General features: G+C 47.2%; 1 pseudogene; it reads left to right on the plus strand.

The window, feature by feature from the left end:
* The first annotated feature begins 13,488 nt into the window (after positions 1 to 13,488).
* On the plus strand, positions 13,489 to 40,618 carry LOC149327985 (uncharacterized; annotated as a pseudogene).
* Positions 40,619 to 72,089: the final 31,471 nt, after the last annotated feature.

The raw sequence follows: 72,089 nt of genomic DNA on the forward strand, positions 1-72,089 counted from the left end.
CAGCACGGCGGACTAATAGTTCTGATTTTTTTGAGCGCCTCGACTCATTCCTCCTTGATCCCTACCCCACTTTCATCGTCGGTGACTTCAATTGTGTACTTAACATCGACCGTGACGTCCGCGGACAGGGTCACGGTCGCCGTTATTGCGGTGCCCCCGCGCTCCGCGATCTCGTGACTCAGTTCCGCTTGTCTGACGCGTGGGTGCAGCTTCACGGGGATGCCTTTGGAGCGACGTTTGAGAGAGCACAGTCAGCGAGTCGGATAGACAAATTCTATTTTCCACCAGAGCTCGCTTCTTTTGTCGTTAGCTGCGAAGTTCTCGCGTTCCCTGCAGGCACGCCGGTGATTTCCGATCACCACCCCTTGTCAGTCAGGCTCGACTTTGGTGAGGACACCCCACGTACTGTTACGTGGCGCATGGACACGAGCCTACTGGCGGACCCGGAAAGCGTGGCGTCGCTGCGTACGGCGTTGGCAGCATCGTGCAGGAGCTTCGTTGCGACTGATTCATGGGACACACTCAAGGCTCGTTGGCAAGCAACCCTGGTGGCGGCCGGTCAAGACCGCAGACGCCGGGTAACTCATGCACTGAATGACACCCTCAAGCGCATCCGTATAGTGCAAAGGGGAGCACCCTTAACCTTTGCCATGAGCGATTACCTGAGTCTACTTAAAGCACGTTACCACGTGTTGCTCTGCCAGTCATCACGGGCAGCTAGTCGTGCACACCAGCTCGGGCGGCCGATATCAGACCCGGCTGTGCTACGACACGTACGCGCAGGCACGGCAGAGGAATTCGCTCCCGCTACTGTGCCTTTCGTGACACTCCCAGACGGCACCCAATGCAAAACCACGGCCGATATCTGCACGATCTTCGCAAGCCACTTTTCGAACCTGTTCTCTACGGACAGTTGGCTACATCTTCAAGATGGTTATGACGGGCTTCTACAAAGTTTTTTTGGAAACTTGCCACGAGTAGCTGAAGAGTTGCATGAAAACCTTTGCGCACCAGCCACAAGCCAAGAGCTGCACGCCATCCTGCAGAGTATGAATGCAGCCTCTGCCCCCGGTCCAAACGGCATTCCAACAAGTTTTTATTCAAACTTTTTTTACGAGATCCAAGGAGCGCTCCTGAAGATGGTCAACGGCTTCCTCGCGGATGGGTTACGTCCAAACTCTTTCCGCGAATGTCGCATCATACTCATTCCGAAAGCGGGCGGTGACCCCTCCGACCCGCAAGCATGGCGGCCCATAAGCCTCTTAAACGCAGATTACAAAATAGTCACATCTTTACTGAACACAAGAATGCGGACGATCCTACCTCACCTAATCCACCGGGCTCAAACCAGCAGCGTGCCTGACCGCTCTGTGTTTGATGCATTGGCACTCACTAGAGACCTGTTCACATTTGCCAGCAGGACGGGCTTCAGCGGGTGCTTTGTTTCACTAGACCAGGCGAAAGCATTCGATCGGGTGGAACACTCGTATCTATTCGGAGTCCTTGAAGCCTTCGGATTCCCTCTGCAAATTGTCAGCAGGCTGCGCTTACTTTACGCAGACCTGAATGCTCGTCTCTCCGTAAACGGCCACCAGAGCGCTCCCTTCTCAGTCACCAGGGGCATAAGGCAAGGATGCCCTCTCTCCCCAACATTCTTCGTGTTGTGCCTGGATCCACTCATCCGGCGCATTAACGACAGCCCATCCATACGCGGCTTCCCTCTGCCTGGCCAGGGCCAAATCAAGGTATCGGCCTACGCCGATGACGTGTCGCTTTTCCTCAAGGACGAGGATAGCTACGCCGCTTTTTCGCTGCTGTTTCTCGAGTACAGCGAGATATCTGGGGCCCTATTGAACAGGAAAAAAAGCAAGGCACTAAGGTTTGGCACCTTCACACCGAACCTTGCGGGCGAGGTGGAGTGGGTGCAGGGAGCGAAAGTCCTGGGAGTAGTATTCCTCGCCAGCGGAGAAGTAGCCCGCGAAACCTGGACTAACCTCCGCACGAACGCTGAGAAACGCCTCTCGGTGGCGTCAACTTTCCGCCTTTCAATGGCAGAGCGCTGCTATATAGTTAAGTCCACAATCCTAGCCGCATGTTTTTTTGTCGCCCGCGTCGCAAACCCACCGCGCACGTTTGCGCGCAGGCTAACCTCGGCCTGTGGCTCTTTCGTTTGGGCGGGCAAAACCGAACTTGTGTCACGAATGTTCATGCGCCTTCCATCGTACATGGGTGGGTTTGGTATACCTTGTATCCGCACCATGTGCAATGTGCTCGCCTTGCGAGGAGTACGAGATCTTGTACGCAACCCAGACTACCCCGGGAGAACACTCCTCACATATTTTCTGGGTACAGCGCGTAACGTGTTTTTTTCACAACACGTGGTTGGCCCTACAGCCGAGCAGCCGCCGGCATTTTTCGTTAATGTGCGTCGCACACTGACGTCGTTGACTGCCAGCGTGCCCGATCTGGATGTTGATGAAACCCCACCCTCCAGAATGTGTGAAGCACTAACGGTCGCTGCGCTGACCCGCGAACAACTCCAGAAAACGAGACGGGCACGCTGGCGCCAACTGACCTCAGCTACGCTTCCTGCAGATGTCAGGGACTTCGGCTGGCTGCGAGGCTGGCGGGTCCTGCCCACAAGAGACCGCCTTGCGGCGTGGGGCGTGGCGCCCTCCGCCCGATGCCCGCAGTGCGGTCTGCTTGAAACTTTGCAGCACGCAATGTTTGAGTGTGTAGTTGCGCGCACTTTTTGGACATTAGTGTCACGCATGTTTTTAACCCGCCTGGAAGCGTTCACTAGTTCTCCCGAAGTGTTTCAAAATATGCTCTTGTGTGTCGGCATGTTCGTTTTGTGGCGGCAGCGTGGAGTGGCATCCTTAAATGGGCGTCCGCAAAGAACAATGTTCCCAATGTTGCAGCGCCTGCGCACGCGCCTCTTTGAACAAGCATGCATGGACGCTCTGTCAATGAGCGAGGCTGAGTTCTTGCGCAAATGGTCGACATACTTTATCGTCCTGCGCGGCGGTCGAGTATCGGCATTTTTACTGCATTACTGACATGCTCAGTGCTGCGTCACTGCGCATGTGCTTGAATGATCAGAGAATTAAGTTCATCTGTTTTGTTGTATTTTCTATGCTATGACAGATAAAATAAACTTCTCTTTCTACGCTGCCGCCGAGTGATTCAGTTCTTTTGCGGGCGCAAGTCAGCCCAAATAAAGAGCGTCATTTCCAGGTCTTGTTGGTTTCCTACTGACCGCTGGACTGCCGTCGCTACAACGTGACATCTGGTGGATGTGCTGGGTAGCCTCCCATGTTCCGGACACCCCCTACAAGTCGTGACGCCAGCCCTCTCAGTCATTTACCGCAGGACCTGAGTCCGGTCCACCGCGCAAGCCGATGTCCGCTAGGAGACGCACCTGAGTTCGGGATTCTGCCGGACCCTACCCGGAAGCGAAAGCTAGTAGCAACGTCCAGCATGAGCTTGCCCCAGACGACCACTCCAATCATTCTTCAGCAGCCCCGAGTGCCACCAACCTTCGACGCTTCGCCTGGCGCCGACCCCGATTAATGGCTGGAACAGTTCGACCGTGTGGCTGTCTTCAACAACTGGGATGATGCTACGAAACTTAGGTACGTCTTTTTCGCCTTGGAGGGACCAGCAAGAATCTGCTTTGAGAATGAGGAAGCTAGCCTCACGAACTGGGAAACCTTCAAGGAGCAGCTTCTGAAGATCTTCACGAACGTCGTGCGAAAGGAGAGAGCGCAGCAGCTCCCAAAGTCTCGCATACAACATCCAAACGAGACCGTTGCAGTGTACACTGAGGAAATGAAGCGTCTCTTCCGGCGTGCCAACGCGAGCATGAAGGAAGAAGAGAACGTGAAGTTGCTTATGCGAGGAGTGTGACGCTGTTCAAAATTTCTTGATGGAATCTCATGACTACCTTGCTAAAGCTTTCAGTATTTTCTTTTTATGCTTCATTATATTTCGAATTATTCTCTTTTCTCTCTTTCACTTTCTCTCCAATCCAAACTACTTTATATATATATTTTTTATGATTATTATTGTTAATTATAATTATTATTATTATTATTTGTTTTTTGTTTTGTTTATTTTTTTTCATCCTCTCCGTGTCCTTCTTGTGGTAGACTCCCCCGGTGTTCCTGTCCCGTGTGCTTTCCTTTGGCCTTTACTACGTACAGGTGAATACCACCCTTTACCACCCGATTCTTGGCCGATCCCCCAGAGTGGGTATGTGCCATTCTGTCGTAGGCTACAACAACAACAACAACAATAAAGAGCAACTCTTTGCCGGCCTCGTCCGCAACCCACCGAAAACCGTCGCGGAATTCGTAGCAGAGGCATCCACGATGGAAAAAACTCTTGATGCCCGAGCCCGCCAGTATGACCGCGGGAGGTTATACGTGAAATTGTGCGAGAGCAGCTCCGACGATTGCTGCCAACAGGAACGCAGCCGCAGCTCACTACGCTCACCGACGTCATCCGGGACGACGTGCTACAGGCCTTGGGTGTGACCCCGACCACCACGCAGCCTCTGGAACCTCCAGCCATGACTTACGCCGCAGCAGTACGCCGTCCTGCACCTCGATTACGGCACCCAAGCCCCTATCGCCCTCAGTCAGCTGCGTTGGACCGCCGCCCTCTCGCCCCAACCCGCCCGTCCTACCAGCGTCGCACACAGCCGAGGAAATGCGACGAGTGGAGAACTCCCGACCAGCGCCGGCCACTATGCTTCCACTGTGGCGAAGCCGGTCACGTCCTCCGGCACTGCCCATACAGACGACTGGGCATCCGAGGATTCCCTTACGACGCTCCACGACCCCGACCCGGCCAGCGACCAGCCGAAATCGAGGAGTTTTTGCGTCGGGAAGGATGCTCATCGCCGAGCCGCCTATCACGTTCCCCGTCGCCATCTTCACCGCGCTTTGTATCTCCTAGCCGAGGTTACACGATGCGTCGACGCTCCCCCAGCCCCCGAAAGTTAAACTGAATAAAGCAGCCTCTGGAGGTGAGGTTGCTTCTGAACGCAAGATAAAAGATCCTCCACCGACGAAAACTCAAGACCATGCCTCAACTACGACGACAACATCGACGAAGACGACGACGACGCGGCCAGACTTGAAGCTTTTACCGCTGCCTACTGAAGTAACATCGGAGTACGCCCACCGCAGCCTCACTACTCGACGAAGCCGAGATCGGACACCGAAGACAACGTACAATACGAGAACGCGAACAAGTGACCTTAAAGTTACGGTCGACGGTCACGCGGTTACTGCCTTGGTCGACACGGGAGCTGCCTACTCTGCCATGAGCGGCCCACTCGCTGTCCGACTCAGGAAGGTAACAACTTGGGATGGCCCGCTGATCCGCACCGCAGGTAGCAACCTGATTACGCCGTCAGGACGCTGCACCGCGAGAGTTACTGTAAACGGGAGAACCTATGCGACAACCTTCCTGATCCTCCAGCAGTGCTCGCGAGACGTGATTTTGGGAATGGACTTCCTGAATGAACATCGAGCAATCATCGACCTTCGATCTAAGTAGATCAAGCTTTCCACGGACAAAGCCATACCTATTGCGACGAGCGCGACTCATCACGTTGCCTTAAACGTCTTCGACGAAGCAGTGAGCGTGCCGCCCCGATCAAGTGTCTTCACCTGCATAGGTACTGGAGACATCAAAAATGCCGAAGGCGTCATCGAGGGGAACACCCAGTTACTCCTGAATCGAGGATTGGGCGTCGCAAGGGGAGTCGCCGAAATCCGACATGGCCAAGCCCAGGTGTTGCAAACCAACTTCACCGAAGCATACCGGCATCTAAACAAAGGTACGACGATCGTTTTCCTCGACGAGCTGCCAGACATCAGAGACATATTTGCCCTACCCGACCAACCCGTAGAACCATCTGACAAGGCCATCAACCAAAGTTTGATATCAACCGAGCATTACCACGGAGCAGACAAGACCAAATACGCAGTCTTCTTCAAAAGTACAGCGATTGCTTCTCATCAGCGTCGAATGTGCGACGAACCCGGTTGCTAAGCACCGCATTGTCACAGACGAACACGCCCGACCACTGCGACAGAGCCCCTACCGCGTATCGCCGCTAGAACGCCAAGCTATCCGCAAGCAAGTTGAGGAAATGCTTCGTGACGACGTCATCCAGCCATCGAGGAGCCCTTGGGCAGCACCAGTCATCCTAGTGAAAAAGAAAGACGGCACCCTTCGCTTTTGCGTCGATTACCGCCGTCTGAACAGCATTACAAAGAAGGATGTCTACCCCCTCCCCCGTATCGACGATACATTGGACCAGCTGTGCAACGCTAAATACTTCTCATCGATGGACCTGAAGAGCGGCTACTGGCAAATTGAAGTCGACGAAAAGATCGCGAGAAGACTGCGTTCATTACACCAGACGGACTCTTCGCGTTCAAGGTGATGCCATTCGGCATCTGCTCTGCCCCAGCAACGTTCCAGCGAGTAATGGATACGGTGCTCGCAGGCTTGAAGTGGCAGATTTTTTCCAGTCTATTTAGAGGACGTTGTTGTCTTCTCCTCAAGCTTTGAAGACCATCTCAGAAGGCTTCAGATAGTGCTGGAAACAATCAAGTCTTCAGGACTAACACTGAAACCAGAGAAGTGCCACTTCGCCTACGAGGAGCTGCTGTTGCTTGGTCACGTCGTAAGCAAGGATGGAGTTCGTCCAGACCCTCAGAAGACGGTTGCGATCGCAGAGTTTCCACAGCCTAATGATAAGAAAGCTGTAAGCAGATTCCTTGGATTGTGCGCTTATTACCGGCGATTCGTGAAGAACTTCTCGCGCATCGCTGAACCTTTGACCCAACTTACCAAGGCTGACATGCCTTTTAAATGGAAAACGCCGCAAGCGGAAGCTTTCAAAGAGCTGAAGCGCCGCTTACAGTCCCCTCCTGTGCTCGGGCACTTTGATGAAAACGCCGAAACCGAAATCCATTACGACGCAAGCAGCGTGGGCTTAGGAACGATCCTCGTTCAGAAAAGTGGTAAACAGGAGAAAGTTATCGCGTACGCAAGTCGTTCACTGTCGAAAGCCGAAGCCAACTATTCGACGACCGAGAGAGAATGTCTGGCCATTATTTGGGCCACGTCCAAATTTCGACCCTACCTGTACGGACGACCATTCAAGGTTGTGAGCGATCACCATGCTCTGTGCTGGCTTGCCAATTTGAAGGATCCCTCTGGCCGCCTTGCTCGTTGGAGCTTGCGTCTTCAAGAATTTGACATAACTGTAGTCTACAAATCTGGCCGCAAGCATTCCGACGCAGACTGCTTGTCCCCAGCCCCCGTCGACGCAGCGTCGGAAGAGGAAGACGGCGACGCATTCTTAGGACCGGTAAGGGCGAGCAGTTTCGCACAGCAGCAGCGCTCGGATCCTGATTTGCAAAGACTAGTTCCTTATCTGAAAGGAAAGACCGCATCGCCTCCCCAAGTGTTCAAGCGCAAACTGTCGTCCTTCGTCGTTCACAATAATGTCCTCCTGAAGAAAAACTTCGCGCCCAACAGGACAGTGCATCTTCTTGTCGTGCCCAAAAATCTCAGGCAAGAAATTATGCAGGCATGCCATGATGAGGCGACTGGAGGGCATCTCGAGATTGCTCGCACGTTGCACCGTATCCAGAAAGTACTATTGGCCGCGGCTAGCTGCTGATTTTTCCCATTACGTGAAAACGTGCCGTGAGTGTCAGCGACGCAAAACGCCTCCGACAAGACCAGCCGGACTCCTGAACTCCATACCACCTCCAACTAAGCCCTTTCAGCAAATTGGGATGGACCTCCTCGGCACCTTTCCGACTTCATCATCGGGTAAGAAATCGATCATTGTGGCAACCGACTACATGACCCGATACGCCGAAGCAAAAGCGTTGCCTAATGGTACCGCAATATAGGTCGCTAAATTTTTTGTCGACCAAATTCCCCTGCGACACGGCGCCCCCGAAGTGGTCATCACGGACAGAGGAACGGCATTTACAGCGGAGCTGACGCAAGTCATTTTAAACTACAGCCAGACAAGCCATCGGAGGACAACTGCCTATCATCCACAAACCAACGGACTCACAGAGCGTCTGAACAAGACCATCGCAGACATGCTCTCCATGTACGTACATCGACGCCGAACACAAGACGTGGGACTCCATTCTGCCCCTGCGTGATCTTCGCCTATAATACTGCCGTCCAGGAGACAATCAGGTTTACCCCATTCCAGCTGGTATACGGCAGGAAGCCCACGACAATACTCGACGCAATGCTCCCGCACGTTTCCGACGAAGACAAGCTCGACGTCGCCGCGTACCTTCATCGCGCCGAGCAAGCCCGAAGACTTGCGCGGCTTCGCATTCAAGACCAGCAGCACACCGACGCCCGACGCTACAATCTGCGCCGACAAGACACGCATTACAAGCCAGGTGATCGGGTTTGGATATGGACGCCAGTTCGCCGCCGTGGATTGAGCGAAAAGTTGCTGCGACGCTACTTTGGCCCGTACAGGGTTCTCCGTCGCATCGGTGACCTCGACTATGAAGTCATCCCCGACGCTACGACATCATCTCAGCGACGCCGCACACCTACGGAAGTCGTACATGTCGTACGCCTGAGGCCATATTATGAACGCTAAAGGACTCGAAGTTTGCATTCTCCGTGTTTATTTTCATTTTAAAGCATCGAGACGATGCTTCTCTGGGAGGGGGGTAATGCCACGTATCTTTCTAGCGTCCGTTCGTTCGCGCAACGCCGCAGAAAAGGGGTGTTATCATTTTTGTTCGTGACGCGAGAAGCGACCGGTCTAATCTCGATTGTTCGCAGCCATGAACAGCGGCATCTACGTGTTTCCGTTAATGACTGCGACATTGCAACTAGCGTGGAAACACAAGGACAGCGACACAGGAAACCGACAGGACAGCACGCTAGACTTCAACTGACGTTTTAATGCACACATAACAGATTTTTACACTTCTATTCGGCGCATGCTCAGGAGACTGTACCCCCGCCCCCTTCACTTTATCACGAAGCAGGTTGTCAAGCAAACAGTAAAGATTTAAACCAAATTGACGCGCAAGTTTTTCGACAGATAGATTAACTCTTTTCTCGTGAGGGCTACTGAGGGTGTGCTCACGCACTTGTCCCCTGCCTTATCAATGCAAAATGCTTCAAATATCTCCCTATCACCCTGCCTATGAAGCCGCCTCAGCACTCTCGTGTGGCTAAAGAGTGGAACGCATTTTTCTTCATTTCCGCCTGTTGTTTTGACTTTGCATTTGCGGCAATGTGCGGCCAAATGGCCACCCGCCATCAGAGCTGCGACTGTAGTCCGGTGTTTTCGTAGCCTTTCGTTCAGGCACTGGCCTGTTTGGCCAATATAACATTTACCACAGGTCAGTGGGATGAGATACACCACACCGATGGCGCAGTTCACAAACCGCCTGGCGTGTTTTGTTGCGCAGGTTTCCACGTGTTTCCACGTGTTTCTACGTGTTTCCAGATTACTCTAGACGATCTCGACCTGTTATCTCGAAGTTTCCTTGCCGGCTTTAAATTGAACGATGCCGTGAGCAGCGTGCATTCGTAGTTCGAAGACTGACGAGCATGTTTGTTGCTTACGCCGCCGAGTGATTCAGTTCTTTTGCGGGCGCAAGTCAGCCCAAATAAAGAGCGTCATTTCCAGGTCTTGTTGGTGTCCTACTGACCGCTGGACTGCCGTCACTACAACGTGACACTATGATGAGGCAGGAAGCTATCTTCACGGCATGCACAAGATACTTGTACACACTGCTTCCTTTCCTTTTGTTGTCTTCTGTAAGTTTCACACAGCTTCAGCTGAGTGTACTTTCGTGTGGACCAGACGGCATGTTCAAGGTGTGCTCAGGGACGAGAGCGATAGAGCAAGAAAGGCTACTCTGTGCGGTGGTGTTCTTTGTTCTTTTACGTCATCTTTGTTCCTAGCATAGTTTTGCAAGCTCCATAGGGCTCTTTTGTCCTATCCGAAGTTTCAATGTGGCGTCAGGTAAGGCCAACTGATATACCACCAGCAAACTGGTGTACCATACAACGCATTGTTCTGATCAGCTTTCATAATTTTGGGAAGTCAAATATACTTCTCAGGTCACCTATTTAAACAACACAGCAAAATTACTCGTGTAAGCATGACAACACACTGGATTTGCCATCATACCACTGGTTGCACCGTTAACCCATGACCTACCAGGCACATTGACTCCTCCTGCTGACGCACTTGCTGGTTGCCAAAGCACTTCTTTTACTGCTGTCAAATTCATTGTCAGTGCCTAGCGACTCTCATCCTGGTACAGATTTCTTTCGTACGAAATGAATTAAGCTGCTTAAAAATAAAGGAGCAGAGCGACATGCTTAAATTACAACCTCTATAACCTCAGAAACGCTTTTCCGCAGCCCACAAAGCTACGTTACCACATTTTAAACAGAATACATCATGTTGTCACAACCTAAACACAAAACTTCTCCTCTGGCTTATTCCACCATCATGAAGGGAAGTTTGCGTTTACCAATTATTCACGTCAAAGTTTTTGCACTCATGAAACGGCGCCCCGGAAGAGACTGTCGGAAGAGACAGGTCGGAAATCAAGCACCCATCCACACTATGTGTACCAAAATAGGTTCGAAGTACAGTAGGAAGGGCCTGCTGAAGTAGTTGCCAAGCTGCGGTAAATATAACGCTGAACCTTCCTGAGGAGATGGAAGACAACCTTATCTAAGCGGAGAGGTAATCAACGCGCAGGAACTCCTCGCGAGGACTAAGGAGAGAGGAGAAGTAAAAGAATCTGTTGTCTGATCTCAGCTAACTGAGAGCAGAGTTTGATGAGTGTTCCGTAGACAGGCAGAGCAGAACTTATTTAACTGAGCACGACATCAAGTTAACTTCCCAGGAGCCAGTGCGGTCAAGGTGTTATCGAGCCTTTCCTAGGCAGAGAGATATCCTTTACAGGGAGGTAAAACGCATGCTGGAATTGAGAGTAATCAAACATTCCAAAAGCGAATATGCTTCGCCTATCATCTTGGTGGAAGCTCCGAGTAAAGACTCATTTCCTGTAGTAGACTACCGAAAGTTAAATTTCCTCACCAAGGATGAAATGTACCCTATCGTCAATATCGAGGAGAGAGTGGAACAGGCCAGTCTAGCAGCCAATGTAACTACGCTAGACCTTACTCAAAGGTACCGGCAAGTTCCGCTTACTGAGCGCACCAGCAGACGCGCAACGTTCGTCACTCCAACAGGAAGGTATCAGCAAACAATGATGAGCTTGGGGCTCAGAAATGCTCCATTTTGTTTCTCCCGTCTCATGCATAAGGTTCTAAAGGGCTGTGAAGCATTTGCGGTGTCTTACTTGTACCAGACACGTACAAGCGCTAAAAAACACGGACAGAGAAGAGACTTGGACAACACGAGCGCTTACTTTCAACTGAAGGTTTATTGATACACAAGCACAATTTTATACACCTTGCTGCATGACGTCAAACTGATAGCCCTGCCGACATCACGTGGCTGCTCCCAAAAACATTATTTCCTTTTTAGTCAGTGTGACAGATGGTGCGCTGACGCAGGATATTACGTCATAGCCCAAAGGTATGTGCTTCTTACTTGTACGACATGGCTATTTTTTCAGTTCTATGGCCGGACCATTTATTGTATCTGAGAGCAGTGCTAAGCCGTTTTCGTCAAGCTGAGCTCACTGTAAAGGCCGAGAAGTGTTGCCTCGCAAGGAGCACAGTGGACTATTTGGGCGAAAACGTAGGCCAAGGTTTCTGGAAACCAGTGCGGTTACGACCTCGGCGTGAGCAGACTACCTGTGGCCTAGAACAAAGACGGACATTACGATTATCTTAGGGCTGACCGGATATTGCAATCACTGCATCCGTGATTATTCAGCCTCCGCAGGACATATCCGGCAAATGTAGTCTGGAACGAAAAGAAGGAAGCGTCCTTTTTAAACTTGAAAGCAGCACTGACTAGCCGCCCGATATTGCGAGCTCCTGATTACGACTGATAATTCACAGTTTAGTCTGATGCTAGTGATCCAGGGCTAGGTGCCATTCTCTGCCCGAGGGATGACAGCGGCAATGAACATCCCGTGCTCTACCTCAGCCGTAAACTGAGCTCTCGAGAGATGGCGTACAGCGCGTCGGAAAAATTGTGCGCTTACATTGTTTGGGCTATCCGCAAATTAGAATGCTATCTTGGAGGCGCCCAAGTGGTAGCAGGTGCTATATCGGAATGAAGTCACGCCAGCTTGCGGCAACAGTTATCCCCTCTCTCCTCCTCCTCACACTTACGGCAACAGTTATTGCCGCTGTCCCGCTGTCCTCCTCCTCACACTCCTTCTCTAACCGTTTCGCACAACGCCTGTTGGGCTCGACGCGCCGTCTGCAGCGACGACAGTTGGCGCCAGCGGGACTGGGTTACGTGAATAACGGCCGGTTTCAGCACGCTGAGTGTGTGTGTATTTGTGTACGCGTTTGCTTGCGGCGTCCCGTTCTGGGAAGTGTGTTGGTCGCGCACACGTGCGCCCGCCGGTGGCTCCGTACCCTCTCCTTCGAGGTCGAGAAACGGCCGTCGCCCCCTCCTTCACGGCCGAGAGACACTGCTGGCTAACCTTTGCGGCAGCCTTTGTCGGCGGCTGCTGCGGGGGGGAAGCGTGGCGGCGCAACCAGGGGACGGAGGCCCCTAAATCGGTTGTCGGCGGAAACGCGTCTGTTTGGATTCTCAAGTTCGTTCAAAACCGACAGCGGACCGACAACGAAAGGGAGTCCATCATGGTGCGGAACGGCTCCGACTTGACAGCGAGAATGTGTATATCACCTTAGTTGCCGCCAAAGGACTCCTAATTCCACGGAACGATGGGTGAACAAAATACACAAATCGACCATCTGTGCGTGGGAGGACCGGCGAGAGTGTGAATGTCCCGCCTTTTTGTCACGGTGGGAGGATCGGCGAGAGGGTGATGTTCCGCCCTTTTGTGGGCGGGTTTCGTCAAGGAATGTGATTGGCGATGTTCGAACAACCAAGTTTCCCCAGATAGGTACCTGGGGAATTGAAAATGTATAAAATGTGGCTTCAGTGTGCTTTTGGGAGAGAGACTCCTGATAACCTGCTATGTAAATAAAATCGTCTATCTTGTCTGGCAGTAACCGGCTGCATCTTATTCCGCACGTAGCTGGAGGGAAGAACAACTTCGGAGACCATCCCGAGGTACGAACCACATTGCACTAACATATCTACGCCTATAATAACACGCATCAAAGAAATAAGCTTTGTCGGGGCCCATCCACCGGTGTGTATGGTGAAAATTCTTCAGTGGCGATGAGGATGGGATGACAACGAGCCGCCTTCTAAGTACGTGCAGCCTTCGCCACCATGCGTGGATAGCCAGCCGGCCGAAGTTTGACGAGACTAGCGACATGTGGCCAGCTTACCAAATTCGACTGGAGGCCTTCTTCGAAGGATATGGCGTCACGGACGAGAAGAAGAAGAGGGCCCTGTTGGTTGGAGTGCTGACGACCCACACTGTGAATTTACTTTGTGGTCGATCCGCGCCAGACAAGGCGAACGAACTTTCTTCGCCCAAACGGTAGCTTTGTTCCAGAGGCACTTTCCGCCACAACTAAACGAAATAGCACAGCCTTACAAGTTCTTTACACGCAACCAGCTGCCAGGCGAACCTCTCAAAGATTTCATAGTTGCTATTTTTCAAATAGCGGACGCATGCAATTTTGGCGCAACGTTGGATCGAATGCTGCGACATCGCATCGTTTGTGGGCTGTAAATTTGAAGTTCAAGTTCAAGTTCAAGCGAAACAAAACTGCGCGAAGAAGACGGGACAAAAGAAAGGCACGAATACACACACACAAAGCGCAGTATTCGTGCCTTTCTTTTGTCCCGTCTTCTTCGCGCAGTTTTGTTTCGCTCTAACCATGAACCGACTAGCCCAACATCATGTCTTACTTCAAGTTCAAGTTTATTTTCCTTTCTTGCAAAGGAGGAGCCGGGACTAAAATCTGTGGTAACAGCTTGACTGAAGGTCCCGACTCCTTGAGACAGTGGCAGTACAGAAGGAAGGCGAGGGTCACATCATTTACATCAATTAGTAATGTCATGGGTATGCGATGCAGATCCACATTTACGCGAAGCGCGAACACACATGCAAAACGAAATTCGCAATACACACATGTACTCAAAGCAAATGTTATACATAACTAAAATATACATGATAGATATCCCAAACTTTGGACAAAAAAAAATCATGTCTGCTTCTTTCACAGATTGAAATTGTCTCGGCAGTAGTCACGGATATTGTGTTTTGAATTTCTGGTCATATCAAAATTGTCATGGATTAGTTTGTTTAGCAAGAGGGGAAGGTTGTAACGTAAGGACTGGTTCATAGAGTAAGTTCTTGGTGTTGGAGTGATCCAAGTTTCTTTGTATCTAGTGTTACGGCAGCTGTTATTTTCTCTCAGTTCTCCAAGTACCATGAAGGGGTTATCACGTTGCTGTGAAGAGTATTTATAGCATAATAGAAGCCTGTAAAAGTATAACGCGAAGATTGGAAGGATATCATACTTTATAAAGATATTTCTTGTGGGGAAAAGGAATGGCACATTTGCTATGGACCGGACGGCTTTTTTCTGCAGCAAATGCAATCTATGAAGATTTGTTACCCCTGTTGTTCCTCAAACCAAGCTGCAGTATTGGATATGAGTTAGTACTAACGCGTTGTAGAGCAACATCTTTACCCTTACTGGAAAAATATGTCTAAAGCGACCAAGTATAGCTAGAGCTGAGGAAACTTTCGAACAAATGTGTTCTATGTGAGCAAGGTGTGTTGCTGGGCGAGTTGGTTGGGATTCATCTTGAGAAAAAACAGCGCTTGCAGACAAAGGACCAGAACAAGAAGGACACACAACTGCGCTGCGCAGTTGTGTGTCCTTCTTGTTCTGGTCCTTTGTCTGCAAGCGCTGTTTTTTCTCAAGGTGTTCTATGTGCGCATTCCAAGTTAGGTTGTGAGAAAAGATAACTCCCAGTGTTTTTACAGAAGTCACAAGCTCTATTGGTTGGCTGTTTAAGGCTATTTTGAGAGGCTTAGATATTTTTTTTTCCTTAGGGAGGTATAACAGAATTTGTGTTTTTGACGGATTTATGCGCAAGGAGTTTGCATCTGCCCATGAGTGCAGTTTATTAAGGGCTTCGCTTGTTTTGCGTTCGACCTCGGCCTCGGAAATACCTGTGACAAAAAAAGTTGTGTCATCTGCAAATGACACAACCTGAACATTACTAGCGCTGTAGACGATGTCAATTATATAAACTAAAAATAGCAAAGGCCCAAGAATGCTTCCTTGGGGCACTCCGCATGTTATATGGAGGGTAGGAGAGGATGCTGTGTTTATATCTACATATTGGGTTCTGTGAGACAAGTAAGATTGTAATAGGGTTAGCGCTAGGCCCCGCACACCATACCTTTCTAGCTTAAAAAGAAGTAAGGTGGAAAGTTGGGCGAGTTGAATCTTATTCATGATGAAGTTTAGCGCCAAAAACGAGGACAAAGAAGGAGTGAAGACACAACACGAGCGCTTTTTCGCAACTAAAACTTTAATGGAAGAACACATAACATATATACCCATCTCGTGAAGTAAATCAAAAAGAAGAAACATACATGATATGGTCAAGATAAACCTTAGAGGGCGATACATCTGAAGAGTGCTGAGGGTGCAAAAGGTACATAAAAGGTGTAAAAACAGGAAACTTCATGGTCACAATCACAATCACGAAGGCGAAACCAAAATACCAAAAAAAACAAAAAAGGGGGGAAAGGAAAAGATATTAGTTCCACGTGTGATCCAGGTATGCCAGCTCTTTTTCTGTTAAAGAAATGGACGGTGCGCTTATGCATGAATTTCCCTGTCGCGAAATATAAAAAGCCTGGGTAATTTCGCGCTGGAGGCGTTCTCTATGACGTGACAGAATTTCAGCCTGCGCATAAAGTGGATTGCATTTTTTCTTGCACACTGGGCCACATTCCGGCACACAATCCGGCTTGCACTCCTTACATTCTTGGCAATGGTCAACCAAATGCGAGAACTTCGACCCAGAGAGCGATTTCTCGTGTTCTTTTAGCCGCACGTTTACACAACGCCCTGTCTGACCTATGTAGGTCTTGCCACAGGAAACAGGGAGTTCATATACCACACCCGTTTTGCACGGGATGAATCCCGAAGGATGGCATGTCTTCTTCTTAATTTTATTTTGTCCTCTCTGGTTCCCTATTGTTCTGCTTACTAGGCCGCACACTTTCTTGAGCTTGTTTGGGGCCGAGAAGATTACCTGTACGCCATAGCGCTTGGCCACGTTGGCAAGGTTGTGCGAAAGTTGACGCTTATATGGTATCACCACTTTTTTCTTCTTTATCTTCTCGTCCTTTTCCTTCTTTGGGGCAATACCTTTTACCCAGCGGATAAGTTTTTCGCATGCAAAACCAATTGCGCTGTCCGGATAGCCTGATGTCTTTATTCTATTTACTTGTTCATGAAAACTTTTAGCCATGCCGTGCGTGCAGGACTTTACCAGGACTGAACGTAGGCATGAGAGTACAATGCCATTTTTTACAACTTTCGAGTGGCCTGAGGCGCAATGCAGTAGGGGTTTTACTGATCGCGGATGATAGCGCCAGCAAACATGAGTCTGGTTGAAAGATAGCAGCACATCAAGAAACTGCAATTTATCTCCGGCTGGTAATTCGAATGTGAAAACGAGACCATGTCCACACTCCCGGAAGACCTTCAAAATATTCACAACCTTGTCGGTGAAGCGTGCACTGTCCACAAATACCAGATAATCATCCACGTACCTAAACACATGAGAACACATGTCGTTCACACGGCTTTCAAGACATCTGTCCACGCTACTGAGGAAGATGTCTGAGAGTACGGGCGCCACACATGAACCAATACATACACCTGACTTCTGTATGTACGTTTTGCCTTCCCAGGTGGCATAGGTAGACTTCAGGTAAAACGAAAGCAATTGAAGGAAAGACTCCACCGGGATTCCTGTACTGTTTCTGAATATTAACTCATCATTTGATTCACAAATACAGTTCTTCACGCTATGCATAAGGGCCGAGTGAGGCAAAGAATAAAAGAGGTCGGTTACATCAATGCTGAAAGCTTTGCTGCTACCAGGGTTACACTTCAGCAACACATCTACCAGTTTTTCAGAGTTTGGAACCAAATATGGGTCATTAATATGTAGGCCGGACAAGAACTTTACTAGATAGCTCGAGATGGCATGTTGCCATGTGTTTCTTTCTGTAACAATCACACGGAAAGGGATATCTGGCTTGTGCGTTTTCGCCGAAAAGAACATATCTAAATGAGTTCTTTTCGCATTCGTGACTGCTGTGGCAAGTCTGTGCAGGTTCATGCCTTTAAGTAGCTCAATAGCTTGCTTTTTAACCTTCGAGGCTTTCACGTCTACAGCGTTGAAATTCTTTACGATCGCCTCCTGTCCTTTGACTGCATGCATGCTCTCGGGAATAACAACGAAGAAGCCTTCTTTATCCGACAGAAGTAACCGTAGCCCGGAATTGACAAGGAAGTTAGCTAAGCCATAGCTTGGATCAGACTTACAAGGTCGTGTCCCCGGGTCAGTTCTTGCAATCACGTCGACACATTCCTCTACACACCTGAGGCGAGTCTGTTCAGGCACGCACTGGGCGATGGTTCTACCAAATGACAGTTTGTCGATGGGTGTCCAGGACGGTTGGTAGGCGAACTTCGGTCCCTGCTGAAGGGTCTTTAGGTGTCGGTCTGGAAGGCACTGGTTCCCCATAACGAGGACTTTTTCTTGGGGCTGGGGCCCTCGTTTTTTCCTTGGTGGTAAGCGATGCCGGATGGTTGCCCAGATAAACTCCGCGGTCTGCTGTGCTGTGTCGCACCACTCCCTGTACAACCGGGCTTGTTGGCTTCGTGGAATATTCAGGTCACACGCCAGAAGTAGCCGGTCCTTGTAGTACCTGACCTGCCTCCAAAATTCCGAGCTTAGGATACGGTTCACCCGTCGGGCATGCCCGGTTGAAAGTGGGAGGCCACCGCTCAGGTTGAGGACTTCCGGAAGGCAGCTGCCCGATCTTGTGTACCATGAAGCAATCCTTGCCTTCACCACACAGACAGCTATTAGTGTGGCCAACGAGGCCGGACTAGAAAAGTGGGAGTTAAAACACGCAAGAGAGCCCGTTGTAGAAGAAATATACAGTAGTAAGGTGGAAAGTTGGGCGAGTTGAATCTTATTCATGATGAAGTTTAGCGCCAAAAACGAGGACAAAGAAGGAGTGAAGACACAACACGAGCGCTTTTTCGCAACTAAAACTTTAATGGAAGAACACATAACATATATACCCATCTCATGAAGTAAATCAAAAAGAAGAAACATACATGATATGGTCAAGATAAACCTTAGAGGGCGATACATCTGAAGAGTGCTGAGGGTGCAAAAGGTACATAAAGGGTGCAAAAACAGGAAACTTCATGGTCACAATCACAATCACGAAGGCGAAACCAAAATACCGAAAAAACCAAAAAGGGGGGAAAGGAAAAGATAATAGTTCCACGTGTGATCCAGGTATGCCAGCTCTTTTTCTGTTAAAGAAATGGACGGTGCGCATATGCATGAATTTCCCTGTCGCGAAATATAAAAAGCCTGGGTAATTTCGCGCTGGAGGCGTTCTCTATGATGTGACAGAATTTCAGCCTGCGCATAAAGTGGATTGCATTTTTTCTTGCACACTGGGCCACATTCCGGCACAGAATCCGGCTTGCACTCCTTACATTCTTGGCAATGGTCTACCAAATGCGAGGACTTCGACCCAGAGAGCGATTTCTCGTGTTCTTTTAGCCGCACGTTTACACAACGCCCTGTCTGACCTATGTAGGTCTTGCCACAGGAAACAGGGAGTTCATATACCACACCCGTTTTGCACGGGATGAATCCAGAAGGATGGCATGTCTTCTTCTTAATTTTATTTTGTCCTCTCTGGTTCCCTATTGTTCTGCTTACTAGGCCGCACACTTTCTTGAGCTTGTTTGGGGCCGAGAAGATTACCTGTACGCCATAGCGCCTGGCCACGTTGGCAAGGTTGTGCGAAAGTTGACGCTTATATGGTATCACCACTTTTTTCTTCTTTATCTTCTCGTCCTTTTCCTTCTTTGGGGCAATACCTTTTACCCAGCGGATAGTCCTGCACGCACGGCATGGCTAAAAGTTTTCATGAACAAGTAAATAGAATAAAGACATCAGGCTATCCGGACAGCGCAATTGGTTTTGCAGTTTCCTGTTTTTGCACCCTTTATGTACCTTTTGCACCCTCAGCACTCTTCAGATGTATCGCCCTCTAAGGTTTATCTTGACCATATCATGTATGTTTCTTCTTTTTGATTTACTTCACGAGATGGGTATATATGTTATGTGTTCTTCCATTAAAGTTTTAGTTGCGAAAAAGCGCTCGTGTTGTGTCTTCACTCCTTCTTTGTCCTCGTTTTTGGCGCTAAACTTCATCATTAAAAAGAAGAATATCGTGATTTATGAGGTCAAAGGCCTTAGTAAAATCGATGTAAATACCCATGGTGAGCTTGTTTTCACTGAATGCCTTAATTATAATTTCTTTTTGAGTTAGAAGTGCTGTCTCCGTAGATATTTTCTTCCTGAATCCATGTTGAAAATCTAGAAATAAGCGATTTTCGTCAAAATAAGAAGTCACTCTGTGATGTATTATTTTCTCGATGCCTTTGGAAAACACAGGCAGTATGGAAATCGGTCGGTAGTTTGTGAATAGGTTCTTATCACCTTTTTTAAAAATGGGTATCACTCGAGCAATTTGCATTTCTGTAGGGAACACCCCAGTAGAGAGAATCAAATTATAAATATAGGTAATAATCGGGCACATTATGTCAAGTACATATTTTACGGGTAATATCTGAAAGCCATTTACGTCCAGCGTTTTACTATTCTTCAAGTTATTGATGGAAGAGAAAACCTCGGCTGTTTCAGTCGGGGCCAAGAACAGCGAATTTATCCTATCGTTTCCTCGCACGTACTGAGAGTAGTTTCTAACGGTACTCCCATCGAGTTCATTATCTTTCGTTTGCTGAATAAAAAAGTATTTGAAAGCATCTGCCAATGGAACACAGGAGAGCTCTTTTTCCTCATGCCTAAAGGTGCCAAGTGTAAGCGTAGGAGTACCGGGATGCACCAAGGAGTTCAACTTGCGCCAGGCTGCATCTGGCCACAGTGTAGTTTCAGCATCGAACATATCTATTAGGTATGAATCCTTAGCTTTCCTCAGCGTAGACGTAAGTTTATTCCGGTAGCTCTTAAATTCTCCAAGTATATTTAGATCTTTAGTCCTTACAAATTTGGCATACAACGCATTTTTATGCTTGACCATTCTCAGGTGTTCTCTCGTTAACCAAGGTTTTCGCGCTCTCTTTGGCTTTTTTACTTGTGTTACTGGAAAATGCTGGTGGTATATTTTCTTAAGTATACTTATAAAGATAAGATACGCTGTGTTACTCTCACGGCATTCGTATACTGCATCCCATGTTTGTTATTCAACATCCTGGCGGAATGATTCAAGACGCGAAGATATAATAACTTGACGGTATGTGGGCTTTGGTTCATTCCACTTGATGGGAAATTGCTTGTCTACGAATAAAAAGGTTCCCAGTTGATCACTTATACCTGTACAAAGAGTGCCAGCAAATGTAGTGTCTGTGTTAACGTTGGTAATAAATACGTGTAATAATGTAGAACTTTGTTCTGTGATACGCGTTGGGTTGGTGATTACATTAGATAGGCCATAAGTATAAAGGGTAAGGCTCAAGTCTTTCTGGTAAGAAGTAGGTACAATCATGTTCACATTCATGTCTCGACCTAAGAAGAATTGTGCTTTTTGCTCCGTCACATATTCTAAAAGTTCTTCAAGGAAGGCCAAAAAACGGCTAAAGGTACCAGATGGCGGTCTGTAGACCACGCAAAACATATTGTCAAGGTGTCGTAAGGTAAGCACTTCAAAATCAGGAGTGACAGCACAGAATTTCTCTTTGGTATCACACAGTAGGTTATCTTTTACCAGCACAGAAACACCACCGCCTCTTTTGTCGTGACGATTCCTATAGAAGCATTGATAACCAGATGGGCAGAATATAGCCGTTTCGCGTTGATACCATGTTTCAGTAAGCATGAGCACAGTGAAAGACATTTCAAATACTTCTAGCAAAGCATGCATTTCATTTTCTTTGTTTCTTAAAGATCGGACGTTCTGATGAAAAAAAGATAGGGCAGGTTTTTTTTTTTGACCAATTCATGAATTTGCTGTGGTAGAAAATCCATGTTTACAGCATACAGGCTGTACAGATAAGCTGGAACATTTTAAGCAATTAAGCAATCTTAGACAGCTGATGCTTGCTAGTGATAGGAAGAACTGTTGATGTTTCAGTTTGGCGAACGTAGATTTTTCCATTCTTGACCCAGGCGTATTCCCATCCTCGTTCCTTTTTCGCGGCATTTACAGCACCAAAGAAGCGTTTCGTTGCCGGACACAGGTGCTCATTGAGAAAAATTTTATCATCTTGTTCTATCGCGAGGTCACGAGCCGTTAGCCTGTGGTTTCTTGCTTTTTCTAAGAAAGAGTTGCGCGGAGCTCTGTGAGTAAACTGCACAATTATGTTAGGGGAGGTACAATTTCCGGTGGTCTGGACCCGATGGCAGACTTCAATGTCGCGTCCTTCAGAGGCATCCCGATTACTTCACCCAACTATTCCGTTAGTTCGTGCAGGTTCTCACCGTCTACCTGTGACACTCCTTTAATTTCGACGTTCATGCACCGCGAGTGTTGCTCGTTTTGCATAAGTCGGGATTCCTGCTCTTTTACTTGCGTATAGAGAGCTTCGCGTTCTTCCTTCAACGTGCTTATACTTTCTTTCAGAGACTCGTTCTCTGCTTCAACTTTTTTCACGAAAGCTTTCATTTCCTCATAGCACTGGTTTATGAAAGTCATGCTGGCCTTAATATCTCTGACATCCTTCCTGAGTTCTCGCTCAAAACTTTCTTTTAGCTCGCGAAACTCTTGTTTCATCTCACGCGTAAGGTCCTCAAACAATTTCTGAAGTTCTTTGGCCATTTTTCAAATTTTTACAGATTAAAAAAAAACAGGCACAGACTAGAACAAGACGCGGGACACAACTGACGGCAATAATATGGTAACTAGTTAAGCTGAATAAGTACAGCTGAATGAGTACTGAACTCGCGTATCAACAGTTTTGGCAGCAGCAGTGGCGGTAAGACAGTTACACTGACGTTAAAATGAGGGGGAAAGGTGTACCAACCTGGAAAAAGTGCGCAAAACTTGTAAGACGTGTCTGTCGCTCACCACTGCCACTGCCAAACTGTCGAGAGCGGGGGGCGTGGCCGGTTACTGCTGACGGAGGGAATAGCACACGGTTGCTGGAAGACGTTGACGGTGGCCGATGTGTCCTGGATGTCGAAGAAAAGACGACGATTTAAACCAACTTGTTGATTTGAACCAACTAGACGAACTGATGACGGTCAGTTAAAACGGCACGAATCCAATTAACGATGAAGGGGTGCAGATTCAGACGGGAGAGTTTGTGTATTAAGCGCCCATGAGAAACTTTATCGAACGCCTTTTCGAAATCGAGGAACACAGCGTCACAATGAATATTACGGTCTAAGTACGAGTGTAAATTGTGTAGGAGAAGGGAAACCTGTGTCTCACATGAGCGGCCTTTAAGGAAACCATGTTGATAAGGATGGAAGAAATTTACAGAAGTTAAAAAGGCAGCAACATGTGAGAAAAAAATATGCTCCATGATTTTGCAGCAAACGCAGGTGAGTGAAATCGGGCGATAGTTTAACGGGGATGAACGGTTACCTTTTTTGAACCCTGGAATGATTTTGCCGATCCGCCACTCACGTGGTAGAGATCCTGATGATAGCGATTGCTGAAAAATGAGCGACAAGATCACACTGATAATATCTTTAGTATTCTTGAGAACTTTTGAATTTATGCCGTCGATACCAGAGGACGAAGTATTTGTTAGCAAATCAATAATTTTTGCAATGCCTTGAGATTCAAATCATATGCTTTCCATCAGTGGATGATCCAAAAGTGGGATATCGGGAAGGTTATCGGGAGGTTCATTAGTTTGGTTTATGGGGTTTAACGTCCCAAAGCGACTAAGGCTATGAGAGACGCCGTAGTGGAGGGCTCCGGAAATTTCGACCACCTGGGGTTCTTTAACGTGCACTGACATCGCACAGTACACGGGCCTCGAATTTCTCCTCCAAAGAAATTCAGCCGCCGCGACCGGGATCGAACCCGCGTCTTTCGGGCCGGGAGGCTCATTAGTGAACACAGAAGAAAACGCAGAGTTAAGGACACTCGTCACATCAGGTTCATTAATCGGAAATCCGTAATTATCACAGAGGGTAATGACAGAAGGTTCATGAGGCAAAATGGTTTTCCAGAATCGCTTGGGGTTATTTTGTAGCATTGATTGTAAAGTGTTGGAGAAGAAGGTATGTTTTTCTTGCGCTGTTTGCGTGTTATAGTGTTTTTCGGCGCTGTAATACTTCGTTCATGCTAGGAGAGAGTTAGTGAGCTTAGCGTTTCGAAATAAGCGTTTTTTTCTTGTTATTTAGCCATTCTAGCGATACGTTAAACCATGGGGAACTAGCCCGCTCGGTTATTTCTATGGTTGGTATACGTAGCTTTAAGAGACGCTGAAATTCCGATTTGAAAAGTATCCAGTTTGATTGGACGGAGCGAGAAGGAAACCCAGGTGTAAACTTATCTAAGAAGGTTGTTAAGTCGCGATTTATGCTTACGTAATTGCCTTTATCATAAAGTGTAATTGTCTTTTTAATTCTTTTGCGATTAATCATGCTGCAAGAGAAGGTAGTGTGAACTGCCAAATGATCACTCAGGCCATGCATACAAGTTATAGAGGAAAAATTCTCTTGATGAGTCGTCAGAACAAGGTCCAAAATGTTGGCGGAGTGATCTGCTACACGCGTAGGAGAGATAACTAACTGTGTTAACCCGAACGTATGGCACGTGTTTAGGAATTCGCTTGGTAGTGTACATTTGGTTAGCATGGACGCTGTATCAGACCAGTTTATTGACGGAAAGTTGAAATCAGCAAAGAGCATGATAGGAGTGTTTTGGTGTGTGGTGGTGATGGTGCTCAGCGCGTCATGGAAGAGAGATACAAAGGAACTATCATAACTGGGCGGGCGGTAGCAGACACCAACGATGGCATTTGGAAAAATTTCAGTGCAAATGAGCCAAATCATATCAAGCGGGGATGAGATATCTAAGCGGGAACAACGCAGTTTTGATTTCGTGGCTATAAGGACATCACCACCCCGCATGCTGTCATCTCTGTCTTTGCGAAAAACGTTAAAACCTGATAGTGAAGGCAGAATCTCAGAGTCACGAATGTTTGAACTAAGCCACGTTTCTGTTAGTAAAACGATATTCGAAGAGGACGAAGAAATTAGGCTGCATAAGCGATCTCGTTTCGGGATGACACTTCGAATATTGGCTAACAAAAATGACAGAGGATATGGGTCACGATGGCTGGTTTTGCGCTTTGTTGCGACTGGTTGCTTTTTTGTTAGTTCAGTAACTTTGTCAGAATCATGGTCAAACACGTAAATCTTGTTTCCCACGCGAAGCCTGTCGTATCGCAGTTTAAATTTTGTTTTGAGATTTAGACTGAGGCCGAATTCGACGAGGCGTTTACGAGCAAGTCGTGTTCGGGGCGACAAATCCTCAGCAATACTGAAGCCACTGTTCTTCAGCTTGCCACTTGCAGAGATTATTCGCTGCTTATCCTTGAAATGAGCAAACTTAACAATTATTGGCCTAGTCTTGCCGTTTTGAAAGCCGCCTAACCGATGAGCGCGCTCAATATCTCGGGGTTCAACAGATTCTTCCAACTGCTCAGCACAAAGGTCGATGACATGTTTCTCGGAAACATCCCATGATTCCTTGCCTTTGTCTTCCAGACCGTAAAATATCAAATTACATCGACGTGACCTGTTTTACGCTTCGTCAATCCGGGCAGACAGTGTCAAGACGAAATCCTTACACTCCTTAGTCGTGGCCCTGATGCTTTCTACTTCATTTTTGACGTCAGAGAAGCACGCGCAATCGGTTTCAATTTTTGTCAGTCGCGTTTTCAGTTCGTTAAAAGTTAATTCATGTTCTGTTAAAGTGGAGCGAATGGTTTTCAATTCATCATGCATAGCTGCCTGCCCGGACTTGATGGCACGTATCCCTTCTAGCAGTTGGGCAAAATCTTCATGATGAGGTCCAGGATTAGCCTCTACATCACCAGCTAATAACAGTAACTTCAATAACATGCAGGCACAGTCGTACATAATGAGACATGAGCTGCGTGGGCCCGGCAGCACGAATAAACAACGGTTGCTAGTACGTTTAGCATAGAGGCAATAACAATTCGTTACCTGCACAGCGAAGAAGCGAGGCAGGTTAGTGATGCCCATCGCAGATGTGCTGCCGAGCCCACTGCAGGGTGCGCCGATGTGCGAAGGGAATGTATTGGCTGTCCGTGATGGCGATGGCATGATTGAAGTTCCGGTGACCAGATGAAAAGATAGCCACGGCCTTTGATCCAGAGAAGGGAGGTAGGGTTGCGCACACTGGGATGCGCAGCCGTCAAATGATGCAGCGGCTTCCGAGAGACGCAGTTTCTCCGGGTAGACCGATCGCTTGGGCGTGAAGTTGCAGTTGTAGTCCACAGGCTCGGAACGAGCGACGCAACGGGGCATCGACCACGGGCCAGGCGGGACGCTTGGTAGCGCACCAGTCACAAGGGCAGGACCGGAGACCTGCCCGCCGAAGGAGCCCAGGGACTGAAGCCACGAGATGCCAAGGCTCTGCACAGCGAAGAAGTGAGGCAGGTTAGTGACGCCCATCGTAGACGTGCTGCCGAGCCCACTCAGCGGGGCCCTATCGCCCAGGACTGTTTCCATCGAGAGAGAGAGAGTACATTAAAGCGCCACCAGGGCTGTCGCGTCAGGATAATACCCTATCATCTCGGGAGGAGAGCACATTTGTGGGCTCGGACGGTATATTTGCGTTGGAAGCAGCGGACAGTCATGTCAGCCTCGTCAGCATCACGCAACCCATTGCATGCACATTGAATTGTGGGGGCTTTTCAGTGGACATGCAGGTGGATGGAGGGTCACCAGTGTCTGTGATCACATGGCCCACCTATGAGCAAAAAAAGACAGTGCGGCCCAAGCTGCGTGATCCGCCATTGAAACCGACTTGCTTCCTGGGAAGGCTTCCCGTTCGGGGATGACTCAAGCTCAAGGTTTCGTGCGGAAACCGGTCGATCGACGGATCCCTGACAGTTCCCGGTTGCTCCGGCCCCAACCAGTGGGGACTCGACCAAATACAGGCGTTCAACATGCTGCAAGCAGCAGTAATGAACCTGAACACGACAGGTGAGCGTAGGACTTTTGTCGGGACGGACAATGCTACCGTGCACCGTTTGGTAACAGAATTCGCTAACGTGTTCGCGCCAGGCCTGGCTCTCATCAGGGGTCCGCCGGTAAACTTTGAGATGCGGTACAACGTGGTACCGAAATTGTGGAAAGCACGCGAAATTTCGTACGGCTTTCGTCCAGGGGTAGACGCTGAACTTGAGCGCCTTTCGGCCGCGGGCATCATTGCCCCCTTGCCTTATTCTAAGCGGGCGGCACCGGTGGGGCCGGTAGTAAAGCGTAACGGCCACATTCTCCTCTGCGGTGATTTTAAACTCACGGTGAACAAAGCTTGTCGCACTAAGTAATAACCGCACCTTACCCCCCCCACCCCTTATGGAGAGACCTAAGCATGCCTATGAATATATGTGCAGTACTTGTGAGGGGGCCCGGCCCTTTTGATATCTGAGCCACTCCATAGAATACTGCGTGTCACAGACTTAGTTTGTTTCCTGCCATTTTCTGTGTTCTACTATATATTTTACGCACATGAATCCGCATCACTTCTTTCACTCTTCTGCTCGACCTCTTCAGCTTGGTGCCTAAGAAGCTACAGCGAACTATAGGCTTCCATGAACGGCGGACGTTTTTCAGCTTGATTGTTGCAAAAGAAAGACACACGATAAGAACAGTGAAAATATTTAGCTGTCAATGAAACAGCGCTGGGAGTCACAGAACCTGCGTAAAAATAAAATTCTGGGTGAACAAAATCTCACCAAAGTATGAAGGTGTCTTACATGACTGCTTTCATAATAAATAAAAAAGTGGATAAAAATCCAGTAATTGCACAGGGGGGTTTGGCAAGTGAAATCGGTGAAAACATTCTCTTCAATTTATTCACTAAAATATCTGATAGTGTAGAAGAACTTCTTGCTGGGCGAGTTGGTGCATAGCTTTCTTGGGATGGCGTTGCGCACACGAACAAACATACACAGGAAGAGGCCTCTTCCTGTGTATGTTTGTTCGTGTGCGCAACGCGATCCCAAGAAAAATATCTGATGTTTCAGAGATGTGTTCACACAACACGATGAGGACGGCCGGCTTCTGCTTGTCTTTAAGTCTGTTCGATTCGCCTGTACTCCCTGCACTAGTTCTGGCAAATTCCGCCGTGGTGCCGCCAGCGTGCAGCGGCAGTTCATGCAGTTTAACTGCAGCTTGGCACTGGCTGCTTTCAAAAGGAATGGTCGAGTGCAGGCCTGGTCGTTTGGTGGCCTTGCCATCGCCACCAAATATCAGCCAGCACAATGGCTCCCGTATATCAATGGCTGTCAACATCCCGAACCGTGTGAACAATTTTGAAACAGTACATCGCAGCGAGGTGTTGCCATGCATCAGCCTCGATGCAGCCTCGCGGCAGGTAAGCGACGCGCACGTGTATTCTTTCACTGAACACGACTGAGGTGTGCGCGCGCCAAGTTCCTTGTTAAGCGGTTGTTGCAACAACGTGAATAATGCTGCATGCACGTGTGTACTTTTTAGTTAACATAAAAGACTTCAAGAACTGTTACAACTTGACGGGTCCGTCAAGAACACCGTGGTCGAGAAATTTGAGGCACGTGCCAGCGCGGGCCGCATCCACAGCTCCGACGCCGCCTTTTCGGATGGGCAATCACTTTCCCTCAGAGGCGGGTCGGTGTAGGGCACCGTTCACATCGACGAGTGGAATAATTTGAGTACCTCCAAAGAGCAAGCCATCCTCGCGCCAGCCGTCGTCTTCTTCCATGGCGGCTGCAGCTGCACTATTTCGGTACCGACCAGGAGGTGCACAGATTTCCTGAACTTCCCAGAACTAGACCTGAACACCGTCTGCCCTTTTTTTTGAAACGAATGCCGTCGTGCAGACGGTGCCGTCTTGCACTGCTGAAACGAATGGCGAGGTGCAGCACCGCGCGAGCCAGTTGACGTAGTGCGGGCGAATGGAACGGACCTTAAACTTCTTTCGACACATCTTTCGGCGAATGTCGTCGAAACGTATACTGGGCAGAGGCGCCGTGCCGCGCGCAATCACGCCCTATTTACTCGCGGACTACTCACAGAATACAGCTGCCCAACTGCTCAGGAACAAGTTACGGTGTCCGTTAGCTCTGATACATGCAGATTTGAAAAAAAGAGCCTACGCAGCCCGCTGACGTTTGGTGAGTACCGCTTATTTCGCTCGCGTTGTCATGGTATGCGCCTATGGGATGGGTGCCGACTGTGTTATCTCCGCTACCTCTACTTTCCACTGGCGTTAGCACGCTGGACGACATCTGGATAGAGAACCGACCAGGTCAATCACACAGAAACTTTGTCGCACTGGTTGGACGAATGTGCACTCTGAAATAAAACGCTCTATTCGTACGCGACGCAATATGCACAGAAACGTTTTTGACTTATTTCGCGGCCCTTCTCAACAATGGTGGCTTCATATTCGCTACCGATAGCATAACTAGCAATCGAGTCGAACAATTTTTTTCTACTGCTGATTACCACGAATAAGTTGGCGGGAACAAGCGCGGCACATAAGAGAGCGCAAAGACCGGAGGAACATCTGGCGAACGCGGCGCCTCAGCTTTCCGCTCATTGATGGCAAAATCACCGAGGTCCTTATCTGTGGGAATCAAAGAACGCCGTCCTGACGTACTTCCATCCTTCGGGGACAAAGGAGCATCGTAGTTACTCTCCTGTTGACTCCGTAAATGCATCGCTCACTCAGACCGCTATCTTATATGCGGATATGTCACGCAGATAATGCCACAACTTCTGTTTCATGCCCATGGGGATTTTAGAGCACGTCAGAATTAAGTGCTCATCGTCAAAAATCTGACCGCTTTCCTCAAACCAGCGCAAATATCGCCACAAGCCAAAACTGCAGTACATTGTTAAAGCTGCCAGTTATACGCACTGAAACACCCGCAGACCACGTACGGACCTTCATAAATGCGTCATCTTACTCAGTGTAGCAATATATTTATGATGATGATGATTATGTTCATGTTCCCACCCCTTCGGAACTGGTGGTCACGTTGTTGTGTGCCTCCAGACATCACAGCGACCACTGACGCTAGATGTGCTCGCGAATAGAGGGCAGCGCGATATGACCGATGAGAACACAGCAGTTCCTAGAATTTTTCTGCCCTCGGTGTGTTGTCACGCTCGGCACATCTCTCAAGTTTCCTTTTAGTCCGTAATCCGGTCCGTCTATTTATTTATATATTTGCATACCCACAGCGCCCTTGCGGGTATTAGTGTAGAGGGGAAAGAAAAAAACAATATCAGTGCACAAATTATAAAATACATATTCAGCAGCAAATTGAAAAGCATGAAACAAGCAGGGAAAAATCAAAAGATACGTATACACGTGGTTGTCTTGATATTTGCATCACTTAATCACACTGTATCATTGTAAGTGGAAAAACAGGAAGGAGAAGTGAAAAGCAATGCTAAAACCCACTAAAAAATAATAATTTTCAGATCCTGGATAAAAGACGAAGGGATCCCGGAAGAACTTTCTACAGGGAAACCATTACACTCAGGTATTGTCTTAGGAAAGTAGCTATTCCTAAATAATGTTATCCAGCAAGCATGTTCACGCACTTTTCGGGAATGGTCTGTTCGTGCAGAGGCATATGTAGGTTTCTTTAGATATCTATCTTTATCGATGCCTCTTCTAGAATTAAGGATATTATAAAATAGCGACAGGCGCAGGCATCTTTTTCTCGTTTCAAGCAGCGGCCACCACAGGTTTTCAGAAATATCGCGAGATTGTTTCGAAAAGTCATAATTGCCTGATGAAAAGCGAGCAGCGCGTGCCTGTACGCGTTCAAGTTTTGCAATGTTGCACTGGGTTGACGGATCCCAAGCCCTGCAAGCGTACTCAAGAATGGGGCGTACATTTGACAGAAATAATGTTTCTTTTAGTTTAGTTGGTGCCTGATTAAAGTTTCGTCTGAGGAAATTTAACGCTGGACTAGCCTTCAGAGTTACGTTATGTATATGAACATTCCAAGACAAATTGGCAGAGATACAACCCCACATATCTGTATTCTCTTGCGACCGACAGGCGGGTTCCATCCGTGACGTAATCAGTGAAAATGGGCTGTTTTTAAGTTGTACACCTTGCGAGGTTGCATTTAGATAAATTTGTATTGCATTTCGTTGCGTTTGTACACTGTTGTGACTCTACCACCCCCCCCCCCCCCCTCCCCTTTTGTGTGTACCTACCTGCCACAGTCGTCTTCATTTAAGCCATTCCCAGAGGCAGTGCGGGGTTGTGCTACAGTGGTGTTTCTCCGAGTGCGCGCCCATGAGACACCTGCAAATAACAGTGGCGCCCGACACGATGGACGCAGACTTTGAGTCTAGACGATCCCTTTCTTCCACAGCGGCGTCACTGCCTCCCCGTTTCCCCGACTTTAGGGGTGTTCATTAGGCAGACCCAACGCAGCTGTAATGACCCTGCGACCATGTATGTACCACCGCCAGGGAGATGTCTGCCGCCACGCACCGAGACGAGCGGCTGTGAATCATCCATGCTTCGGTCCTTCTTTGACGGCGAGGGTAGCGCCGCTACAAGTGTTGACCTTCGGCCGTCTCCTTGAATCAAGACATGCATGCGACCACCCTAGCCGGCTTCCTGAATTGTAATCAGCTGACATCTGCGTTTATTAACTGCGCGTCCAGCTGTTTCAGAGGAGGTGACCTGAGGAAAGAACACTTTCGGGAGATTTATCCCACTGACCCAGCCGAGGAAGACCATGGAGAGGAGAGCGCCGTTTAAAGAGTACTAGATTTCGACAAGCCGGCATAGCCAGCCAATCAGCGTCGTTGGCGCCAATCAAAGCGGTTCCCAAGACGGAGTCCCTGTGATTGGGCGAAAAAGGCGGGAAGACAACGAGAGGGGCTATTACAGCGCCCGAAATGTTCATACACGGGAGATTCCGTGCGTCTCTTCTCAGCTTTTACTCTGTTTGTTGTTGTGTGTAAAAAATGTTGTAAATACGTGAATACAGTTTTTCCCTTGCTTCTCGTACTCCCTGTCTCCGGCCCACGTTCCTTCCTCCATCGGCACAGCGGCGGTGTTCCTTGACCCGATGACTGGTGAAACACGCTAACAGCACGGCAAAACATAACTGGTTGGCAGCGGCGGGATTGTCCACGCTTGGTCCTGGCTTCAGCATTGGGGAGCGCTTGACTTTCTTTCAGAATCTGCCAGGCTGATAGCACTGTCGATTTTATCAGAACCAGTAGATTATTTTTGTGCGCGTAATCACTAAAGTATTCACGTAGCAGCTGGAAAGTCCTCATTCGGGAATTGCCATGAATTTGAGCAAACTTTGAAGCCAGAGTTGATTTTGCTGTACGAAGAACTTGGTATTGAGGTCGCGAAAAGTCACAGAAAGCCGCAGCTGATTGAGGATATTGAGGAATACGGTGCTGAGGATAATGAAATTTCGGAGATCTGAGATTTAATTCAGGAAGGAATCAGGAAAGCTAAGGAGGAGGCAGACAGGGTTGAAAAAGAACACCTTTATGTCATGGAAGCCGAATAAATGCAACTTGGTCTGAAACGTTTGGATTTACAAATTGCAGAGGCAAAGCGCTCCGAGAATAATTCAACTAGCACTCAAAAGGTTTCAGCGCCAAGAAAAATTAAAATCGAAGACCTTCTGCAGCCGTTGAATGTAACACGCATTCGACCCATGGCTAAATCTGAGAAAGAAAGTCGGGCGCACTTTACTGCAAACTTATTTATTATTTATTTATTACCTCAAAGGCCCCGGTTGTGGGGCATTACATGAGGGATGGGCGGATTACATGCAGATTATATAAAGACGCGGAGCCCGTAGCAAACGAGACAGCTACGGGCTCCGCGATAGGCGCCTCGTCGATTAGCCCTTCCGCAGTAAAAAACGAAGATGCTGGCAGCACAAAGAGATAGGCTAGAAAGGAAGAAGCTTTTGAAGCTAAAAAGCCGATCGTCTGTTTTCGGTGCCGAGAGCCCGGACACCTTGCTACCGGCTGCCGTAAGCCTAGAGATTTCTTGGCGCTTCCAGACAATGGCGACGACAACTTTCAGCCCTCTCTCCGGGAACTAACAGTAAACGGAAAACTGTGCTATGTTCTCCGCGACTCGGCTGCCACCATAAACGCTGTCGACTGTGCAAATGTTAAGCCTGAATATTTCACTGGTGAGTATGCCTGGAAATGTAAATAGTGGATGAAAACAGAGCGTCTCTGCCCATTGCCCGCGTCGCGATCGAAGGCCCCCTCAGGGTGCTTCTGACTGAGGTAGCCGTCTCTCACAACCTGCCTAAGAAGTACCCCTACATTTTTTTTTTTTTCAAATCGCTCGGATATGCTGCTCAAAGAAAGGGCCTGAGTTTTGGAGATAAAGCTGAGCAGGTCCTCACCATTTCGAAAGCTCGAGAATTCGCAGCGCCAGCAGAGCATGCAGGTGAAGAGGGCAAGCATGACCCTGTAAGCCTGATAAATTCTCATGGTGATGAGGCAGACCAGGCTCTACTAGAAACTGACGATGAGGCGAACGCCGGCGGCTTGACCCGTAACAGCTCCGTGATAGCTAGTGACGCGCCAGGCAAGCCAACAGCGAGGGTTTCTACAGAGCGCGAGAGCACAGAGGTGGCCAAACGAGAAGCGTTGATGAAGGGGAACGTGTGGCTCATGTTGGCTGCTTCACTGAAAACCGAACAACAGCGTAACCTCCCCAATTTGGCACCACAGCGCTCAAGATTTCACCCGCGCCGCATGAAAGGAACACTGTAAAAAAAAATGCTCCACAGTAGAGAGAAACCCGCTGGTAATGCGTTGCCGGAGGGTTTTCCGCAACATGAATACAGCGACTCCGTCCGACGGTTGTCACATTCTTGGTAACGGAAAGTTACGCTATGCTATGAACGAGAATTAAATCGTTTCTTTGCAACGAATGCTTCTCTGTTGTGTTCTTACTAAAGGTCCCGTAATGTATATGCATACTTCCTCCGTTCACTTGAAAGTCATCTGATCTAGAACGGAAATAATATGCACTGTAATTATGTACTATCGTGAGAAAAAATAACAGACCCCTGCCAGCGCGTGCCGATCCGCGCCAAACTGCATGCGAGCACCGCCTGACGAGGCGCTCCTAGTGCCGAGACCAGCGCAGTGGCGTGCGCCCATCTCGAGGAGCGCTACGCATTGCGTGCCACTGCGCTCGTCTCAGCATATGGAGTGCTTCATCAAGCGGCGGTTGCATGCAGTTTGGCACAGATCGGCACGCTTTGCAGGAGTCTGTTATTTTTGCTCTCGATAATACTTTCAGTAGTACATGCATCTGTGTATAGCTTCTGCCCAGAATGTTCTCTGCAGATATAGTAGTCCAGAGGTCGAGGAAATAAGTATTATGTACAAGACTTTCATGCATATTATACATTGCACACGTACAAAGAATGCAACCTAGAATGAAAGAGTGGCAAGTGTTTGGTTGAGTACAAGTACACATGTTTTATTTTCATGACAAATTGCACACATTGTACCTCTAAACATTTCTGTTGGATCCATCTGAAAAGATAAAAAAATCCTCATTTAGTAGCCACACAACACCTATTATAAATTTCACAAATACATTTGAACCATCCGCTATTGAACAATCGGCTTTCGTAGAAGCTTGTAAAAGCCATTTTCTGAGAACCAAACCAACATGATTCATTGCATAAAATTCATTTCTCATAACAGTAAACAGCAAAAACCACAGGGCCAGGAAGAAACAGACAAAATGCGCTTACTCGGACACCACTGTGTGCATGAAAGTCTTTACGGTTGTCTACAATTTTGTGCAAATATAAAGTAGCTAAGGATGGGTGCCAAATACAATTCAATGCAGATGCCTTTCATTAAATAGTACTCAATGCACAACGTAGTGAGCAAGGAACATTGGTAACATCTGAAAAAGGCCAGACACTTGCCCACAAGCATGATGATGATTGTGATTTTTGATGGCGCGAGGGAATCTGAGGACGAAGAGCACCATGGCACAAGGTATTTTCTTCATCGCAAGGTGGGGCAATGAACCATTTGGCCGGCATTTCACCCTAAAGAAGACGAGCACCAGGTGATGAGAAACCTTGTACCCATTGGATTGGTGGTTACCCAGCACTTGCCCACAAGCAATCAAGAAGCATACTTCCCTGAAACCTTATGCTTTCAATCATAGCTTCCATTATCTCAGCATCTGCAAGAAAATGTACTAATCTCTGATGTCAGTTAAAATGCAGCCACAGGTGCTGGTTGCAGCTCACTAAGGTATTCAAATATCTCTGCAGTGCGCCTCACAAGGAACAGATGCTTAAGTTTCCACAAAGGGCTCTTTGCAGAAATTTAACCGAAGGCCGCTGCCATGTTAACCTTTTCAAAATGATGGCCCAGAAAGACAAAGTGTAGTCATGTGTCTGATGTAGAAAAAGGATGAAGGCATGAATCTTTCAGCTTCAACAGCTGTGATGTGTTTGTAACTGGTATTGCTTGGTTTGGTTTGGTTATTAGAGTTTAACGTCCCAAACCAACTCAGGCTATGAGGGACGCCGTGTTGAAGGGCTCCGGAAATTCGACCACCTGGGGTTTTTTAACGTGCACTGACATCGCACTGCACACGGGCCTCTAGAATTTCTCCTCCATCGAAAATTGGCCGCCGCGGCCGGGATCTAACCCGCGTCTTTCGGGTCAACAGCCGAGCGCCGTAACCACTGAGCCACCGCGGCAGGGCTGTTGCTGGTATTGCTTCGCACAGCTTCAGTCTTCTCTTTGACATTTCGTGAAATCATTCCATATCTGTGAAAGATCTCGCTCGCAAACATTTTGGTTCTCATGAAGGAGCAAAAAAGACCCATGTCCTAGGCCTTTTTTTGTGACACTAAAGGAAGGCTCGCTTTTAGGGTAATTATTACGAAGAGGTCCATGTGGCAACAAACTTTGAAACAATTTCTGCAAGGGCTGAGTGTTCTGAAGCCTAGGAATTTCTCATCAGGCGCCCTGTAGATTGAGTGCTCTGAAGCCTAAGGATCTCTCATTAGGTGCCCTGTAGATGCATCAGAACACCTAAGTGAGCTGTTACTGGGTCCTGTGAGTGCTCTGTCACTTGACATTAAGGGCATGTACTTTTCCTCGACACATGCAGTGATGATGTATATGCCGAGCGAAAGCATAAAAGACTTCGAAGAGTTGCGCTTCCAGATTGCTTGCGGAGGAAAGCACAAGAGTGTGGCCATGCTCAGCTGTTACCTTTCCTTCTTGCTTGTTGAGTTCTGCAGTGAGTACTACGTAATGACAGAAGGTATCTGCATCGACTCATGTTTAACATTTGTCTGTGCGACCTCCATCTTGCACGACACGACAGGCAACTCCATAATGCCCTTCATGCACCGAGTGTCAGTGTGTTCTGTCAGCTTCCTGGTCCTGTGTTTTCTGTTCTTAAAGTTATTACTGCCTTCATTCTCCACTCCATGAAGCCTGAATGTGCTACACAGGGTTGCTCCACGGGTCATGCAGTAACCTGGCCATTTTTTTCATACATTGGAGGCACTCAGCTCGCAAGCCATGCTTACTATATTCAGCACATAAGTGTACATGTGAGACATATCATTTATAACCAATTTTAACAGTGGTATTTCGTGCAAGAATATCTAAATGCTACTCAATTTTTGCCCAAATTTTCAGATACACACTCTTATTCAGAATAAAACATAATTTGGCTACTGTGCTCTCGTGATGCCACGTCTTGAGTTTGCATCAGTAGCATGGAATAGTGCCTCTGTTTCCTCTGGCAATGAAATCAAAAATGTTCAGCAGAAGATTGTATGCATCCTTTGTGATAGATATATTGAGCGCTGTTTCTAAGTAAAAAAAGTACCTGCTGGCGTACCTCAGGGAAGTATCCTTGGACGGCTTCTTTTTAACTTGCGTTATGTATGCAGATGACGTCTCACTTTTTCTCATCAAGCGCATGTGAAGATGTGATAAACGAGGCCAATATGACACTAAGTACACTCAATCAGTGGTCCCTTAATAATCTGTTGAAAATTAATGTAACTAAAACTAAGGCAATTATGTTCAAACCAAAAAATAAAAACGTTATTCTACCATGCGATCTTAAGCTAGGTTTGGAAACGATAATATTAAGATATTAGGGGTTCATTTCAACAGCCAGCTAAGCTGGGACAATCATGTTAACGCTCTCATCAGTAAGCTTTCTCGTGTCACAGGTATCATTAACCGGCATCGTCACTTACTTCCATGCAAAGTTAAACTTCTATATAATTCGCTCTTTATGTCCCAAGTGAACTATGCGCATTTAGTTTGGGGAACAACTACAGGTAATAATAAAAATAAGATTTATGTTTTACAGAAGAAGGCTCTGCGTGCAGTACTTACCGTCGGTTCTCATATAAACACATGCGATTTATTCCACCAGTTCAATGCCATAAAAGTATCTGAAATGTATAATGTTAGGCTAGCTGAAAGATACAAGAAGGACACAAAACAAAATATGAATTACTTGCGTGACACGGCACACCTTTCACTAAATGCACAAGTTTATCCTATCAGACACAGCGAACTGTGGCATATTCCAACCTGCCGCACAATATATGGTACACATAGTCTAGCAAACACGTTGCCCCGTCTTCTAAATAAGTTTCAAACTGCACAAGTTGATCTTTCACGTGCATGCCGCCAATTTATACATGATGTATGTGCCACTGTATAGATTCATTGCTTCTTTATCCCTTCACTGCTTCTTTATCTCTTTCGTTTCCGTATAGTGTTGACCTAATTTGAGTAACCGAATTCCTGTTGTTTCGATGACGTGTATTTTTCTGTTTCCTTTTTGTTACCATTTTTTGTTGTACACTTCATTCCTTGTTATTTTTCTAATACGCAAAACCATTTTTTCATAACTATTGTTTGCATTTTGAGATGCTATTTGTTTAAAACATTTATGTTACCTGCTGCCCTGCAATGTAGGGGCCCAGGGGCACGTCAAGCCAAAATTTCTGGCTTTTTTCCCTCGGCCCTCACCATGTGTTCATGGGAAATAAATTGAAATTGAAAAATTGAAATATTAACACGATGGACAGCACACTAACACATTTGTCACCGAGTCATAAGATGTGTCTAGCCTAGATAATTTTCCGGTTAATCTGCTCCGAATGTATCGCCAAAATGAGTGTTGCCAAAAGGAATGGCTAGCAGCCTTCACATTCCTTGCGATGTACAGATAAGTTAGAACCCCTACCAATATCCAAATATCTCTTGTGCTCCCGTAGTCTTACATGCACACGCCTTCGAGTTTGACCAACATAAACCCAACCCAAAGATCACAACATCTGATACACCACATACATTTTACAAGGCACATATGCTTTTCCCGGAACAAATTCACAAAATTATTCTTAACAATTTTACAGTTTGTAGACAACTTATTAGGGGCCAAGAGCACCATTTCTGCGTCATACCTTCTGACCACATTTTTCAAATTGTCCGACAATCTACGTATGTACAGTAACACAGTCGACCTTTTGGCATCTCGATGGCTGGCCCTGGCCGTATCCTGCCAATCCCTGTGAAGGGATTTAGCTTTAGCATACTAAAGGGAAGAATGGCGCAGCATCAAGTAATAAGGACATGGTGGTGGAGCAGCGCAAAGGACGGGACACAAGAAACAAGGAAGGACGTACACAGGCGCTGACTATCAACTGAATTTTTATTACGAAATACAGAGAATATATAGCAATCATGAGGGGGTGGAACATAGATAAAAGGTTGCTCGGTCACCGGTATCCAGAAGACAGTCACGTCAGTAGATAAAGTATGTTGGTGAATGTGGTGGCGGTGAAAGACGATAAAGAGAAGCGGAGGATGTATAGGGCCAAGGCGCGAAATAACGGATGATCGGTAATGAAAGATGAGGTCGCCCAAAAGGGGCTAAAAGCTATAGACAATCAATAACAGAAATGATGGCATTAAAAACATAAAAATCGTTAAGAACATTTAAAAAAAAAAACACTTTAGAAACATTATTACCTGGTAGGCTGGCAGGTATGAAGGGCCGGCAATCAACAAACACATTAAGGCCTCACGGAAGATGAATTTTTAAAGAGGCTAAAAGCACGAAACAACTAAAAGGAGGAGTAAAGGCCTGCGACGAATAAAAAAACTAACCCTATGTCACAATTAAAAACCCGGGGAAAAATACTAAAAAACAGGAAGGGATAAAAAACAAACGCCAAGTTTCACAACCCATGCCCTGCTGTTCTCAGAAAATCCAATTCTTTCTGAGATAAATTAATGGAAGATGTACTGACACAGTGGTCTTTTGCGCGACGGATGTTGCAAGCCTCAATTATTTCTCTCGACGTACGATCTCGTCCTTTCCCAATGATTGTACATTGGTTAAAAATTGGGGCGCAGGTTTTGCTTTCACATTTTTTGCAGTGCTTGGCCATATTTCCAGTGATGGCTATATTACCTAAATTATTATTATCTTCTTGAAGTCTGACATTGATGCATCTTCCCGTTTGACCAATGTATTCCTTCCCGCAGGATAAGGGGACAGAGTACACAACACCGGAGGCACAAGAAACGTGGGGATTGCTGTGCGTTTGCCCACAACCACGGTGAACTTGCTGGTTGTTAACTCTCCTGCAGAGAGAGGCGAGCTTGTTGGGCGCAGAAAAAACCACGTCGACGCCTGCGCGTTTCCCAACTTTCTTAAGACCGTGGCTAACATTGTGCAGATAGGGCACAACTACAACATTTCTGCGGTAATCCTCCTTCCGGGTGCGCAAACGTTTTTTCTTTATGCTGCCTGCAACTGATATCAGGAGAGGTAAAGGGTAGCCCGCCGCGAGGAGCCGACCCACCTGCCCGTGAAGACAGTCATGAAGTCGATGTTCGCAGGTTTTTTGAAGGGCGTTGCGGAAGTACAGGCTGATGATGCCTCGCTTTATCAACTTCGAATGTGCTGACGCGTATGAGAGGAGCGGCTTTTTACCTCTGGGTTCGTATGACCAGCAGGCATGCGCAGGAGAAAAATGAAGACGTAGGTCAAGGAACCGCATGTTGTTATCTTCTGGGAATTCAGACGTTAATACGAGAGGATGCAAACATTGGTCAAACAAGGACCGAACTTCGGGAGGTGCAATTTTGAATTCTTCACTGTTGCATTTTAAAAGGACGAGATAGTCGTCTACATATCGAAAGATTTTGACAACGCAGGTACTACCGATTCTTTTCTGCAGCAGTCTGTCATAGTGGGCCAGAAAGAGTTCACTAAGAACAGGGGCTGTGCATGAGCCTATGCATACACCTTTCTTCTGGATGTAGGTTTGTTCGTTCCACGTGACAAAGGAAGATTTCAAATAAAAGCCTAGGATTCGCAGAAAATCGCTCGCGGGAAGGCCTATTTGATTTTGGAAGCGAACAGTGCCATGGCTATCGATAGCTTCTTCTATACAACTCATTAGTTCCTGGTGCGGCAATGAATAGTACAAGTCTTTGATATCGACGGAGAATCCTTTAAGATCTTGGTGATGAGACGAGGTTAAAAAAGTGATGATCTGTTCTGAGCTATCAACCACAAAAGGGTCGTCAATCACTAAAAGTTTTAGATTGTCTTTAATGAAGGTGGCGAGTTGCTTCTGCCAGGATTCTTGCTCGGATACAATGACCCTCAACGGATAACCTGGTTTGTGTGTCTTGGCAGAAAAAAAGACATTTCCTGTTAAACGGTTGGTTGACTTCAGGTTACGGGCTAGCGCGTCAAGTTTTGCGGTCTTGCATAGGCGCAAGGCTTGGCTTTTTACCTTGGAAAGGTTTACGGTGTCCTTCCTGTGGAAAGTTGACTCCAAGGCAGAGATGGCTCTCGAGTTGTACTCGCCTGTGGTGAGCACTGTGAAGCCCCCTTCTTTGTGAGAGGGCACCAAGAAAAGTCCATGGGTTCGAAGAAAGGTGGCGGTGCGGCGTACAGGTAGTCTCCTGGAGGACGGTTTATGCTTGACCAGAACGTCCACGCCCTCGGAAACGCACCTGTCCTTGTCGGAGTCTGGAGCTTGTTGTCCCACTTGCCCCACAAGGCTTAGCAGTTCCACAGGCGATTTTTTCGGTTCCACGGCGAATTTTGGGCCCTGGCTGAGAACATTCCGAATGTCGTCCGGTAAATCCACATCGCCAACAGTGTGCACGGGATTCGGATCCCACTTGGGTTTCTTCGGCTTCCAGTCCCGTAGCTGGCGCAGACGTTGTTGCCAGAGAAATTCAACTGTGGAAATTCTGCGCCCAACAAGCTCGCCTCTCTCTGCAGGAGAGTTAACAACCAGCAAGTTCACCATGGTTGTGGGCAAACGCACAGCAATCCCCACGTTCCTTGTGCCTCCGGTGTTGTGTACTCTGTCCCCTTATCCTGCGGGAAGGAATACATTGGTCAAACGGGAAGATGCATCAATGTCAGACTTCAAGAAGATAATAATAATTTAGGTAATATAGCCATCACTGGAAATCTGGCCAAGCACTGCAAAAAATGTGAAAGCAAAACCTGCGCCCCAATTTTTAACCAATGTACAATCATTGGGAAAGGACGAGATCGTACGTCGAGAGAAATAGCTTGAGGCTTGCAACATCCGTCGTGCAAAAGACCACTGTGTCAGTACATCTTCCATTAGTTTATCTCAGAAAGAATTGGATTTTCTGAGAACAGCAGGGCATGGGTTGTGAATATTGGCGTTTGTTTTTTATCCCTTCCTGTTTTTTAGTGTTTTTCCCCCGGGCTTTTAATTGTGACATAGGGTTAGTTTTTTTATTCGTCGCAGGCCTTTACTCCTCCTTTTAGTTGTTTCGTGCTTTTAGCCCCCTTTTTTGGCCTCTATAAAAATTCATCTTCCGTGAGGCCTTAATGTGTTTGTTGATTGCCGGCCCTTCATACCTCCCAGCCTACCAGGTATTAATGTTTCTAAAGTGTTTTTTTTTAAATCTTCTTAAAGATTTTTATGTTTTTAATGCCATCATTTCTGTTATTGATTGTCTATAGCTTTTAGCCCCTTTTGGGCGACCTCATCTTTCATTACCGATCATCCGTTATTTCGCGCCTTGGCCCTATACACCCTCCGCTTCTCTTTATCGTTTTTCACCAGCCACCACATTCACCAACACACTTTATCTACTGACGTGACTGTCGTCTGGATTCCGGCGACCGAGCAACCTTTTATCTATGTTCCACCCCCTCATGATTGCTATATATTCTCTGTATTTCGCAATAAAAAATCAGTTGATAGTCAGCGCCTGTGTACGTCCTTCCTTGTTTCTTGTGTCCCGTCCTTTGCGCTGCTCCACCACGATGCAACAGCACCAACTAGCCCAGCAACTTGCTCTTCTTAATAAGGACAGCAGGACAACAAGCACACGCACAAGTGCCAACCTTGGAGCGGATACAGAATCGAAGAGCACGAGCTTGACAATCAGCACTGACAGTCAAGGAAATGAGAAAACACTGATTTGAACATTCAAGATTGAATGAGCCGGATCCTTGACTGCCAACGCTGAATGTCAAGCACACGCTATTGAATTCTGTATCTGCTCTAAGGTTGGCACTAATGCGTGTGCTACCTTGCTGTCCTCGTTAAATGATGCTATGCCATTCTTACCTTTAGCATGTCGGACCAACTTGATCAATCTTATACGCTCAGCTTTAACAATTTATCACACACTTCTGCAATAGCATGGTTGGGGAATAATGTTTTCGTAAGCCTCAAAATCTGCGCTTGGAGACCACTTGTCATGCTGTGAAAGCATCACTTCATCAATACCGAGCCTAGCCTAGATGACGCAATGCTATCTTTCACTAGCTTAGAATGGTTCGGCCAATAGTCAAGTAGCTGCTTGACACTCCTGGGTGAATATCAACAGCATACATGGCATGTGCAGAACATCAAGGTGAAGCCCAGAAACCGCAGCTCTTTTTGATGGGACATTTCCTCTAAGGAAAACCTAAGTTAAAGAAAGGCCTTGCTCCTTAAACAACTTGACAATATGCACAGGTTCCACACTATCGCAACCTTATGTAAAGGACCAGAAAATCAGACGCAGTGAAAGATTTTCCCCCAGCCCATGCAAGTTCTTGGCAATCACTCCTTCCACCCTGCTTAAGAGAATATTACTTAGCACAGAGGCATTCAATCGATACATATACTAGACTTTTGAACATATGCCGCACAGCCATACTCTAGAAACATGCTCTTCAAATAAAAGGAGGTAAGTAAAAAAAAGACTATTACACGCCTGTTCCTAAACACAAGCTCATCATTGTGCTCCGATATACACATTCACAAGCTTTTCATAAGGTCCTCATACGGGATGGAATAAAATAGTTTTACATCGACACTAACCGCCAGACAATCTGCTGGATTGCCATTCTTCAGATACTCAACCACGCTGCGAATTGAGTACAAGAAACGGATGGGATCATCAAGATGCGAAGTAGACAAATGCTTTTGCAAATAACCAGACAAAATTTTGCAAGAACCCTTTTCTGAAATTTATCTGAAGACCATGCTAGTGAATAGCATTTATTTTAAGAGCGGGCTGTAGAGTTTTGTAGTGTGGTATGTGTTCAAAAATCTGGTATATGTAGTGGTTCGAAGATGGGCCTTGTGCTAATAGATATTTTAAATAAAAACTGGTATGGCGCAAGAAACGGGGACACAGAAGGCACACAAAACACAGGAGTGACGCCAACTTGCAACTGGAGTTTATTGCACCAAACCTGCCTTTTATACCACAACCAAGCCACATCAAGAAATGCGTAAACGTTATACATATAAAACGGCAATTCATGCGACCACTGGCAATAAACTAACGCTGATCATAACAGAATCTAATCTAAAACAGAGCTTGGGAAGCCAACTTATTTTCTGGCCAGCAGAAACAACATCAACCAAGGCAAAAAAAAAGAAACAAGGCACTGGGGCATGACAAGTCCACACTAACGAATTATGAAACGCATGGTGAAGGCTAAAAAGAGCAAAAAATCGAACGACTATAGGCACCCTGCGCATCTAACTCCAGCGCGACGCGCGCGCCACTGGCGGCGGCGCGCGCGTCCCTGTCAGGAAGGCGGGGCAGCCCGACAGCTCCCGCTGTGTTGCGCGCGCTGTCGCGAAGCAGTTGTGCGCCTCCTTCCCGAACACAAAATGGCATTTAACAACAGCAGGACACATTGCTGTGTTGTAGGATGCAATAATACATATATAAATTCGCCTCGGACAAGGTTTTATGGATTTCCAACGCGACATTGAGAGACGGCCCACCCTTCGCGACAGGCAACACACGCGCGCGGTTTCTGGTCAAACAATGGTCAAACCCGTGCGGAAGACGCTTACTTGACTCATGCATTACCTCCTAGACAGGTTTTTGACCCATGGCAAATTCAGCAGACTCGGAGGAATGCTACTGGGAATCCTTCCCGCTTCTTGCATCCACGATTTCCGGTCATTGACTTGGCTGTCAACAATATGTGGGCTTAAAAAGCCACGCCGAAACTCCCCGCAGTCACACCTTACGAAGAAGCCCAACTTTTGCGCTGCAAAGAATCGTTTACCTTAGTTCCAGCTACGCGCAGAATCCTTGCTCGCTACCACTCCGCCTTGTTGTCCAGCGTCTTTTTCGACAGTAAAGGCACGTTTTCAGCGGCAACGGCAACATGTTCCTGATAATTCTTGGCCTCCACGTCTGAACGACTGGGTGATGATTTAATACAATAATCACATATCCTAATGTCGAAGAGTAAGGGCACTTTTACTAAATGCGTAGAAATTAAACAAACCTTGCAGTGAAATTTCGCTTTTTGAGCACACGCTCCAATTTGTGCAAGAATCCTGCATGAAATAGCCGGGATACTTCTTTTTTGCAGAATGCCAGTCAAAAAGTTTTATATTTCCTGCTGTAGTTTCAGTGCGCACAGGCGCTTCGCTGCAGCTTGCATTCTCTTCTGCTTGCAAAAGCTCGTTCATTTGACATCAATATCACCAAAATACTGACGCACAAGTTGTAGCGATAATGGCCTGGCAGTTGCTGAAAAAGAGAATATATGAGTGGCAGATTACGCAATGGGCACATATCATTTCAAGGCGTAGTTTGAACAGGGTATTCCACATCGAACACCGAAGGTACGGCAAACGAGAATGTTATTAAGTCAGGTTTGCGCCGTTCGCTCAGGAACTGGAGTTTTCTAATTACCTTCAATTTTGTGCCGCCTGGCCGTCTTTGAAAGTTCAGGGTAAGCCTTTCTAATGCAGGAACACCCCAGGCTTGCGGGCGGCTCGTTTTGGAGAGCGTTTCACATCGCTCCAAAAACACAGCAACGGCAGCAGCGGGTTTACATTTGCCTGCCTTGCAACTGCAGCTCGCGGCAACAAGCTATCTACTGGAAGATAGCTACATAAAAAAAACTCAGTGAGAGTGCAGCGCTGACGGGCATTATATAGAAATATTTCTTAGCGTTAATTTGATCGTTTTCGATGGCGCAGTGATGCTTGTCTGCGCAATGCACCGAGCTGCTACTTCGCTCCCGTCGCACGACTCCACCTCTTTCACATTGTGTACATGGCCTGCTTCAAAAACCTTCGTTCCTTTCCTGACGGTCGCTCCTCGAAAGAATTTTTCAGCCTCATGAATGAATAGGTCGAAATCCCGCCTCCACGAACAGCGGCAGCCGCTAGCAGACGCCATCCCTTCGCAGTCGCGGGGCGAGCCTTCCTGACAGGGACGAGGAACTGGCCGCGCGGGGGAGCTGAACGCAGCCTCGACGGTGGCGGTGCCTGGCGGGTGCAGGGTGCCTATGAGATAAAACCACGTAAAAAAAGATGACCAACAATAACCCGGAAAAACATATGAACAACAATAAAAATAAGGAGGGATGAAGTCTGAAGATACAGCACCTAGCGTCAAGAGATAAAAATTGAAGATCATTCCTGAAGAACAGTCGTCTTAGCGTCTAAGAATCTAAAAATTGTAAAACACCGAAAGAAAGGACGAAATAAGAGCACAAAACCAAGGGAAATCTGGGAACTACAAAAAACCTTCTCTAAAAGACGTCTCGGCGCTGCTAAGAATAATGGAAGGCCTGCTAACGCATTTGTTGCCAGCTTTTTCGATGAAATATGCCTCAACAATTTCTCTCTCAGTTTTATCTTTCCCACTCTTTAAAAATCTAGTTTTCTCGAATTCGGGACGGCAATTAGAACAGCTCTTGCAGTGGTCAACTAGGAAGCTTCTTTCGTTGTTGCGCAAGTTTCGGGAATGCTCACTTGCACGCTCATTAAAACAACGACCTGTTGCCCGATGTAAACGAGGCCACAGCTAAGCAGTATCTCATAAACCACTTGTGTCCTGCATTGCGTGAACTTTTTTTGGTGTTTTATGGTGCAAGCCGGCCGCGTTTCTCTGTTGGTCATGGCACAAAGTCTTGAAAGCTCACAAGGCGCGGAGAATACAACTTGAACATTATGTCTGCTCGCTATTTTCCTAATGTTATGCGACACCTTGTGAATATATGGCATTACTGTTACCGATGAATGTGATACCGGCTCCCTGATGCAAGTGAGTTGCTTGAGCTTCTGCAAAAGCATTTCGCACACCGCTGAAATTAGGCAAGGCGGATAACCTGCCTGTTTTAGCCTTTCAACTTGAGTGCGAAAGCTTGTGGACAACATGTGGGGGCAAAATTTGTTTAAGGCAGATTGCAGGGAGTTAGAAACAATCGCGCGTTTCACAAGCTTTGAATGAGCGCTGTCAAATGGTAGCAAGCCTTTCTTAGAATGCGGGTTGTACAGCCAGCAAAGACCTTTTTCCGGAAACATTAACTTGATATCTAAAAACTGGAGTTGGCTGTCCGTAGGGACCTCCTTGGTAAACGTGAGACCCTGGCCGTGGCTTGAAAAAACGGACACAGTCCTCGTGACGGCAGCGTCTAGATCTTGTTCCGGAATGTCCTTCAGAATGACCAACAAATCGCCGACATACCTGTGTATGGAAACATGAGGGTCACTGATATTTCCGCTGATGACCGCTCCTACCACTGAAGGGAAGATGTCGCAAAGGACGGGTGCAACAGAAGAGCCGATGCAGATTCCTTTCTTCTGGACGTAGAACTTTCCCTCGAAGGAAATTGCGGTGGATTTCAAGTAGAATTCTAATAGCGTAATGAAATTATCAGTGCTTATTCCAGCGGCATTTTGGAAGCGAACTTCTCCTGTAGACAGGGTTTTATCCCTGACCGCTCTTAGGAGTCCTTGGTGAGGAACCGAATAGTACAGTTCCTCTATGTCAATGGAGAACGCGGTGTACTTGTGGGCGGGCAAAGCTTCTACATGCTTAATAACGTCCGATGAACTGCGTACAAGGAAAGGGTCATCGGTTACCAGGGTACCAAGGTTTGTCTGGTGGTAGCGACTAACGAGACGTTGCCAAGTTCCTTGTTCTGACACGATGGTGCGCAGCGGGAATGCAGGCTTTTGGGTCTTTACAGTGAAGAACACTTCAAGAAATCCTCTCTTTTCACCCATCACCAATTTCTTAATGCCTTCTAAATGCAAATCTTCTAAGATTTGAAGAGCTTCTCCTTTTTGTTTTCGAACTTTAAACGGGACCTGTTTGAAGTTTTTGTGAATTGCAGTTAATGCCTTTTCACGGAATACACCAGCGGACAGGAGAGCAAAGCCACCCTCCTTATCAGCCTGTAGCGGTACGAGGTCATTGTCCTTTAGCGCAGTTGAAAGCTTCTGCAATGGCAGCTTTTTCGAACGACCGCCATGTACTGTGGCCTTCAGGCAAGCAACGCCGTCGCTTATGACTCTTCCTTTTTCCTGGTCTGGGGAACTGTTAGCCACCCTTCTTACCATGGCAAGTAGCTCTGGACGCTGAGCACAACAGCCAAGCTGAACTTCTGACCTTTTTCCAAAATCCGTTGGACTTCTTCAGGCACAACTGCATTTCCTAGCATGGTAAGCTGCCTGGGGCTTTCAGCGGGCTGCCTCTTTTCACGGGGAATAAGGCTCAAAAGAGCACGCTGCCAGAGAAACTCTGTAGAGCTTGCCGCCAGACGCTTCATCTCTTGAAAACGCCGGTTTTTCTTGGCAGGTTCACTTCCTACCACGACGACGACACGAAGCCAGCCTTGGTACATTCGTACTTGCCTCCAGTACTCAGACTTGAGTATCTTGCAAACGCGCCTGACGTGCCCCCAAGATGGCTGCAGAACACCGAATAATGACTGAACCTCCAAGGGCACTATTTTCCGTTTCAAGCAGTAGGAGACCACTCGAGACTGGCACGTTGAGACGGCAGTCAGGTTGAGACACGTAATGGCAGGTTCGGTGCGGAAGCTTCGAAAGAGGAAAGGGCCCATTGTAGGAGAAATGTGGTCAAGTAAAACTCTAGTTTGGGCGAGTTGGTTCATGATGAAATAAAAACTGGTATGGCGCAAGAAACGGGGACACAGAAGGCACACGAAACACAGGACTGACGCCAACTTGCAACTGGGGTTTATTGCACCAAACCTGCCTTTTATACCACAACCAAGCCATATCAAGAAATGCTTAAACGTTGTACATATAAAGCGGCAATTCATGCTACCACTGGCAATAAAGTAAAGCTGATCATAACAGAACCTAATCTAAAACAGAGCTTGGGAAGCCAACTTATTTTCTGGCCAGGAGAAACAACATCAACCAAGGCAAAAAAAATAAACAAGGCACTGGGGCATGACAAGTCCACACTAACGAATTATGAAACGCGTGGTGAAGGCGAAAAAGAGCAGAAAATCAATGACTATGAGGTAAAACCACGTGAAAAAAGATGACCAACAATACCCCGCAAAAAAATATGACCAACAATAAAAATAAGGAGGAATGAAGTCTGAACATACAGCACCTAGCGTCAAGAGATAAAAACTGAAGATCTTTCCTGAAGAACAGTCGTCTTAGCGTCTAAGAATCTAAAAATTGTAAAACACCGAAAGAAAGGACGAAATAAGAGCACAACACCAAGGGAAATCTGCGAACTACAAAACACCTTCTATAAAAGACGTCTCGGCGCTGCTAAGAATAATGGAAGGCCTGCTAACGCATTTGCTGCCAACTTTTTCGATGAAATATGCCTCAACAATTTCTCTCTCAGTTTTATCTTTCCCACTCTAAAAAATCTAGTTTTCTCGAATTCGGGACGGCAATTAGAGCAGCTCTTGCAGTGGTCAACTAGGAAGCTTCTTTCGTTGTTGCGCAAGTTTCGGGAATGCTCACTTGCACGCTCATTAAAATAACGACCTGTTTGCCCGATGTAAATGAGGCCACAGCTAAGCGGTATCTCGTAAACCACTTGTGTCCTGCATTGCGTGAACTTTTTTTGGTGTTTTATGGTGCAAGCCGGCCGCTTTTCTCTGTTGGTCATGGCACAAAGTATTGAAAGCTTACAAGGCGCGGAGAATACAACTTGAACATTATGTCTGCTCGCTATTTTCTTAATGTTATGCGACACCTTGTGAATATATGGTATTACTGTTACCGATGAATGTGATACCGGCTCCCTGATGTAAGTGAGTTGCTTGAGCTTCTGCAAAAGCATTTCGCACACCAATGAAATTAGACAAGGCGGATAACCTGCCTGTTTTAGCCTTTCAACTTGAGTGCGAAAGCTTGTGGACAACATGTGGGGGAAGATTTGTTTAAGGCAGATTGCAGGGAGTTAGAAACAATCGCGCGTTTCACAAGCTTTGAATGAGCGCTGTCAAATGGTAGCAAGCCTTTCTTAGAACGCGGGTTGTACAGCCAGCAAAGACCTTTTTCCGGAAACATTAACTTGATATCTAAAAACTGGAGTTGGCTGTCCGCAGGGACCTCCTTGGTAAACGTGAGACCCTGGCCGTGGCTTGAAAAAACGGACACAGTCCTCGTGACGGCAGCGTCTAGATCTTGTTCCGGAATGTCCTTCAGAATGACCAACAAATCGCCGACATACCTGTGTATGGAAACATGAGGGTCACTGATATTTCCGCTGATGACCGCTCCTACCACTGAAGGCAAGATGTCGCAAAGGACGGGTGCAACAGAAGAGCCGATGCAGATTCCTTTCTTCTGGACGTAGAACTTTCCCTCGAAGGAAATTGCGGTGGATTTCAAGTAGAATTCTAATAGCGTAATGAAATTATCAGTGCTTATTCCAGCGGCATTTTGGAAGCGAACTTCTCCTGTAGACAGGGTTTTATCCCTGACCGCTCATAGGAGTCCTTGGTGAGGAACCGAATAGTACAGTTCCTCTATGTCAATGGAGAACGCGGTGTACTTGTGGGCGGGCAAAGCTTCTACATGCTTAATAACGTCCGATGAACTGCGTACAAGGAAAGGGTCATCGCTTACCAGGGTGCCAAGGTTTGTCTGGAGGTAGCGGCTAACGAGACGTTGCCAAGTTCCTTGTTCTGACACGATGGTGCGCAGCGGGAATGCAGGCTTGTGGGTCTTTCGGGTGAAGAACACTTCAAGAAATCCTCTCTTTTCACCCATCGCCAATTTCTTAATGCCTTCTAGATGCCAGGCGCGTCTGCAAGATACTCAAGTCTGAGTACTGGAGGCAAGTACGAATGTACCAAGGCTGGCTTCGTGTCCTCGTCGTGGTAGGAAGTGAACCTGCCAAGGAAAACCGGTGTTTTCAAAAGATGAAGCGTCTGGCGGCAAGCTCTACAGAGTTTCTCTGGCAGCGTGCTCTTTTGAGCCTTATTCTCCGTGAAAAGAGGCAGCCCGCTGAAAGCCCCAGGCAGCTTACCATGCTAGGAAATGCAGTTGTGCCTGAAGAAGTCCAACGGATTTTGGAAAAAGGTCAGAAGTTCAGCTTGGCTCCTTGTGCTCAGCGTCCAGAGCTATTTGCCATGGTAAGGGTGGCTAACAGTTCCCCAGACCAGGAAAAAGGAAGAGTCATAAGCGACGGCGTTGCTTTCCTGAAGGCCACAGTACATGGCGGTCGTTCGAAAAAGCTGCCATTGCAGAAGCTTTCAACTGCGCTAAAGGACAATGACCTCGTACCGCTACAGGCTGATAAGGAGGGTGGCTTTGCTCTCCTGTCCGCTGGTGTATTCCGTGAAAAGGCATTAACTGCAATTCACAAAAACTTCAAACAGGTCCCGTTTAAAGTTCGAAAACAAAAAGGACAAGCTCTTCAAATCTTAGAAGATTTGCATCTAGAAGGCATTAAGAAATTGGCAAAGGGTGAAAAGAGGGGATTTCTTGAACTGTTCTTCACTGTAAAGACCCACAAGCCTGCATTCCGGCTGCGCACCATCGTGTCAGAACAAGGAACTTGGCAACGTCTCGTTAGCCGCTACCTCCAGACAAACCTTGGCACCCTGGTAACCGATGACCCTTTCCTTGTGCGCAGTTCATCGGACGTTATTAAGCATGTAGAAGCTTTGCCCGCCCACAAGTACACCGCGTTCTCCATTGACATAGAGGAACTGTACTATTCGGTTCTTCACCAAGGACTCCTAAGAGCGGTCAGGGATAAAACCCTGTCTACAGGAGAAGTTCGCTTCCAAAATGCCGCTGGAATAAGCACTGATAATTTCATTACGCTATTAGAATTCTACTTGAAATCCACCGCAATTTCCTTCGAGGGAAAGTTCTACGTCCAGAAGAAAGGAATCTGCATCGGCTCTTCTGTTGCACCCGTCCTTTGCGACATCTTCGTTTCAGTGGTAGGAGCGGACATCAGCAGAAATATCAGTGACCCTCATGTAGTTTCCATACACAGGTATGTCGACGATTTCTTGGTCATTCTGAAGGACATTCCGGAACAGGATCTAGAGGCTGCCGTCACAAGGACTGTGTCCATTTTTTCAAGCCACGGCCAGGGTCTCACGTTTACCAAGGAGGTCCCTACGGACAGCCAACTCCAGTTTTTAGATATCAAGTTAATGTTTCCGGAAAAAGGTCTTTGCTGGCTGTACAACCCGCGTTGTAAGAAAGGCTTGCTACCATTTGACAGCGCTCATTCAAAGCTTGTGAAACGCGCGATTGTTTCTAACTCCCTGCAATCTGCCTTAAACAAATCTTGCCCCCGCATGTTGTCCACAAGCTTTCGCACTCAAGTTGAAAGGCTAAAACAGGCAGGTTATCCGCCTTGTCTAATTTCAGCGGTGTGCGAAATGCTTTTGCAGAAGCTCAAGCAACTCACTTGCATCAGGGAGCCGGTATCACATTCATCGGTAACAGTAATACCATATATTCACAAGGTGTCGCATAACATTAAGAAAATAGCGAGCAGACATAATGTTCAAGTTGTATTCTCCGCGCCTTGTAAGCTTTCAAGACTTAGTGCCATGACCAACAGAGAAAAGCGGCCGGCTTGCACCATAAAACACCAAAAAAAGTTCACGCAATGCAGGACACAAGTGGTTTACGAGATACCGCTTAGCTGTGGCCTCGTTTACATCGGGCAAACAGGTCGTTGTTTTAATGAGCATGCAAGTGAGCATTCCCGAAACTTGCGCAACAACGAAAGAAGCTTCCTAGTTGACCACTGCAAGAGCTGTTCTAATTGCCGTCACGAATTCGAGAAAACTAGATTTTTAAAGAGTGGGAAAGATAAAACTGAGAGAGAAATTCTTTAGGCATATTGACGCCAGCGCTCGTGGAGAAGGAAGCGCCTCTCAAGAAGAAGAGGAAGTGTGTGTGTGAAAGTGAAAGTGATCTGGAAGCGCACGTCTGTTGACCCGCTGTGGACCCTCAGCCGCCGATTACCAACGTGACATCTGGTGGAGGTGCTGGGTACGTCGTTAATGCACCGTACGCCCCCTTCAAGCCGCAATTGGAGCCCCGTACAGATACCGAAGGTAGACACGCCAGTCCACCAGGGCAGTCGCCGATTACAGGGCTTAGCTCCCGAATTTGGACTGCTCCCTGTTTCGCATTGTTCACGGAGGGTAGGGGAGAAGGCCGACCTGCTTTTAAAAGCCAGACATCAACTCCCCAGCGAGAGTGTGACGGTGTATGTTGAGGAAATGAAGAGGCTGTTCCGGCGTGCCGACCCAAACATGTCGGAGGAGAGGAAGGTGAGGTTCCTTATGAAAGGTGTCAAGGAGCAGCTGTTCGCCGGTCTGGTTCGAAGTCCTCCAGTCACTGTAGCTGACTTCGTGAAGGAGGCGAGCACCATCGAAAAGTCTTTGGATATGAGGGCCCGGCAGTACGACCGTACAACAGCGTCGATGCTCACGGCCACTGTGGAGGACGCCATGGTGAAGTCGGCACACTCCTTGCGTGAGATGATACGATGTATTGTGAGGGAGGAACTGGCAAAGCTCTTTCCGGACAAGGAAAAACCTCAGCCTAGCACTCTTGCTGACGTTGTCCGTGAGGAGGTGCAGCAAGCTCTAGGCACTCGTACAGCACTACCTGTTGTCGGCCCTGTGCAGACTCAGCCGCTGAATCTAAGCTACGCCGCCGTCACATGCCGTTTTATTCCATCGCAGCCGAACCGACGTTACGACACACCTGCCTCCGCCGCTGCACGAACTCCACTTCCCCAGCCGAATTCTCTACAGCGGCTAGGACACCGCAGAACGGATGTCTGGAGAGCGCCAGACAATCAGCCGCTGTGCTACCATTGCGGTGATGCTGGACATGTTTATCGTCGCTGCCCATACAGGCAGATGGGCCTTCGAGGATTCCCTGTCGGGTGTCATCGTCCGATGTATGGAGAACGTGTCATCGCCTATGCCAGCCGTGCACTCTCCAAGACAGAGGCCAACTACTCTGCCTCTGAAAAAGAGTGCCTCGCCATCGTGTGGGCAGTTTCCAAGTTCAGACCATACCTTTACGGCCGATCCTTCAAAGTAGTGACCGATCATCACGCCTTATGCTGGCTGACCAATCTCAAGGATCCTTCCGGCCGTCTAGCTAGATGGAGCCTTCGACTTCAAGAGTTCGACATCACCGTCATCTACAAATCCGGTCACACACATGCAGACGCAGACTGTTTATCTCGTGCTCCCGTGCAACCAGCTCCGGATGATGCTGCTGAGGACGAAGAAATATTCCTGAGTGCCGTCCATATCAACGATTTCGCCGAGCATCAACGCGCCGACCCCGATCTTCGCGACGTCATTCGTTATCTTGAAGGAGCCAGCAGCACAGTTCCTAAAGCCTTCAGGCGCTCTTTGTTGTCTCTCTGCATACATAACGGTGTTCGCTTTAAGAAGACCTTCGCTGCCAACACTAGGCCGTACTTGCTGGTCGTCCCCGTGTCCCTACACAATGAAATTCTTCACGCCTGCCATGACGAACCAGCTTCCGGCCACCTTAGGGTCACTAGAACACAAGCCAGAATTCAAGAGAAGTACTACTGGCCGCGCCTGGGTCATGACGTTGCACACTACGTCCGCACTTGCAGGGATTGCCAGCGCAGTAAGCTCCCGCCCGTGAAGCGAGCCGGATTCCTCAAGCCCGTTGAGCCACCTTCGCAAGCATTTCAACAAGTCGGCATGGACTTGCTGGGACCTTTTCCTACATCAGGCTCCGGGAAAAGGTGGATAATCGTAGCCACTGATTATCTCACGCGTTATGCAGAGACAGCATCATTTCCGAGTAGCACCGCCCTCGAAGTAGCCCAGTTCTTTGTGCATCAAATCGTCTTACGTCATGTAGCTCCACAAGTTTTGATTACGGACAGAGGGGCTGCCTTCTCCTCTGAGCTCTTGCACCATATTCTAGTTTTTAGTCACACCAGTCACCGTAGGACGACTTCCTATCATCCCCAAACTAAAGGGCTGACGGAACGTCTAAACAAGACGCTTACAGACTTTCCATGTACGTGGACGTGGAACATAAAACCTGGGACGACGTCCTGCCCTATGTCACGTTCGCGTATAATACAGCCGTACAAGAAACCACCAACATGACGCCCTTTAGCCTCGTTTATGGCCGTCAGGTGACGACAACACTCGATGCCATGCTGCCCCATGACGAAGACCACCCAAATGACGACGTTGCATCCTTCTTACAAAGCGCCGAAGCTGCCCGCCAACTCGCACGGCTTCGCATTCAAGATCAACAGGGCCAGGACGCGCAACGCTACAACCTACGGAGGCGGCTTGTTGAATACCTCCCGGGTGACCTGGTCTGGGTTTGGTCCCCAATCCGACGACGCGGCCTAAGTGAAAAGCTCTTGAGCCGCTATTTCGGTCCTTACCGAATTGTGCGACGCCTTGGAGCCCTGAATTATGAAGTCGTCCCTCACGAGCCCCAACAATCTCGCCGCCACCCCCGCCCCGAGGTGGTCCACGTCGTTCGCCTGAAGCCCTACTACGCAAGGGAGCACTAACTCTTCTCGAAGGCATCGGGTCGATGCCTTCGCAGGAGGGGGGCTAATGACGCCAGCGCTCGTGCAGAAGGAAGCGCCTCTCAAGAAGAAGAGGAAGTGTGTGTGTGAAAGTGATCTGCAAGCGCACGTCTGTTGACCCGCTGTGGACCCTCAGCCGCCGATTACCAACGTGACAATATTTCATCGAAAAAGCTGGCAACAAATGCGTTAGCAGGCCTTCCATTATTCTTAGCAGCGCCGAGACGTCTTTTATAGGTTTTTTGTAGTTCGCAGATTTCCCTTGGTTTTGTGCTCTTATTTCGTCCTTTCTTTCGGTGTTTTACAATTTTTAGATCCTTAGACGCTAAGACGACTGTTCTTCAGGAATGATCTTCAGTTTTTTTCTCTTGACGTTAGGTGCTGTATCTTCAGACTTCATCCCTCCTTATTGTTATTGTTGGTCATATTTGTTTCCGGGTTATTGTTGGTCATCTTTTTTCGCGTGGTTTTATCTCATAGTCGTTCGATTTTTTTCTCTTTTTCGCCTTCACCACGCGTTTCATAATTCGTTAGTGTGGACTTGTCATGCCCCAGTGCCTTGTTTCTTTTTTTTTGCCTGGGTTGATGTTGTTTCTGCTGGCCAGAAAATAAGTTGGATTCTCAAGCTGTTTTAGATTAGATTCGGTTATGATCAGCGTTACTTTATTGCCAGTGGTCGCATGAATTGCCGTTTTATATGTACAACGTTTGCGCATTTCTTGATATGGCTTGGTTGTGGTATAAAATGCAGGTTTGGTGCAATAAACCCCAGTTGCAAGTTGGCGTCAGTCCTGTGTTTTGTGTGCCTTCTGTGTCCCCGTTTCTTGCGCCATACCAGTTTTCATTTCATCATGAACCAACTCGCCCAAACTAGAGTTTTACTTGAAGATATTTTAAGTAGGGTGGATAGAATGATTGTCAAGGATTTGGATGGACTGGGGTAAAAAATCTTTTGCTATGTTGATGATTTTCTGGTCTTTTACAAAGGTTCTGATAATTTGGGACGTGAACATATTCTCAAGCTGTTTCAGGAGCAAGGCCTTTGTCTTAGGTTTACCTTGGAGCAAATGTCGCCACAAAAAGAGCCGCGATTTCTGGACCTTGCCTTGATGATCTGCACACACCATGTGTGCTGGTGATATTCACCCAGGAGTGTTAAGCTGCTACTTGGACACAGGTTGGCTATTACAAGCTACTGAAAGATAGCATTGGACTGTCAAGCCTGGGCTCTGAATTGATGAAGTCATGCTTTTACAGCATGACGACTAGTTTTCAAGAGCACATTATAGGTTAATGAACGCAGGATTTCCTAACCATGTTATTGCAAGAGCATACAATAAATTGTTAAAGAAGCCGAAAGCTTTTCACGGCGACCGGCGCAATCAGGCCGGGGCCAGCCAGCGAGATGCCAAAAGACCGGTTGTGTTACCGTACGTACATAGATTGTCGCACAAATTGAAAAATGCGGCCAGAAGGTATGATGGAAAAGCGATTTTTTTGGCCCCTAATAAGTTGTTTAAAATATGTAAAATTGTTAAGAATAATTCTGTGAATGTGGCTAGAGAAAAGTACACATGTGGAGTGAAATGTATATGTACCTTGTAAAATGAACATGGTATCTGACACTATATCTTGTGGTCAGGTCTATATAGGTCAAACTGGAAGGTGTATCAATGTAAGATTACAGGAGCACAAGAGGGTAGGGGTTCTAACTTTTCTGTATATTGCAAGGGATATGAAGGCTGCTACCCTTTCCTTTTGGCAGCACACATTTTGGCACTAAATACAGAGAAGATTAAATGGTAGATTATCGAGGCTAGACACACCTTACGACTCGGTGACTAATGTGCAAGTGTGTTGTCTATCGCACTAACACGCAATGAGTTGGACTATCTCGATCAGGGGAATGTTCAGGGGCATTGACTCATGTTGTCATGTATGCTTATCTGTAATTGTGTGGTTTGTGGTGTTGCTTGGCTTCTTCATGTATTCCCTATTCACTTCAATAGACTATGGCCGCGACTCAGCGACTGTCTTGTCTCTTGTCTCGTCTTTCGCACTGGTAGATTCACCATGATGTCTCACCTCTGCAGAAATCCAACACGACATTTTCCTCTTCACACTTGAGGTTCAGTGTATAATAAGGCCAGTCATCCGCCAGTCATCCGCAAGAAAATTTCATAGCTCCATTAACACCGCCTCCTGCTTACAAGACACAGTGCGGAATTCATTGTAGATTCTGCCTGCAACACAGAACGCAAAGTTTTAGTTTGAGTGGACTAAACTAGGAAAGAAGCACAAAATATCTACAGCCAAACGGCCGAGCTGAAAGAAATAGAGGGTAGTGTAATAGTGAATATACTGATATAGTTTTGTGTAACATCTTGTATTCATATAAAATGTACACTTTTTTTTCTTATGCTGACGCCTGGGTACACTATTTTGTGCACTGATTGCATGGGCCCGAACTAGCAGCTTGCTAAGGGCCCAGATGCTTTTATCACCCTGTTTGTATAACCTTCATCCAAAGTGAATAAACCGATACTGATATTGCATGCAAGATATATGCATGATATATTGTGATATTCAACACTGCTACCATTGGCTTAGCCAACTAGTTATACATAACAAAAAATGCAGTATCACATAAATACTGATACAGTACTATTAGTGTTAATATTAGCAGTGCAGGTTCAATGAAAAAAAAGGGGGCCTAGTGCTAGCTGCCATTCCCGCAGCAGGCTTGTGACCAATTGCCAGTTTAAAGGAAAAAGGAATGACTGAAAAGGGAGAGATCCAGTAGGAAGGAAGACAGGCATAAAAGGACTTAGGATACAATAGGCAGGCAAAGTTATTTAGACAGCAACCACAAAAGAAACATTAACACTCAAGAAAAGACCTACAAGACCAACCATACCATTGTGCACAGTGGATAACTTGTTAACCTCATTTAGCCCAAAAAAATATATTTTCATATACATTTGTGCTATAAAGTGATTACATTCATTAAAATTGGAGGCTTATCAAGGTTAAGCCCAGTGGATGCGAAGCATGTCCTTAGCGTTTGGAGGCATCTTGACCGCATACACGCCCGGCGCAAAGACGCTGGCGCGGTTGCGAGCACAGAGACTGACGCGACGGCGGGCGCGCGCCGCCTCATCCCTGGCGTGACGTCACATATCACGTGATGCAGCGATGGTGGCGCCGCCGCCGCGTCGCGCGCGAAGGCGCGAACCCAAGCGTGGAGGCCTCCGCCGGGCGACGTCCGAAGGGCGCGATATGAGGCCCCATCTGCATCCGGTGTGACGTCATCACGTGACGTCACATCATGTGATCTCACTTCAAGGTGAATGGTGGCCACCGCCGGGAGGCGACCGACGGCGCGATATGAGGCCCCATCTGCAGCCGGTGTGACGTCATCACGGGACGTCATGTCACGTGACCTACTTGAAGGTCACTTGAAGGTCAATGGTGGCCACCGCCGGGCGTCGCGCGAAGGCCCGAAACCTACGTTAATATGCTTCGCATAATAGCATAACTGACCGACTGAAACCAAAACAGGGATGAAGGGCGGTGAATGAGCCCTAGGCGTGATGCTTTTACCTTCCTAGTGGGACACAGAAGGATCATTCAGTTGAACATCGGGTCTCTGAGATTAATATGTAGTTTAATATTAGCGGAAAAATAGAAGTAGTAACAACAAAGCAAGCAATGTAGCTGAACATTGTTCTATGCATGTGAGAAAAAAAAGCATTATGAATAACCAAGTATGCCATGTTTGTAGCTGCACATTTCTTCACACACGTGTCTAAAACATATGCGCATGATTTGCCACAAGAGAGTGTCTCGTTTAGATAGGGTACCTGCTATGGCAGTAGTGCACAATCAGGCTGGAATGAAATGCAAACAGCGCCTATGAACAAGACAAAATATTTCACCTGTGTGATTTCAGCTTGAGTATGCAGCTTGCCTGATTCCTGTTTCTGGTTAAGAGATCAACCTAATACACATATATGAACCCTTTCTAAATGTATACCTCGCTGCAAACTAGAAAAGTACTGCACATGTATGTTCGCATTTCGTTCCGGCCTAACTGTAAATGCATAATGTGTGTCTAATGCTTATCATTATCAGTCTAGGCTGTCACTTCCAACACCAAGCAGATATGTGAAACCTGTAAAAACTCCTTGAAGGCAAGAGTCTGGAGACAAGCTTCTAGACCCACTCTGCAGGATGTAGATTTGGTGTTTAGTGTGGCATATAATTACTTCTGCATTAATAGCAAGCATGTAAGGCCAATAAAAGGTGCTTCTGAATTTGGTAGCCTAAAATTTGCTTGGGAGAACGCAAAATAATGCTAAAGAGCAATCTATAGACACAATATTGCATCCTGAATAAACAACAAGAAAAAAAGAAGGCAATGCTCTGGAAGCACCTTCAGTCATTCAAGACAAAAATGATGAGGCACGCTGATGCTGCTACTTGAACAATAGAAAAAAGCGACTACTGCTTACTTACAATAAACGCTTTCTCTGAGCAAGCAATGAAAGAGAGCTGTAACTCATGAAACCTCACGTCATTCTTTTTACAAAAAAGGAATTCAAAAGGTTGCAATGCAAGAATCCCTGCCATAATAGTATTCTCCTCACACTTGGGTTACACAAGCCAAGGCTTTTAACAGCATGTGTTTTTGCATGTGCTCATTCTGAAGCGTTACCCGGTTGAAGCGACACAAAATATTTACTTCCCCATGAACCTGTGCGTGTAGCATAATCACAGAAAATATTTTTTACACTGGACAGAAATACAACAGCATAGTGGCGTAACTGACACACAACAGACTTCGGGGACAGTGCAAGACAATGATCTGAAATCATACACAACAGACCTGCGACATTACAATGGCTAAATCCTTGATAGTAGTATTTAACAGCCATCTAAATGCTCGTGCGCAACAGGTGGGATCACTTTACTGCGAAGCAACAGTAAACCTTTGGCACTAGTCTAAACAAAAGTGCGCCTCATTGCGACTTCCACTAAACTTTTTTGCTCCCAGTGCAACAAAGCAAGTACACAGGGGCTCGAATGGCAACGATACGATGTGTTAGGCTATCATGTCATCATCTTAACATAAACAATGCATGTGGTCTCTGTTCCGGACTGCCAATCAGCCTCGAGAAGACAAAGATGCTTATAAAAAAAGAGCAAAGCAACAAGCTCTCAAACCTCACAGTGAACATAGAAGTAGCAGAACCATGTAACCTAGCCAACAGTTCGAAGCTAAGCAGCAGAAGAAAATATGTTAAGGCCAGGACTGAGCAAACAGAAAATCATGGAGGAAACCTAAAAGCAGCAACAAGCAATGAAAGTGGCGTTGCCTTGATTTTCATTGTCAATACCTACTGCTCAAAGTAAAGGAAACCTGGTATAAGAAATACAGCATTTCATACTATGCTTTGAGCAAATGCAGTGAGAATGAAACAGACTAGAGACTTGTCTTATAACATTTTCACTCTTTACTTTGCACCAGAGGAAAATAAATTTGCGTGCAGTTCACCTACTGCTTGGCACTGTCCTAGAAGGAATGAATCCAGCTCTCGAAAAGTCTACAGAGAGAATACTGATGCTGCATGTGCATTTCTCTCTACACTCCCTCGTTTATTCCTTCCCTTAGGTTCAGGAGTCCACCGAGAGACAGTTACTGCCCCATTTCCTTTCCTCAAAAACCAACTTTAATTTCATTTCTCTCAACTGTCCTGAAATGTGTATAAGTTACCAATTTTTAGTGCCTAATTACATACTGTAATTTTTGCAAGGAATATGAGGTTGATGGACAGAAAAAAAATCTCTGCCTCTCCCGTAACCGAGAGTAGTGTAAGCATGAAATGTTTACGGGCCTAATGTCATCTCGGTGGACACCCGAACCGCACCGTACAGGAAGGGAGGAACGCCACCACCCGTTCAGCGCGATGCCTTGCCATTTGAACGCAAGGTTTTTTGAGGAAAGGAAATGGCGCAGTAATTCTCTGCCATCTCGGTGGACACCCGAACCGCACCGTAAAGGAAGGGAGAAACGCCACCACCCGTTCGACCCGATGCCTTGCCTTTTGAACGCAGCGCTTCTCCCCCGGGCCCCTGTGCGCCTGCGCGGCTTTGCTTCGATGCGCGAAGCCCCTAAGAGATCACGTATGACAACGAAGTGTATCGTGGCATTTATGTGCTTTTTGCATGCGTTATTAGAAATCGGAAATTATAATTCCGTGCATTATCAAACGCACAGCTCGACTGATATCTTGATAAACATTGAGAAGGCACTGGCAGCAGTTATTTTTTGTGACTCGTTTGGAGACCAACCGGCGCTTGCATGCCGGTCGCGTAAGAGGGCTTAGAAAGTCTCGTTAAATCTCGTTAAGTCTCGTACGGTGCCCGGATGTTCTCATTTCAGAGCCCGGATGATGGCTCTCGGTCTCGGCGTGACCTCACCACACTGCCGACAACGGGAGCTAAAAGCATTTCATGCTTAAAAAGTCTGTAATGGTACCTTAGGTAACTTGGCACCTGGACAAACAGCTGACCCACAGGGCGTCCCCAAGGGCTCTGCTGGGAGGCGTCCCTAGCAACAGTAGCCGGTTGTCCAGATCCAAAGGAACCACGCGAATGATTACCGAAAAGTTGAAGGACAGCAGATGCATGAACACAAAACAGCTTTTCAGCACTGTTGCAGTGGGATGAACGGTTCCAAATCTCTAGACTATACCTCGTAATAAATAATTTATCAGAAGACCATCTCGAGCGCAGAATGATCTCAAAGCACATTCGACACGCACTACCAACATGGACAGCCTGTGCTGAATTGAATCCAAAAGTTTACGCTGGTCGACCAGTGTTACTTCAAATAGAGACAGAAAGCGCATGCACGTTGTGCTGATGTTACCGTGAACATAACATGCGACGAGACACAGGGTTACAATAGAAACAAAAAACCGCTTTCAAAATCTGAGAACAAATTGCTCACCTTCTCACAAGTTCACCAAACCGGAGACGATGCCGTGTGGCTGCCGCCAGTCACTCGCGATGCACAGAAACAATGAAAATGCAATGCCGCTTACTTTCCTTGAGCAATTTTCAGTCGATTAAACCTCAAACTGTTCGCACCGACCCCCGTTCACCTCACCAAGCATGTGTGCACGGAGGAAGTAAAATTTATGCGGGCAAGTAAGCCGCGCAAAACGCCGAGCACGATGCCATTTGCAGAGCTATGGTGGCTAGCAGAGCTGCACGGGAAATTCATAGCGTAATTCTCGTATTCGCGTCCATGCTTACGTCGCTGGCGCCGCAAAAGCGCCCCACCTTGAAAACATATCAGATGTATTTAATTTTACTGTAGCTTTTTTAGCTGACAACTTGAATGGTTTTACATATTAAAATTCTCTTTTCGTTTCTTGAGCGTTGTTACCACAAGAGCGCAGTGCATGCAGCTTGGCCGTGAAGAGTCGAAGCGCTAGCCAAGCCCGCAGTCGGAACCATGCGTGGAGTATGTGTGGTGTTGAGTGAACAGGTGCTTTAGAACGGTTTTTGTTCTTCCGTGTTCGCTGCGTGCGTCCTGCGCGCTGTAGTGTCGTTACGGTGTGTGTATGTGTGCGGCCCGTACGCTGCATTGGAGTGTACAACCGGTTGCTGTCCCATGCGGCATCGATGCATAGTAAAACTACCGTGCAGAATGTGCGTTACAATGCCAGTGGCTTTGCACGAAAGAGGAGACTTGAAGCCGGCGGAAAAGCTGCTCACCCTCGTGGGACTGCAAGAATCTGGCGAGGAACTGTCGACACGCGTTTCGGTGGATGATTGCGTTTATCAAGCTAAAAAATTCAGCACTGGCCAATAGCACTGATGAGCTGCTGCTGCGTCATCATAAACACCTGTCTAAAGTTTATTACAAGCTTGTTGGATGTGAACGTGGCCATGAGTGGTATTCGTCGAGCAGCGGCCCTCAGGAGGTGGAACCAGTCGATACCTGAAGACGATTACTGTTTGCCCGCGCCCTGGCGCCTCGCTTCCAACCGCATGCGTTGGCGTTATTTATATCTGAATTTCACACGTAGTTGAACTTTCGCAAATATTACAGCCGCATCTTTCAAACGTGCCGTGTGAAGAGGACCCTTTTTCATATTTTTTTGTGGGAGGGGGTGGGGGAATGAGCGGCTGCTCAAATGTCATTCTTTATTATTGTGAGCTTATTTTCCATATATGTGCCAGGTTGGCCCATTCTTGCCTCTTGGTTGCATGTAAGCAATGCATTTATTGGGCATAAATTTCTTTGCTGTTGTATTGGCACAGGGTTAATGATTCTCATTGTATTGTGGTGACACATCATTGTATGCACTCCTTGCAGAATGTCTAAGGGGGTAATAAATTACTGAGCACAGAGTATGCCTTGTGATAAATGCGAGGAACATTACTGATTTATTTCACACTTGGCATATTCCGTTGTCGTTTGTGGTTACGTATGCCTTGCCTTCTGCTTTCCAGTGTAGGGGCGAGAGGCATGTCAAGCTCCACTTAGCAGCTTTTTTCTGTCCACTCTTTACTGGTCAACATGGTAAAATAAACTGAATATAATGCATGCTTGCTGAGACTTAGCTTAGACTACAATTCATTTATTTACTCTCAGGGCCTATCGGCGCCAGGTAGAGGAGTGGGTGGCTAACAAAAATATATATGTAATAGGTAAATTATTTAAGGTGATTATACACAGCATACTTGAAGGCGTCGGATGCAGTGATGGACATGACGAAGGCAGAGAAGATGTGACAGTTGGAAACGTAGAACAGTAGAGATCTGCGTGAGCTTACACATGACTTAAGGTGAACGCTAGCAAAAAATTAAGAAGGTGCAGAAGTCTGAGGCCAGAGTTAAAGCTCGTTTAACAAAGAAAATAACCTCTCAGCAAGCCAAAATGAGCACATGCAAGCAGTTACGTAAACATGGAACATAAAACTTTTTGGATGAAAGAAAAGCCAAGGCACATTGCTCATTGTGACAATGCTTAAAAAGTGGGTGTCTAGTTGTTCACCTTCATATCCGGTCCTTCCACACCTAGCAACTGAAATGCCATCAAGGAGGAGCATCTCCAATCACTCTAATTGCATGGGAGGTACACATCTCCAGATGTCAGAGGCTTGGTGTCTCATTTTAGTCTAGATAGTTTGGTAGATATAAACATTACCACATGTAAGAGGCATGTGGTAGCCTTGCAGGGGGTGTATTTTGTAAGTCTTACAGCATGTTGTGCAATGCTGGCATGTTTCATTATTTACATTGCAGTATTATGTTAGCAGAGGCGAGAAAGTTTGTAACTGAGCAGAAAAAAACAATATTCATGCCATGTCTTAGCCGCATTCTTAGTAATATATAAAACATAGTGCGTATAAGGAACTCCTCATTTTTTTATAATTTTTCTTTCTGAGCACTGGTTTTTTGCAAGTTAGCAGGGTTCTACAGTCTTCTGTGGCTGTCGACTGGCCCGCATGTTTGTCAAAGATGCAGAGTTCATGATGGGTCGTGTCAGTGCAAGCTAAATAAAGGTGGATAGGAAATTCATGCTTCCAGAGTACATTCCAGAAAAAAACAGCTATTATTTCCTACTCAGGATGAGGGAGAAGCACCGACGGTGGACATCCTCCTTTTCACTACAGTAATTATGGCTGCTCGCTGCTTTTTTGCAGCCTTTCATTTATCCGCAGGAAGACCAGGCATGAATGGCCGGCTATAGGTACCTAATAAATTGAACATTGCAATGAGCAATATTTTGTTGTGCCTGTGCTTTTTTTATCCCTGAAGGAGTTAGCGTTTTTGATTGATGGTTGTGTAGCAAAGATGTGACTGCTACATTGCACTGCATTCAAATATTTGTTTGCCCATGCTTTTGTCTTTCTCAGTGGCTCGTTTCCTTATCAAACGGCAGACGGAAATTCGGCTTTCACCTTGTGCACTTTGATCATGTTTGTAATGTATTTTCAGCTGGTGTTCAGTTTCAATTTAGAGAAGTTGTCTAACCATCGTCTGTGTCTAAATGTTTTTTTAACTCTTGACCTCATTACGCTGCATTTATAAATTATTTATTAAATGCATTTATTAATTGTTACCCTGTCATCTGGTTAGCAACATGGTGAAAATATTTTTTATGAAGTCAACGTTCTTCTTTTAGAGTTATAGCAAAGTAAGTCCTTTGTTATTTAATGTTGCTCACAATTCGTAGCAATCCCTCAACGTTGAAGCAACATTATGCGTCACTTGGGTCTAATTTGATTATCACCCCCCCCTCGGATCTTTACCTTTGCACACGGGGTTAATCTCATTTTTGCCATGCTAGTTTGTGGACATTGTTGAACAAGAGTAAGCCACACAGATCAGAAATGGGACGTCATGTGGTGCCTAGTCCGGGGGCCAACAGTTACGGCGAGTAATACGTTTCAGAAAATGCATAATACGGCCAGCCACCTTCACGAATGTGTTACGGATGGATCCTCCATTTTAGATGCAACAGAGCAAGCGTTTGTTCTGTTATGGAGAGTTTGTACGTAACATTCACGGATTTTTTTTGCAGTGAACACAAGCGAAGAAGACGCAACGCGCGAACCAAATCCGACAGAGGCGAATACGCTGGCACTGCCTTCGCTCTCGTTAGTTCCCTTCTCGCATTCTGCTTTCTGAGGGGCAGCCAAGCTTAGGAAATGAGAAACTTGGAAGAGGAACAGTTCGGGGTCGGAAGCTGAAGTTCCTAACATTGTGTCTAGTCTCATCTGCAAGAGCTGCTGTCGGACCGCGGCCGCGCAGGAGGCTCCTAAAGAATAGGAACCAGTACATTCCTTGAATCGCAACGCTGTTTGTAGACCGATTCGACGAATAATCCGGTCTCAGTTTAATGCTACTTTTTTTTGTTATTTCACTCACGTGTACAAAAATGAAAGCAAAATTTTGGAGCTAGGCGTTGCGGGAACACTCAGTTTACATGCGTTGCAGAAACGAGCGAGATAATGGCAACGCTGATGGCCTCAGCCGAAGCTTTCCCATGTAATGCCCTTTCCGGACTCCCTGGACGTTAATCCGCTAGGAAAATTTGTATTTTTTTGTGCCTAGCACGAATATAATCTTTTTTGTCTGTTTTTCGTGTGTGTAGCCGCTCCACCTTCACTTTAAGCTCTCATGGACGTCGCTTTCTGTGACATAAACGATGCTACGGCCCCCTTCAAAACCTTGTTGTTCCTTTTGGCTAAACAGGCTATCTGTATCCTTGTTTGGTCAGAGTTGGAAACTTTCCGAGGAGGATGTAAATGTCACGCAGCAGCTTATTTTCTCCAAAGACGCTTTGCGTACCGGAGACAGCTTAGCAGTTCTTAAAGTCGGTTTGGCGCATTCTATTTTTTGGGCTTTAGACTTTGCTGGCTAAGACCGTTAGGCCTGTCAACGAAGCAAGCAGAACCATTGTGCCCAGCCGTGACCAGAAGCAGAACGGTCACAACTCCAGGTCTCTACGGGGAGCAGCGTTGGCTGCAACCACTCCGAGACCTCTTCGGGCGGCGGACGGGCTGTTGTGACGCTAACCCCCCCCCCCCCCCCCCTTTGTGTGTTCCTGCCACAGTCGTCTTCACTTAGGCCATTCCTAAAGGCAGTGCGGGGTTGTGCTACAGCAGTGCGTTCTCCGAGTACGCGCTCCCATGCGACACCTGCAAACAACAGTGGCGCCCGACACGATGGACCGCGACTTTCAGTCTAGACGATTCCTTTCTTCCACAGGGGCATCACTGCCTCCCCGTTTTCCCGACTTAAGGGGTTTTCCTTAGACAGCACCCAACGCAGCTCTAAGGACCCTGTAATGACCCTGGGACCATGTATGTACCACCGCCAGGCAGACAGCACTCAACGCCTGCCGCCACGCACCGAGACGAGCGGCTGTGAATCATCCATGCTTCGCTCTTTCTTTGACGGCGATTGTTGCGCCGCTGCAAGTGTTGACCTTCGGCCGCCTCCTTGAACCAAGACATGCATGGGACCACCCTGGCCGGCTTCCTGAATGGTAATCAGCTGACAGCTGCGTTTGATTAACTGCGCGTCCAGTTGTGGGTGAGGAGGTGACCTGAGAAAAGGACACTTTCGGGAGATTTCTCCCACTGACCAAGCCGAGGAAGACGATGGAGAGGAGAGCGCCGTTTAATAATTATCCGATTTCGACAAGATGGCAAAGCCAGCCAATGAGCGTCGTTGGCTACACTCAAAGACTGTGATTGGACGAAAAAGGTGGGAAGGCAACGGGAGGGGCCATTTAAAGCGCCCGACATGTTGATCGAACAGCGATTCCCTGAGACTCTTCTCAGCTTTTACTCTGTTTGTTGATTTTGTAAATATTGTTTTAAATATGTGAATACAGTTTTTCCCTTGTTTCTTCAACTCCCCTTCTCTGGCCCACGTTTGTTCCTCCATCGGCAGAGCGGCGGTTTTCCTGCACCCGATGCCTGCTGAAACACGCAACTAGGTCGGAGAAATATATCAAATGTGACGTTGATGTGACAAATATACTCCAATTCTATCAAACGGGCAGTCAGTTTAAACGTATTTGCAGCACACTTCCAGCTGCCGTTCAACACTCGAGTGCCCGAAATCGCGTTTCGGGAAATGGAATTTCCGTGTTGTGCATGTATTTCAGGTGCACTACGGTAAATACCGAATTAATTTGTCCAAAAAATCCTTAAATCCTAGCAAATTGGCAGTCCGCATTAGGATATTTGCAGCGCACTTCAAGCGTACGTTGAACAATTTAAGGCTCAAAATTGAGTTTCGAGAAATCGCATTGTGGTGTTGGCAATTTATTTAAAGCCTACTTTCCTAAATATGAAAATAATTCGTCCAAAGTTTACTTAAATTCCAACAAATGGGCAGTCCGCGTAAACATATTTGCATTACTCTTCAAGCTACCGTGGAACAATCTACGGCTCGAAATGACCTTTAAGGGATTAGCGAATACTCTCCCTTTCCTGTGGTGCTTTGGTTTATGGTAACTTCTAGCAGGAAGGTAATCTCCACTTATTTGCACTACATGCGGAGAACATGAATGCATATAGCGGCAAAGACGCCTTGGGTACTTCCGAACCCGAATATTCCAGAAAAAAGGACCCCGACTGGCAAGGCCGACCGTCTCTCTTAGACGCCCGTGTATCTATTGGTTGACAATTCGAATCCTGACCTATGCCTGACGCAAGTTTCAACTATCAATTCGGTTGTAGATTGCCCACAGATTCGAACGCGACCAGTACGACTCTTCTGCCGTAATTTGGGGGCCCACAATCTTTGCGCAAAAAACGACTAACTGGGCAAGATAATGCGTCCTTGCTTGCTGCGTCACTGTCGTCATGATGTGCTGTCTGTGGGTATCTCTGCCGTTCCCATTCGGTCACGAGACCTTACAATCTCATACACCTTTTGATTCATTATGACTACCCGTGTACTCATCCACTGATTGCTTCCTTAAGCTTATAGCCGGGTAAATTTCTTTTGCAATTGAAGCATTAACCCGTATCAATATGTGAAGCCGACCAATAGGCCTCCTTTAAGGGGAAGTCAATATATATTTAATGCATTAAATGTATATTCTTCGTCTATGTCTATTGTAAACTAATGCATTTAATTTTTTCTTAGCATATTTTTAATGCATTACTAGTATACTAAGCGTGCAAAAGTGTACTTTTCACGTGCTTTTAAGAACGTTCAAAATATTATTCCTACTATACACAGAGAGCACTCGTATTGCAGTTTAAACATACGGACAGAACATTTACGAAATAAATACGAAATGTATACAATATGTTACAAATGCATTCTTAGCGCATCGTCTTTTTCGCTAAGGGTGGGTACACCAATAATGCCAAGGTTTCACTGAGAGATATTCCATCTTAGGCGTTTTTCAATACCAAATTAAAATATTATACTTTTTCCCTCCTATATTCACTGCATCATTTGTACTTTATGGTACTTTCTTTTCGAATATAATCTCATGACACGTGTTTCGGTCAGTAATTAATCTGTCAGTCAAATTAATGAGCACTGACCTCAATGTTTCATAAAAGCTACACTTACCTCCCACTATCCAGCTACCTAGTACCAAGCACCCATTCCCGGTTGCCCTGCGTTCACATGAACACTACTTCTTTATCAGATATGGCACCTGGTGACTCGGTTCCAGTTGCTTTGGGACTGGGTATACTAGGCAATATAGACGAGCAGTGACAGGGAGAGAACAAATAAAAAAAAAACCTGTTTATTTTGAAGAAAACACTGGAGCGAGACCTGACATACTGCAAGGAGCACGGTCATTCGAGGCGCAACGCTGATGAATTTTGTGGCCCTCCAATCTCCGTGCGTCAGAGATGAAGGCATATTCATGTCCTGCGCAATCCCAATCTCCGTGGGTCACACATGAACGCACGCTGATGTGCTGCTCCGTCTGGTCGGCGGCCAGGTCCTGATGCAGATGATGTTACACTAGTCATGCCGGGTTTTCTATCAGCGACCTGACGACATCCAATACCTTGAAGGCCATCTCGAACCTCATGCCCATGACAATTGTCAGGAAATGTTCAGTGAGCATGAGCAAGCCTTCCCTGTCCGATAGCTGGGCCCTGAGTTCTTCCACATTTCCAGCGCAGCTTGCAATTTCCGAGAGGTAGGCAATCGCCTCCGGAACCGTCCAGCCGCGCGGCCTCTCGGCAGCAAGCAGCGCTAGATGCTTTAGCAGATTCTGCACTTTCTCGTCATCAACCATGTTCCACTCAAAGGCAGAGTCAGCTGTCATGTTGCCGGGCATCCAGGCAGCTTGCGCGGTAGACGTCCTGAAGCCAGGGTACTCCTGCGTAGAGTAAATATGCCGACTCTAGATTGAGAGCTCTACATTCTTGAAACAGCTGGGGCAGCCATTATGGCAACACATCTTAGTAGCCAAATTATAGTGACAGTGTATTCTTGGGACAATGACAAATATTACTATGCAGACTAAATACAGGGCGTATTCAATAGTGTTCTCCAAATTATAGTGTCAGTATGCTGTACGCACGATGACCAAATTTTACTGCAGGCAAAATACTGAACGTACTCAGCAGCGTCCTCCTCCGATCACATGATCACGTTATGTAACTATTCCCGTGATAGCAGAAATGCAACGCTTTAGAGATCACAAGGTGCGCAAAAGGGCAAATAATATTCTCCTTAACAATAGCTAAGTGGGAACGGCGGCAGCAAATTTTTGCTTGGGAAGGCACCGAGGATTAACTTATGAGTAGGCATGGTGCCTGCTTGACTATTTTTGCCGCTGCCCGTCGCGTACCCTTCGCGCCGTCACTGCATTACAGCGCTTGATCAGCCCCGTTTCGAGCAAGCATCGCAGTATTTCATTAGCGCAACTTCCCCTCGGCACTTCGCCCCCCTTCTTCCTGGGGCACACTGGGAGCGACAGTAACCTCTAACCCACCCCACCCCCCAGGTACCGACTCCAGTGTAGAACTCACCGGCAAGGTCTGCGCCCATGGAGCACTGGCTTCGAAAGGGTGAGGCTGTGAAACGTAGTCGGACTCTTGAACCGCATAAGCAGCGTGCGAAAATTCCACCGTATCCAGGCTCTCCACTACCAGACGAGGATCCCCAAAGAAGCTTGATGGATGGGCTTCTGTGCCTTGCGGCGTTGTCGACCCGTCGAGGAATGACACAGCAACTCCGGGTAGAACCAGCTGATCGGGTAGGTTAAGAGAGAAAGCTGACAAGGCAGGCATCTCTTCTCTGTGCTGACTAACCTGCGCAGTGCGCTCGACAGTTCGATCAGCGTCCATGGCAGGGTGATGTACCGTACGCTCGCTACTCGCCTGCGTTGCCCTGGATATCGTCATCTTGGATCACTGGTAGGATAGCATGATGTGCGACTGGCAACCGCTCACGATCAGCCCTTAAAGCACAACGAATGAAAGCATCACCAGGGTACGGGTCTACTGTATGGCACGCTCAATGTGTGCATTTTTCGTCCTCCTCTTTGTAGCCAGGGCAAAATCATCTGTTGACAACAATGACACACATATTACGGCTCAGCGTAATAAGTCCGACCATGAGCCCAATCATCGTTTTCTGAGTTGGTAGGCCAAATCCAGGGAATCAGACAAAATCAAACATTACAACTGGGTCAAAGGAGTCCTTTTCGCTTCTCAGATTGTCAACCGACCGGTGTAGGTACTTAGTAATTAAGTCATTCTGCGCTGCTGGTGAAAGAATTGGCGTTGAAGACAGCTGTAGTTGGCCACTCTTCAACGCGTTGCTGAGTTCATCGGGAATTAGAATTGCCTGAGCGTTCTGTACCTGGTGCATCAAAGAACAAAAATTAATACTTTTTTGTTTGCAGCCACCAGTGGTGACTGTTGAAAAAATGCGTCTGCTTGCGAAACGTTGACTCAAACACAGTGCGATAGATCCTGGCGATGCGATCGAATACCCTAGAAAGCGGGCTGCTACTGGTTACGCTGCTGGGGAACATCATGAAGGGTATCCCGCTGATAGAGTCAGTATACTATGCTCCCAGGATTACGCTCTGGTCGCCTAACCATAGTTACAGTGCATCAGAGGAGACTGTGCAGAGCGCGGGAAGGACTCTGTTCCTGTCAATGGCGAACGAAGCGCCGGTGCTCCTGTCGTCTGCTCTTGAACGCGTTGCTATGGTGCTGCTTTTGGCGTCAGCAAAGCGTCTGTGCGATATCAGTGCACGTTTATAAAACCCCATTTGGACGAAATTTCCGGAGCCCTTCACTAGGGCGTCCCTGATACCACGGGTCGCTTGAATTTTGGCCGACCGACCGACCGACCGACCGACCGACCGACCGACCGACCGACCGACCGACCGACCGACCGACCGACCGACCGACCGACCGACCGACCGACCGACCGACCGACCGACCGACCGACCGACCGACCGACCGACCGACCGACC

Source organism: Amblyomma mixtum, chromosome 10 (assembly GCF_055824585.1).
Source record: "Amblyomma mixtum isolate Tamu chromosome 10, ASM5582458v1, whole genome shotgun sequence".
NCBI lineage: Eukaryota > Metazoa > Arthropoda > Arachnida > Ixodida > Ixodidae > Amblyomma > Amblyomma mixtum.